The 69564-nt window shown below is 36.1% G+C and overlaps 3 protein-coding genes across 3 annotated transcripts; 1 reads left to right on the top strand and 2 right to left on the bottom strand.

The window, feature by feature from the left end:
- Positions 1–1228: 1228 nt before the first annotated feature.
- Positions 1229–15850, bottom strand: LOC123534274 (sodium-dependent phosphate transport protein 2B-like). Its single transcript, XM_045316447.2, has 9 exons — positions 15733–15850; positions 12630–12674; positions 11835–11913; positions 10617–10748; positions 7056–7202; positions 6307–6498; positions 5715–5839; positions 4267–4387; positions 1229–3544 (listed from the first exon to the last, which is right to left on the bottom strand). The coding sequence occupies exons 1-9, from the start codon at positions 15775–15777 to the stop codon at positions 2466–2468; spliced, it is 1965 nt and encodes a 654-aa protein (XP_045172382.1). The 5' UTR covers positions 15778–15850; the 3' UTR covers positions 1229–2465.
- A 22199-nt stretch (positions 15851–38049) lies between these two features.
- On the bottom strand, positions 38050–57253 carry LOC123534290 (sodium-dependent phosphate transport protein 2B-like). The gene is made up of 8 exons (XM_045316465.2): positions 57094–57253; positions 48672–48792; positions 48004–48135; positions 43212–43358; positions 42586–42777; positions 42187–42305; positions 41335–41500; positions 38050–39652 (listed from the first exon to the last, which is right to left on the bottom strand). The coding sequence occupies exons 1-8, from the start codon at positions 57136–57138 to the stop codon at positions 38694–38696; spliced, it is 1881 nt and encodes a 626-aa protein (XP_045172400.2). The 5' UTR covers positions 57139–57253; the 3' UTR covers positions 38050–38693.
- Positions 57254–68097: 10844 nt separating this feature from the next.
- LOC123565303 (acetylcholine receptor subunit beta-like) lies at positions 68098–69345 on the top strand. The gene has a single exon (XM_045359174.2). The coding sequence runs from the start codon at positions 68098–68100 to the stop codon at positions 69343–69345; it is 1248 nt and encodes a 415-aa protein (XP_045215109.2).
- Positions 69346–69564: the final 219 nt, after the last annotated feature.

Below are 69564 nucleotides of genomic sequence, written 5' to 3'. Positions count from 1 at the left end.
CCTCCCTATCAACTTTCATGATTCTAGGCCCAAGCGTTCTTGAGTTATCATCCGGAAACGGATGGGTCTACATACAGACCGACCGACCGACAGACATCTGCAAAACAATATACCCCTCCTTCTTCGAAGGGGGACATAAAAATTGTGAAAAGATCCTTTGGAAGCATGGAAAGCAACCAAGCAATATAATAGAAGAGTCGGGTTGATTGAGTCTGTTTACGAGAGCTATTGAAATGTGCAACACCTATCACGCGTCCCCCACCCCCACCTCCACCTTGTATCCGCTTCAGTAATAGTGATGACTACATACTTCATCCTTTGCCGAAGTATGATTTTCTAATTTTGGTAGAGGTTCTCCAAAGAAACATTTCTTTTAAATGATTTTGAAACCTGTCAGGAGGGTTTATGAAGAATTAAATATCTTGCTAGAGCACATTGAATTTTTCTTTAATCTTTAGCGAATAAAACGTTTACGAGAGATGTGCAACGGCTATCCAAAACTTTGATATGGCTATCCGGAACTTTAATATGGCTATCCGGAACTTTAATATTTAAATGTTAATATGTCATTAAAACTACCAATGTCTTACGATATATGTTGTCAAAACAAAACAAAAAAAGTCTTTGTTCAGCTGCTCACAGTCGATATGAATATCCTGCAGATTCAAACCCGTGATATGCGGAACCTGTGGCATTATATGAGCCGCGCCATGAGAAAACCAACATAGTGGCTTTGCGACCAGCATGGATCAAGACCAGCCTGGTCAGGATCCATGTTTTCGCTTTCAAAGGCTATTACAATTAGAGAAATCGTTAGTGAACAGCATGGATCCTGACCGAACTGCGCAGGCTGGTCTGGATCCATGCTGGTCACAAAGCCACTATGTTGGTTTTCTCATGGCGCGGCTCATATAAACAATCAAATCAACTATGTCTGGTAAAGGATGTTCTATTATTACTGTTCATAGCTGAACGCCTTTACGTAGTGGACGCGTACTGACAACCGGTGATTTCTGTTTGACTACCGTTTCTTCGTGTATGATTTCGGTATTTTCCGGTTTTCAGGAAAGCCATTGCTCGTATGAGCTTCATAGGCCGTCACCGTTTGTGGAGGTGAAAAGCGGCCACGTGCTTAGATGTATATGCTACTATAAATGGAACAGATAACTAGTTTAGAAAAAATGATTATCTAAGACAATTTTCAAAGATAATTCATTTACAACAAGACTGACACATAATAATGATTTTTATTATCAAAAATAAAAAAAAAGATCCATATTATGTACATAAGTTAAAAATATGCTAGAAGTTTTTAGAAAAAAGATGAACAATTTTTAGCTCGACTATTCGAAGAATAGTCTAGCTATTCTACTCACCCTGGCGTCGGCGTCGGCGTCACACCTTGGTTAGGTTTTTGCATGCAAGTACATACAGCAATCAATTAAAGGCATATAGCTTTGAAACTTATTTTTTCTTTTTCTAGGTCAATTACCAACCTCTCTGGGTCAAGTCCCATAACTCTGACCTTCATTTTGGCCAAATTATGTCCCCTTTTGGACTTAGCAAATTCTGGTTAAAGTTTTGCGTGCAAGTACATACAGCTATTACTAAAAGGCATATAGATTTTAAACTTATTTTTTCTTTTTCTAGATCAATTACTAACCTCACTGGATCAAGTCCCATAACTCTGGCATGTATTTTGGGCAAATTATGCCCCCTTTTGGACTTTGAAAATTCTGGTTAAAGTTTTACATGCAAGTTTCTATCTCCAAAACTAATGCAGATATTGAATTGAAACTTCACATGTGCCTTCGGGGTTATAAAACTAGTTGATAGCAGCAAGTCCCATAACTGATATGCATTTTGGTCAAATTATTCCCCCTTTTGAACTTAAAACTCTTTTGATATTTAACCTTTTGGGGTAATATTTTCCTGCTTCTGGGACAATATTTCGAATAGTCGAGCTTGGCTGTCTTACGGACAGCTCTTGTTAAACACTTAATGTTATTAAAAACACCATATTGCACAAGATATTTACAAGTTAACTTTTATATAACAATTCTTTTGTTGCACCAAGATAGTGTGAATTCTTTGAACTGTCGGTTTGTGTATATAATGCGGAAGTTTTTTTTCAGTTAATTCATTAAAATCTATGTCTGTGAGATTCGTAAAAAACATATTTGCATTCCCTCAGATCTGCAAATCGTTAATTAACTAACTGTTATGTCCAAACTATGAAGTCTGGCATACAAATAATGCCAAACGCTTTTAAACGAAAATGTTTCTAGAACAGTTTTAAAGTCTTCTCTAACATCGATTTTTTCGTTAGAGCAGATCCTTTAGAAGTTGTGCAAATATAAAGATTTATATGTTACCCTCCCTCATTATGGTCAGAGCGTTTGCCAACAAAGACATCATTTTTTCATTTATATTCTCACCGTAATCTTGCTAAAATTTTAAACAATCTACATTTTCGTACTGATGATTTCATTATCGTATGATATCACACTCGGTCCACTATCATTCTTCATCGAGTCACCGATTACTTGAGTACCGAATTTCGTTTCACTGCTACTCTTTTCGTAACTGTCATCATAGCTAACAGCATGGAAGTCGTCACCCAACTTCGTGTTTGAATCACTGTTAACTCCACTGAATTCTTTGTTGGTTCGCCTGTGTGTCCTCTCATCAGAATCGTCTGTTATTGCTTTCAGGCAGCCGACTTTCCGACAACAATAGCAGTTTCCGGTAATACTCATCAAAAAACGGTCAAATGGTGCAAGCGACCTCAGTGGTTCCGGAAGCCATTTCCAGTTGCGCATCACAGGCGGAAGACATTGTGGACGCTTGTTTTGTATTAGTTTGATTAGCATAATGATGAGAATAAGTACCGCAATTGGGATAAATACTGCCGCAAGTGCGATCCAGCTGGCTACTGAAAGTCCAAATCCAGCTGCTGGTAATAACAAAAAGGCTATGATCAAGTAGACAATTGCAAACCATCTGTACTTAGCAGTTTGGACTCCTAGGAATTTCGCCATGTTGATAGGTGGTCGGAAAAACGGAAGTGGATAGAAGATGACAATCCCGGAAATGTTGAAGAAGAGATGACATAACGCAATTTGAAGCGAATTTGGGATCTTATCTGGATCTTGAGCGAAGGCAGCGAGAATTCCCGTGGCAGTGGTTCCGATGTTTGAGCCAAGGGTCAGGGGATACATCCTGTCTAAACTAAGCACTCCCATACCAACCAAAGGTGTTATGGATGATGTGAAGATCGAACTTGACTGAACCAGAATCGTCAGTCCAGCGCCGATGAGGATAGCAAGATAGCCCGTGAAATAACCGCATTTTCCAGGAAAATTTGCATTAACGAACTTTCGAATAATGTGTGCAATTTGTCCGCGCAGCAGGGAATGCAGGAGTTTGACAATGAGAACGAGGCAAACACAGAGTAGAGCAAGGGCGATAACAAGAAGAATTGCCCCTATCGCGGCGTCGCTCCATTTTCCTGGCTGGGAAATCCCCTCAAACAAGAACTTGCCTGAAATTACAACAATAAAAAGTATGAACAGCTGGATAATTCAATGTCTCCTTTTCCGACACGTATACATGTATTTTGGCTTTACATTTTCATTTTTCCTAGACGTACAATTCATTTTGTTTAACAGACAAAACCTCTAAGACTTTTTTTAATCATAAATTTGAGAAAATTAACTCCGTTGATCAATTTTATCTTTTAAGTGCTTATGGCGGTCTTAGTCCATCATTTGCGATTCACTAGAGCAGACTTATGGTTACCCGCTCCATTCTTTATTCCGTCACAAAGACGGAACCTACGTTAACATTTAAGAGTACAAAATATTGAAAAAATAAGCTTATGAAAATCCCTTTATGTTTGCAACAAACGAGGTTGCTGTGCTACTCTTTTCATAGTCCAAAAAACCCATAATTATTTAGTCATAAAATATGGAACATAGATTGAAAGCATTTTTTTTATTTGTCTCTTTATATGTAGGTTCGTCCGTTTGTCTGTCTATCCATCAATTACAAAAGATAGATCCTGTGTTGACTTTCAAAAAAGAAAACTTTTTTATCAAACCGGACATACAGATGGAACGTTATCTGGATAATATGCAGGTTCTTCAATTAAATTTCAATATCAGATATGTGGTTCTTGTGGTAGTAAATATCACTAATACCCCTTCTGGAAGAGGAATTTTTCTGCCTGCTGGGCAAAAGTCTTGTTCACATTTATTTACTTACATGTGTGACAATTTACTTTGGTTCCATTGTCCAGTTTGTCACAGCAGACATGCTTGATGATAGATTTGTCTAAATACTCCACGTCCCCTTTCGCAATTTTCGTGATCACGTTCTTGTCAATCTGTAAACCATAAAACAAACATCTAAATTGATGTCTGGTGTATTTCTTTTACACAGAACAGAACAGAACATATACTCATTCATTTCATAAATGAGCCAGAATGGCCCGACTTCTATACAAACACATCTATTAGTATTATACATAAAGGGTCAAAAAAATTATAGGAATGGACATCATTAAAACATACAGGATTGTAGAAAACTGTATTATCAGAGATGACTTTAGGTTTTAATAACGCGTATCATAAGAATGCATCTTTTTTCTCCTGCATTTTGAGTTATTCAAACTACTTTAGGCAAAAACATGCTTCGACCCAGACACCGCCATAGGGTTCCGTCACATGCTATGATAGAGAGATAAAATGTCTTTCAAATGTTTTTTAATGAAATTCAAGGGAAAAAGTCAAATATAAACCATATATAGAGACTATATATGGTTTATATATGATTTTCTTTCTTGAATTTCATTAAAAAAACATTTAAGGACGTATGCTAGAATTTGGTGCGAAAATTTTCCCAATAACAGAATTTCTTCAAACTTTGGATATCGAAGGACAATCATCTAAGAAACAAAAAATGCAATAAAAATCATAGGTCACCGATATAGAAAGAGAGTTATCTGCCCTTGAAAACGGCATTTCCCCCAAAAATGACGTTTTCAATGGCAGATAACTCTTTTTCGATACCGGTGACCTATGATTTTTATTGCATATTTTTGTTTCTTAGATGATTGTCCTTCAATATCAAAAGTTTAAAGAAATTCTGTCATTGTGAAAATTTTCGCCCATCTCACATACAGGGAATTCTAGCGTACGCCTTTAAAAGAAATTCTACCCCTCTATCATAGCATGTGACGGGTCCCTGTGGACACCGCCAGATCAGGACTTTTTCTCAAGAATTTCAAGTTATTCAAACTACTTTTGGCCAAAACATGCTTCGACCCAGACACCGCCAGATCAGGAATCTGACCACTTAGCCACCCCCGCCCCCACCACCACCCCTACACACACACACACACTCCCCTACGCACAAATTTACCTCGCATACGTAATTATAAAACATTAGTAGGGGCCTACTGGACACGGTTTCCATTTTCCATTTAAACCAATGGCAGTTGTTTTGAAAGGATTTAACCTTGGTTTAATTGATAACATTATTTTTGCACCGCCTTCAGTGTCAAAACGGTATGCACATGTTAGAAGAATGAATTATTTTAGTGCTTTATATTGCACTTGTATTCTGAAAACGTCATTCGGAACTTTCGGTTTTTATCTCAAATGCAAGGTGCGTGCTACGTCATCTTTTTTGTTTTGTTATAATGGTATTACCTGGATAATAAGTTTGGTAAATGGATTCGTGATGACTTTTAGATAATCTCTTTTTAAGTCCTTCATGTCCTCACTGAACTCTGGAATACTGTCAATAATTGCACCACTTAACCTTTCCAGGTACCCTGCAATGCATTTCGCAATGTTATCTTGCACATCATCAAGCCACAATACCGGCTTGTCAAAACATTTATCCAGCGGAGTGCTGGCTATAAACAGAAATGTGCCAAAACATGTTTAAAGCAACACATGTACAGAAAATGGTAAGAATATTACAACGTCGTTTTCACGAGTCTTATGTTCTGTAAGATTTCCAAAGTCAACTACGGTGACCGTCTAAACTTTGAATACCTCCAGCAGTGGTTTGACACCAATGAGTCGGAACCAAAATTTTGTGACTATATGTCTCATTTAAATCTAAAGCAATAGAAACAGCTATGAATGACTTTTGTATATAATCTTTTGATACACAAATGTACTAATGCCCAACTTTTTTGGCATTTGCTGCGTACCAAGAATCGCGATAAACGTCTTAAGTTTAGCTTTTTTTAAAGATGTTTTTCAGTTAGCAACGGTTTGTGTAACTGCATACCTGTTATGATTTCTATTGGCAGAAAAACTAACACGGTCAGCCAGTTAAATGCGTCGTGAACTGTGGCACCAGCGAAAGCCCGCCGAAAGTCGTCCTTGTTGGTGATCTGACCAAGTGAAACAATTGTGTTGGTCACAGATGTACCAATATTGGCCCCCATGACGATCGGAATAGCTTGTTTCACCGTCAGTACTGCAAGAAGATAATGTGATCTTAATTTGAGGTCTTAGCAAGCCTACAGAGCGAAATGACCGAAACTCAAAGTCATATCTGTTTCAATTTGAAATGCTTGACGGACTCGTTGTAAGTATAAAACCGTCGTTTAAGAACTGAAATACCGCAGAAAAACGGGATTGAACAAACACATTCTCTTCCATATTTGAAAAGAATCCGCTTTGTTTGCGGAAAGTTGAAGAAGTATATTGTGTACTTGGTAGTGGACCTGTAACGATAATCGGATATTTCCGTACAATTACGTTTTCTCCGTATGTGATTTCGGCATTCTCCGGAATGAAAGGTAAACCATATGCCCGTATCAATCGGGAAGCCTCGGCCATCTCCGGAATCCTCCGTTAGAATAACTAATTATTGCGTAGCATAAAGGCCGAGGTAATTAGATTGATGCCCGTATGAGCTACAATGCTGAAACGCCGTACAAGAACGCGTATATTGCACGGAAACTACCGACTGCCATTAATGGTCCACAATCTTAAAGCAAACAAAACTATGTGTGCTATAGAATCACTTACATTCCCCAGATCCAACCATGCTGACCACAATGGACGTCGTGGTGCTCGAACTTTGTAACAAAACAGTGGCAAGAACACCGATCATTAAACCAGCGACTGGGTTTGACAAGATCTCGTTCTCTGAGAAAGCCTGTCCAGCTGCTTTACCTGTTGAATATAATAAATTATCAAATTTCAGTTTCTTTTCTTTTTGGAGAATCATACAATCTTTTGAGTTAATATATGCAACGAAAGTGGTATAATTTTATTAGTCCCCTACTGGTTGAAAACCAGTTTTGGGGACTATAGGAATGCACTTTTCCGTCATTCCGTCATTCCGTCCGTCCGCAATTTCGTGTCCGGTCCATAACTCTGTCATCCATGAAGGGATTTTAATATTACTTGGCACAAATGTTCCCCATGATGAGACGACGTGTCATGCGCAAAACCCGGACCCCTAGCTCAAAGGTCAAGGTCACAATTGGAGGTCAAAGGTCAACAGGGCTTTTTTCCTGTCCGGTCCACAACTCTCCCATCCTTGAAGGGATTTTAGTATTACTTGGCACAAATGTTCCCCATGATGAGATGATGTGTCATGCGCAAATCCCGGACCCCTAGCTCAAAGGTCAAGGTCACAATTGGAGGTCAAAGGTCAACAGGGCTTTTTTCCTGTCCGGTCCATAGCTCTCCCATCCATGAAGAGATTTTAATATTACTTGGCACAAATGTTCCCCATGAGGAGACGACGTGTCATGCGCAAAACCTGGACCCCTAGCTTAAAGGTCAAGGTCACAATTGGAGGTCAAAGGTCAACAAGGCTTTTTTCCTGTCCGGTCCATAACTCTCCCATCTATGAAGGGATTTTAAAATTACTTGGCACAAATGTACCTCATAATAAGACGATGTGTCATGCACAACTTTCAGTCCCCTAGCTCAAAGGTCAAGGTCACACTTAGCAGTCAAATGTTAACATAGCATGAACAGGGTCTGTTTCGTGTCCGGTCCATAACTCTGACATTCATTAAGGGATTTTAATATCACTTAGCACAAGTGTTCCCCATGATGAGACGACGTGTCATGCGCAAATCCCGGACCCCTAGCTCAAAGGTCAAGGTCACAATTAGGGGTCAAAGGTCAACAGAGTTTTTTTCCTGTCCTGTCCATAACTCTGCCATCCATGAAGGGATTTTAATATTACTTGGCACAAATGTTTCCCATGATGAGACGACACCCAGTACCCTAGCTTAAAGGTCAAGGTCACACTTTGAGATCAAAGGTCAAGAGGATTTTTTTCCTGTCCGGTCTATAACTTTGTCATGCAAAGCAGGATTTAGATATCAGTTAGCACAAATATTCCCCTGGATGAGACAACATGTCATGCGCAAGAACCAGGTCCCTAGGTCTAAGGTCAAGGTCATATTTAGAGGTCAAAGGTCAAATTCAAGAATGACTTTGTATGGAACATTTCTTCTTCATGCATGGAGGGATTTTGATGTAACTTGGACCAAATGTTCACCACCATGAGGCACCCTTGTTTTTAGAATTACGTCCCTTTGTTGTTACTATAAATAGATTTTTATGTAACTTTTTTATTACTGGCGGTAGAGAAAAATCGAGACCACTTTTCTGTGGTACAGCATGCATGTTACATCCAAATTTTAAGTGTATTTTGACCTATCTCTACCTGGTAAAGAGTTTCTTGTGGACTTATATTATTTTTTTTTTTTTTTTTTTTTTTTTTAAAGATTAATTTCCCTTTGTTGTTACTATAAATAACTTACATGATAACATTTTTATAATCAGCCAAAAAAATTCAATATGAAAACAACTGTGGGTTTTTATATATGCACATTTTAATCCAAGTGTGTTGTTATAACATATTTTATATGTAGTACAATATTGTTTATACATCATTGACAGATATCAGTTCATTATGTTATACTGCAGTAGAGAAAATTAGGTGCCTTCCAGTAGGGGACTTTGTATTGCATGGCAATACTTCATTCACTTGTTTGTTCAATTCTTATCTATATGACTGTTTTCTGTTTTGTATATAGAGACATAACTTGGCTCATCCATTACGTACTTCAAAAGTATAAACGCAAACACACCCACACACAAAATCGGTTAAATGAAAAAAGTGAAATTTTAAAATCATACTTTAGAAAAAGTCATATTTAAACAGAAGGCATTTACAAAATAAAACGTTTAATCGTGAAACGAGTGAAAGCGAGCTGATGCATTGACGCACAGACATTTTTTCAAGGCTGACACTGGTATTAAAATTTATGTGATTTGTTTTCATTCTTTCAGAATTTTCGTATAGCAATACAGTAACTGTTATGGTAAAGCATACTAAGTTTGATTATGGGTTATAATTAACCCTTACCCTGCTAAATTTCTAAAATGGACTGGTCCATCATTCAATTTGGTCAGTACCATTTATTATTTGAAGGGGTATTCAATGAAAATTTACTGACTGAATAGCGAACAGGGTAGACCATGACCAGCCCGCACGCTGTGCAGGCTGATCTTGGTCTGCACTTGGCGCACAGGCAGAATCACTTGCCACAAGCAGGCTAAAGGTTAATATTCCCCGCCATATATAACAAGAGCTTCGGAGGACAGCAACGCTCGACTATTCAACAGCCTTGTCAATTGAATGAATATAAAAGTAGAAAAAGGGGCATAATTTAGTAAAACTACAAAACAGGGTTATGGAACCTGCATAGTGCTTATCAGCTCATGACAGTGGACAAGTGTGAAGTTTCAATCCATTCCCATTAGTGGGTACTGAGATACCAGCTTACATATAAAAATTTAACCAAAAACTGCTAACTTGAAAAAGGGGCATAATTTTGTAAAATGGGAAGTAAAGCTATTGAACCTTTGCACTGCATGTCATATCATGACAGTGAACAAGTGTGTGAAGTTTCAATACTTTCCCATTAGTGGATACTGAGATACCAGCTTACATACAAAAACTTAATAAAAAACTGCTAAGTCGAAAAAGGGGCATAATTTTGAAAAAAGCAGAGTTATGGGACCTGCTTTGTGCATGTCAGATCATGACAGTGAACAAGTGTGTGAAGTTTCAATTCATTCCCATTAGAGAGTACTGAGATACCAGCTTACATACAAAACCTTAACCAAAAATTTCTAAGTCAAAAAGGGGCATAATTTTGTAAAAAAGCAAAATAGAGTTATGGAACCTGCGCAATATAAGTCAGTTTATCACAGTACATAAGTGTGTGAAGTTTCAATCCATTCCCACAAGTGGTTACTGAGATACCAGCTTACATACAAAGCCTTAACCAAAAATTTCTAAGTAGAAAAGGGGGCATAATTTTGTAAAAAAAAATACAAAATAGAGTTATGGAACATGTGCAATGTAAGTCAGTTTATCGCAGTGAATAAGTGTGTGAAGTTTCAATCCATTCCCACAAATGGTTACTGAGATACCAGCTTACATACAAAACCTTAACCAAATCGGGACGCCGACGCGGACGGACGTGCGAGTCCAATAGCTCTACTATTCTATGAATAGTAGAGCTAAAAATGATTATGTTGCATTCAGTTTACCTCCAAGCAGTTTGAAAGCATCACCAAGGAAACTGAGCGAGCAGATGAAAATGTACAAAGCACATAACAGCAGAACAATCTTCAGAATGTAGTGCAGAAATAGTCTCTTCAATTTCTCTGCTCCGGTAAGCTCTGAAAATTAGAAACAATAAAGAATTATATAGACGCAGGAACAGGGAGCGGGCTTGGGCAGATGTTGAGGAGTAAGGTATGCTATGTCCCCACCCTCATACGTAACTTTTGAACGAAAGAAACGATTTATTTCAGTAATAATAGTAGATCAAGGGAACAAACCTATTTTAGAGGGGATTTAGATATACAGTGCAACCTCTATAGAGCAGTGCAACCTCTATAGAGCAACACCCTTTGGATGATACAAATATTGACTGTTATGTAGAGGTTGTTGTTCTGAGGGGCTAAAATTGATAGTATATTTCAGCTTAGGGAAATTTTGATGATGTTGTTACAGAGAGGTTTTCGCTTAAGAGAGGGCCACTCTGGAGAGGTTGTACTGTACTGATCAATAACATTTTGATGTCTATTGTCAATAAGGTGAAGACCGTTTATTTATGTCTGAATTGTCAGAATAAAAATAAGATAAATAAATATTGGTCTGTTAAGCTAGGTGACCGCGACTGCGTTCCCTCCTTTACCACCCCCTCACCCTCCTCCTCGCCCCCTACTTCGAGATCTCTCAACGCCAATGAATTACACGTCCCTCGCGCCCCAGTCCCCCCTCGCTCCGAACTTAGAGATCACTTCACGTCAATGAATTACACGCAACTCAATATTTAACCTTGCATCTTCTTTGAATTAAATTCTCTATAAACTAGTAGGAGACTCGATTAAGACGTATTTACTTCCGTATTGAATCGTCGTAAACATAGTCAATTTACCCGTAACCTGACGCGCAGACTAATCGTTATGTATTTCGCATTACATTTGTCAATCATCTAAACATTATCAAAGGCGTGCAAAACGCAAGGGAGTTATTGTTTTTGTATGGTTACCTTTTAAAGTTTCAAATGTAGCAAAAAAAAGACAAATTTGTATCTTCCTCTTCCCGATACACTTGCCTTTGATATCATTTTTGAGTTCAAATAACACAAATATCACTAAAAAAAGATTGGTGAGAGAATAGTCAGACACGCTCAAAAGTTTACTACATGTAATACATGGTCGGTATTGCATCCCAGACCACACTTGTTTTATACTCACTGTTCCATGGTTTAAAGTCAACCTTCAATTCTGGCAATGCCCAGATATCTTCAATCTCGTAATTAATCGACACGTCATCCTGTATAAAAGACAAATCTGACTGTAAGCGTTTAGCCAATTGCTACACATTTGAGCCGCGCCATGAGAAAACGGTTTCTCTACTTGCAATAGGCTTGGCAAGCGAACAGCACTGCGCAGATGCGCAGGCTGGTCTGGATCCATGCTGATCGCAAATGCACTATGTTGGTTTTCTCATGGTGCGGCTCAATTATTAAAATATGTGCTGAAATATATATGGAATTTTTCACATGTGCGTTGAAATGTTCAGACTGGAAAAGTCAACCTAAGTCGGCTACATTATTGTTAACATTAATTTTGTCCAGAGTTCCACAATTGTTCACCAAATGTTTCAGTCCGTGCGATATTTTACCAGCCTGCACATCTGTAATGATCTGGCAAACGGGTCTATTTTCATTAAATGTTTGGTCCAATAAGGCTTTTATTTCTGACGATATGTTATTGTACGGGGCCGCTAAAATATCAGTAAGGAAAGGATAAACACTTTTTATTTTTCCAGACTGATATGAATGTCTATTTAATATTTCTAAAAGTGATTTAAAATATTTAAGTGATCATGTAATTAAATAGTCAATAGACACATGTATTTTCCATGGCTCGGACACAGATTATCGAAAGGTCGTATTGGCCCTCGTCTTACGGTCTCAGGCCAATTAAACCTACCTCAGATTTCCCCTCGTATTTATGCCATTTTGAAAGCAAGTGTTTATTACTTACCTCAACCGACTTCTGAAAGGCTGGATTATCTAGACCAGTCACACCCTGAAAGTAAATTATTTTTTCTTAGTTTTATGGTTTATCCTAGATGTTTTCATCTTCTATTTCATATGTGAAAGGTGATCGACAGTAGGTATATTTGAATGCAAACAAAAACGTAGTGAGATTACATCTGACGTGCAAGTCACGATATTAATAGATATAAAAAAATCACACATAAAATATTCTTTGAAAGTTTAATGAACGAATCCTACCTTGAAAGGGAAACAAAATGTTGTGCTATTTTAAGAATCACATTTAACAAGCAAAAATTTGTCAATTTGGTTTCAGACTGGTGGTGATAAGAGGCAAAAATCTGCTGAGAATGCGATGTTTAATCTAAGTGTAAAATGGAAACCAAAGAGTATCTTTGTGGAAACTAATCAAATAAAATTCACACCCAGTTATAGTGACAGGACAAAAAATCTAAAATTTTGTCAATACTGTCAAATCTCGATATCTCGGCTTCGTCGGGACCAAGGGAAAAAAAGACGACATATCGAGAAATCAAGATAACTGAAGTAAGGTCAACTTTGGTCGGTAGATGGGGTGATGAAGTTTTGTGTTGATAAAAACACTATTCGTACAAACACATGTTTTACATATTGATTAGGTATTACCTTCTGAAATAAATTATTAATAAAGTCTTTTGATGTTGTTTCGTACCTTTGTTCAACCTACTTCCTAGTTTCTAACGGTTATATAGCAGTAATCCGGTCAAAAATGTGCTTGCGTAGTGTAATCGAAATAATCCCTAATAGATAGATCCTAATTTTTCCATTTTTCGCGCATTTGCGCGTAAACCGGGGACCAAATGGCATTATTTCACCCGTTGAATGAATTTTACATAAAATAAGACACTTTTCATGCTAATATTCGCATATTATCGAGTTGTTTACTTGAAAACGAAAGTAGGGTGTTAATTTATTCCGCGGACACATGATGTGAAACTCGCTCATAGGTTTAAACCAACTAAATTTTCATCTCCTTTTGACCGCTGCATCTTGTTGTATCATTTTCATCAGATTCAGTTTTGACACAATTCAATACAAATTGCTCAATCCGCGTGTTATTTACACAGCTTACGTCGCAGACGAACAATTAATGACACATGATCGAGCACCGGTTAATTGGTTTCGGGTCGTAAGAAGGATCAGTGAGTGAGTTACCGCGCGTGTTGTTTTTCGCACCACCGGCGGCAGACGACAGAGCGAATACGGCACAAGACCACAGTTATTTGCCCTTGGTCGACCACAATACGGAAGTGGTTACGCGGAAAATAGTTCCTCTGTTTGATGATGAATATTGGTGAATTTTTGAGTGAAAGACCTGCAATAAATGGTATGATTTAATAGAGGAGATATGAAATAGTAGGTACATGTACAATTTGACAGAACAAAAATGTCAGAATATGCATAACATGACTTTTTGATAGGACCTGTTTTGCCTGTTTGCGGCCATCTAGAGAGTATTCTTCACACGCATGTGATTTGGTTCAAAATGGTGGAAAAAAGAGCCGCTCAACCCAATGTTTACTGTGGCTGGAATTTTTTCTCTTGGATAGTTCTGTTGAGTTCAGGTATTTTTATAGGGGTTGGAATGCATGCAAAATTGCTATAGTGTCCAGTGCCTATATAGAACATATAGTAAAAATAACTGTGGTCTTAGGCCATACAAGCGCGTGCAGTTTGGCAGACGATTAATGTCCACTCGAGTTAACCGATGTCAAAATAGAGTAAATTTTAAAGTTGGGGATTGAAAATTTAGTCGAGTTATCGAAAAAATCGAAATAAACAAATCGAGATATCCGTAGTTGATTTATATAAAATAAGAAGGAAAAAATCGGGACCGGAAAAATCCACTCGAGATACCGAAATAACCGGAGTCGAGGTATCGAGATTTGACAAAATCCTCTGCCCTGGAGAAAATCCCTCATCTCAATTCCACCAAGGTGAACAAAATAACCCATTTGATTTTTATTAAATAAAACGTGAGTACTTACAAGTAAAATTAAAATATATGATTGGGGCCCTGGGGTCCCATGGGGTATTGTGTCCATGGGATAATGTGCGTGTGACATTGTCACGTTCGGTTATACTGAATTTGTTACTATTGTGCATTTTAGATTTGAGCGTGTAAGATCGAAATATCTTTCAATAAACGATCTGTGTTTACGAGTGAAAATAAAAGATCGAATGAATGTTATCTTATATTACATGTTAAACAGGCAAATTTCTATATATATTTTTTTTTTGCATGGTTTTTACCAATTTTGTATGCTTGATATTTATGTATCAGATATAGTTAATTACAATATTTCAATAATTCATTGAAAAACATGTAAATAGGCATCCGCCGCTGTGGTCTAGTTATTGCTAATAAATTTAAATATTCATGAATGCTGATAAATTCAGCACTCAGCTATGATTAAATAATTTGCTTGGGGTATATATATTTATGAACAACTACTTTAATACCACAAAATTTAAAAAAAAAAACCGATTGACTTGTTTTTTTTTTCTCCAGTTATTGCCGATGCGAAGCACGAGTGTTGTTGATAAAACGCACATTCTGTTACATAGGGGCGTGATAGCTTTTGTGTGTTTATTGACAAGAAAGCTCAGAAATGTGAAATACGGAAACCTTAGAGTGACATTATACTGACATATGAAAATGTTTCAAATATGTGCGTACGACTTACTATGTCATACGCACGAATTACTATCTCATTCGTATTAAATCTACGAATTCATTCGCCCGCCCGCTTAGCTCAAAAGGAAGAGCGCATAATCTACGGATGACAGGGTCGTGCGTTCGATCACCGGGGTAGGCGTATGTTCTCCGTGACGACTGATAAAAGACTTTGTCAGAAATCATTCGTCCTCCGCCTCTGGTTCATGTGGGGAAGTTGGCGGTTACTTGCAGAGGACCAGTAAATTCTGGTAAAGAGTGCAGGAAAACTGATTATGTTTAGTGCCCACTGTTACAGAACTGAAATACTGCTGAAAAACGGCCTTTTCCCCAAAGCAAACACAATAAACAAACGAATTAATTCATAACTTACAGAAAGAGTACGCGCTATACCAGGAAATAACACGAAAAGTTCCATTGAAGCAATTCGCCTAAGTATGCTATCACAGCAGAAATTTTTCTCATCAAAATAAAATTTAGAGTATCCTTAGTTCACTTGTAAACATATAAATATCCTGCTATTTTTATCTTTATTTAATCAGCTGTAAAACATATTTTGTTTTGTTGAAATCTGCGGTCACTGATCTGATAACAAAAATGTTTATACGAACAAAAACAACTTTGAAGTGAACCCATAAAACCGGATATAGGATTGTAATGAAAAAGAAAAAATAGTAAACCACAACGACCTGATATCAGAATAGCAAAACTTAAAAGAAAATCTTCTCATTTTCTATATATGTTGAGACGAGCTTTAGAACAAAATCAGTATCAGACAGCAAGCAAGATTTGAGTGGACCTATGTTCCAATCGGAGTAGCCCAAACAAATATTAAGGGTCATAAGTTAAGGTCAAACAGGTCCGATTCATACCTGCTAAACCTCTGGGAGGTTTGTAACGAGTTAAAAATTGCTATTAATTTTGATCCCTCTCAAGACTCTAGTGGAATCCATACAAAGTTTCAATTATGTGTCTTGCTTACAAAAATTACCGCCACTGCTCGGGCCGCGCTCAAACCCGCATCTAAAATAAACCTTAAAGTTTATAAATGAAGTACACCTTTTCTTTAGCTACGTCGACCAATTTTTTTTTTACCAATTCTCGATTGCTTACTTTTTGGCCATTTCTTTACAAACTAGATTTTGGCAGTTTATGCAAATGGATTTATAGCATTAAGAAAAAAAAAAGGTTTGCTTTTTTTTCAAATTGTACAAATTTGAATTAATTGCTTATTTACAACAGCAATGGTAGGTATCACAAACTATGTTTTTAAAGACGACGTTGAATAAAATCAAATATCACTTGACTGAAACCAAAGTTTACTGAAATTATGAAAAAAAGTGATTTATCCCGCAATCCAGGTGTCGTGGATATTTAGCCTAACTGTATCAGTTAAAGTGAACGCTTAAATTTTGGAAAATATCTTTTAAAATCTAACTATTCAATTGAAGAAAAGTATTTCAGCTTTTATAATGATTGTCAAAATAGAAGGGGGGGTGGGTTTTTAAAAAAATTTTTAAACTTGTTAAACAGAAAAGATGTATAGGCCCCAAAATTATTTAAAAGCTTTATGTTTTTAATAAAAAAAGGTTTAAACTCAAGTCTTTTTAATTGTATGTTGCAAAAATCAATTTTTTTGCATTTTAAAGACAAAATACCTTCAAAAAAGGTTTTAAACAAAACGAAAAAAACGTCCTGCGGTCTTTTGAAAACCACACATTTTCTAGTATTTTGTATTCGGGGAAAAGAAACTAAAAAAAACAAAACCTTTTTTTTTAACCCCAATGCTTTTAAAAATATTTTTGGGGGTTTATTGGCCTTTCAATGGCACTGGTTATTCCCCCCACAAAAATTTTAAAAAACACTAAAATCAGGTTTTTTTCGTTAAACACAAAACCGGTCGGGTGGCGACCGTTTTGCGGGTAATGGGGTATGTTAAGGAATGATGAATTAAGCGAATGTCTCAAGTCTGATCAAGCGCGGTTTTAATTTTTTAGGTCATTCATGTGGTCTTTTGTACTGAAAATTTTTGTTGGATTTAATCTCTTAATTAAATAAAAGCCATCAAATCCAATCGCTTCAGATTTTTTTTTGCAAAGTTCACTTGACATCTAGTATATACGGGGGGGACTTTTCTTAAAAACCGCACACACAACCCCCATGTGTATGTCATTTATAGACATATGCGGGGTCTTTTGTTTATATGTTGGAGGGAAATAGATATTCTTTCTTTCTGTTTTTGTTGTTTTTCTTCTTTTATTTATTTGGTACAGTCAGAAATCGACATCGCTTTTTTCGGCGAGTTGTTTGTCTCGCTTGTCAAATAGAGGTGACACGAGAAAGGACCCCGGGGTTTCCCAAACCAAGGAGGAATGGATAATTGGGTCGGCCGCCACCGGGAAACGAGAGAAGAACTGGTAACCATGTCAGTAATCTATGATGGGCGGATGAATCAGTGTCCGTTTTCTTCTTTTTTTTAGCCCTACCCTGCAAAATTTTTTAAGAAATTGTCCTCTTTCAAACTGGGGCAGTACCAGTCCAGAATGACAATCAAAATGAAAGAATGTTTTAAAAAAAATACAATTTTAAAGATTCTCTAAAATTAAAAATAAGTTCATTTTTTTGTCACTTTTTCACAATCGTGCATTAATAAATTTTTCTTTCTTGAAGCTTTGATCAAATATACAGACATCTTATATAGCGATGGTTCGCTATTAGTTTTCAACATGTCTTCTAATTTAGCCATACTTCAAGTCCATATACGCATGTGTTAATTAAAATTAAATCAACTTCAGACTATTGGTTCAAACAAAGGGAAACCCTCTCGCCTCTACTGTTTATCCTATTTTATGATATAAGTAATTGTATAGATTTTAACAACCTGACAGAGAATGATTTTTTAAACAATTGCCAAAGTATCAAAAGTTGAAATCACGAAATACCCTTTTATACGCACAAATCTAATAGTCTACAAGCAATGTAGATTGATTTTGATAGTCTATTAAATGGGGCCCTTTAAAAAAAAATTAGAAAAGACCAAAATCCGCTTTTTTTTGGAAAAAAGAAAACAAAATCAGAAATTTTAATGTTTTTTAATGATGAGGAATTAGATTTGTTGTTTTTTTTGCTAACTAGGTTTTTCAACTTTCATATATGGTAAAAAACGAAAACGCCTAGACCCCAAACCTAAAGAATACCCAAAACAAAACAATACAAATCAAAAAATTATTTTAAAAGGGCTAATCTAATGTTAAACAAATTTCACTTTTGTACAAAGGTAGCACCTTTCTGTTGTAGCCGTGATATTTGTGGAAAATTTACGACTTTAAAGAAATCGATAAAATACATTTGAGCCGCGCCATGAGAAAACCAACATAGTGGGTTTGCGACCAGCATGGATCCAGACCAGCCTGCGCATCTGCGCAGTCTGGTCAGACTCCATGCTGTTCGCTTTTAAAGCCTATTGGAATTGGAGAAACTGTTAGCGAACAGCATGGATACTGCGCAGGCTGGTCTGGATCCATGCTGGTCGCAAAGCCACTATGTTGGTTTTCCAATGGCACGGCTCATTTAAGCTTTTGAGAATATGTCTTGGGCAGTGTGCGTAATCAAACCCCGAACATGCCTGTTTTTGGAAAACTTGGTGGTTTTCCATTGTCTGTTATCATGAAAGTGAGAGTCTTAAAATATTGGTTAAAATAATGAAAAACCAAAATACTCTGCCCCAACGATAACGTGATGTTTACAAACATATACTCAGTTCCAAAAGAAAGTGTGCACATTTTAAAGTTTAAATATTTCAAAAAATTCCCCGACGTTTTGTTTCATTTTTTCATAAAATAACTCTCAGGTATAACTCAAAATCTAAAATGCACACCAATTTGTTTACGAACTGATTTAAATTCTGGTACCAAACATTATAAGTTTACATGAAAATAACCGAGAAAAAATAACAGAAAACTAAGTGCACACTTTCTTTTGGAACTGAGTGTAACTATAAATAGCAGGGAATTCAACATTTTTGTATCTGCTCAAAATGTAAATATTTCTTGCGTGCATACCGATTACATATTATAGTTCAGTGGTAAAGCATACTGATTATGTTCAGCAGATCTTTTTGCCGTGTGGGTTCGAAACTCACGGCAGTTAATTTTCTTTTTAATGAGGATCCATGCTGTTCGCTAACGGTTTCTCTAATTGCAGTAGGCTTTAAAAGCAAACAGCATGGATCCTGACCAGACTGCGCGGATGCGCAGGCTGGTCTTGATCCATGCTGGTCGCAAACCCACTATGTTGATTTTCTCATGGCGCGGCTCATATGATTATAAGGATCTTACATGCCTGCCTGTGTAAGACGGGGTTTTCCCTAGCCGAGGGACAGTGTGGAATGGAAAACCGAGCGTTAGCGAGGTTTTTTATCCCTGCTGTCCCGAGGGTAGGGAAAACAGCTGTCTTACACAGGCAGACATGTTAGATCATTTTTCTTGCCTATCATGTTCAAAATAGATCGTGGAGTCAAATAGGTTTGGGTATTTCCTGACATTATTTATAAAGTTTATGACGTCACAATGGTACCAGTACTATGTGACGTCACCTTAGTGCACGCTATTTTAGACAAGGTTTTTCCCTAGGGAAAGACAGGAATATCTATCCCCGGCGCGTGCTCGGATAAATGTGTACTTTCCCCGCAAGGTAGGGAAGAAAAGATTTTCCAGCACTTCTAAAAATAGAGATTTTTCTGTCCGATAAGTGAGAAATTCCTGTCTTTCCCTAGGGAAAAACCTTGTCTAAAATAGCGTGCACTAAGGTGACGTCACATAGTACTGGTACCATTGTGACGTCATAAACTTTATAAATAATGTCAGGAAATACCCAAACCTATTTGTCTCAACGATCTATTTTGAACATGATAGGCAAGAAAAATGATCTAACATGTCTGCCTGTGTAAGACAGCTGTTTTCCCTACCCTCGGGACAGCATGGATAAAAACCTCGCTAACGCTCGGTTTTCCATTCCACACTGTCCCTCGGCTAGGGAAAACCCCGTCTTACACAGGCAGGCATGTAAGATCCTTATAGTATCATGTCAGTTTTGTATCATTTAGCTGGATTGTATCATTTAGCTGAATTGTATCATTTAGCGTCAGTTTTGTATCATTTAGCTTGATTGTATATTTAGCGTAGTTTTGTATCATTTAGCTGGATTGTATCATTTAGTGTCAGTTTTGCATCATTTAGCTTGATTGTATATTTAGCGTAGTTTTGTATCATTTAGCTGGATTACACATCCATTTAGTGTCAGTTTTGTATCATTTAGCTTGATTGTATATTTAGCGTAGTTTTGTATCATTTAGTGGGATTGTATCATTTAGAGTCAGTTTTGTATCATTTAGTGGAGTTGTATCCATTTAGTGTCAGTTTTGTATCATTTAGCTTGATTGTATCATTTAGCGTAGTTTTGTATCATTTAGCTGGATTGTATCCATTTAGTGTCAGTTTTGTATCATTTAGCTTGATTGTATATTTAGCGTAGTTTTGTATCATTTAGTGGGATTGTATCATTTAGTGTCAGTTTTGTATCATTTAGTGGGATTGTATCATTTAGCGTCAGTTTTGTATCATTTAGTGGGATTGTATCATTTAGCTTTCCCATAGGGGTTTCCGAACGAGACCTGGAGTAACCTGCAAGATACTAATTATGTCTCCCACCACACAGTGGTGTGGGAGGCATGTCTCTGTGTGTGTCTGTCCGTCCGTCAGTCAGTCAGTCAGTCAGTCTGTCTGTCACAAATCTTGTCCGCGCTCTAAGTCGAACAGTTCTCATCCGATCTTCACTAAACTTGAACAAAATGTGTTTGGCAACAAGTCCTCGGCCAAATTGGATAGCTAGCCAAATCGGCCCAGGCAATTCGGAATTATGGCCCTTGAATTACCAAAAATACTGATGCCAGTGATACAGGTCTTGGTGCACAAATATTGTCCACACTCTAAGTCGAACAGATCTCGTCCGATCTTCACCAAACTTGAATAAAATGTGTTTGACAATAAGTCCTCGGTCAAGTTCGATAACTAGCCAAATCGGCCCAGGCACTTCTTGAATTACCGAAAATACTGATGCCAGTGATACATGTCATCCTGTATGTTTGGCTGAGATACATAATGAAAGGCTATTTACTCCAAAATTTACTCCAAAACTACCAAATGTATATTTTCTGTGAATAAACAGTATATTAAGACAGACTTACTATTCAGTTGATTAGGCAATTGTAGGAGAAATGCGCTTTTCTCAAAAGCAGCTCTAGTTAATTATTTTCTTTATCTAACGATTACATGAACAGACCTCATTTTCAATATACTTCAGAATTTCAATGACAAGGAAACCACATTATATAGCCAGTTAGTATAACAAGTGTTCTTGCCAAATATCTAAAGATATTGAGATGTTATGCATAATTGAGCCGCGCCGTAGGAAAACCAACATCCGCGCAGTCTGGTCAGGATCCATGATGTTCGCTAACAGTTTCTCTAATTCCAGTAAGCTTTGAAAGCGAACAGAATGGATCCTGACAAGACTGCGCGGATGCGCAGGCTGTTCTGGATATATGCTGGTCGCAAACGCACTTTGTTGGTTTTTTTCATGACACGGCTCATATTTTAGATAAGAGGTAAGTTGCGAATGAAACTTAAGGTGTTTTCTTAAACAGTTTAATAGGATTTAGACTTCATTTACTTTTTATGCATGCTTTGCTTTTTTTTGTTTAACATGAGAGTATTTGTAAGCTTTACTGTCCTCGTAACACCATCATGAAAGATAATCCTTTGGATTTAAATATCAACTGATCCTTATTTATGTTCATCTTCCTTATTCAAGCCTTTACATTTTGATATAAATTTTAGTGCATTTTAAGTAGAACGAGAAATTGTTACATTCTAAATAAACTCGACTATTTGAATTATACTAGCTGAGGTACACAAGTTTAATCAAAACTTTCTAAATGGTTATATGAGCCGTGCCATGAGAAAACCGACATAGTGGCTTTGCGACCAGCATGGATCCAGACCAGCCTGCGCATCCGCGCAGTCTGATCAGGATCCATGCTGTTCGCTAACAGTTTCTCTAATTGCAATAGACTTTGAAAGCGAACAGCATGGATCCTGACCAGACTGCGCGGATGCGCAGGCTGGTCTGGATCCTTGCTGGTCGCAAACCCACTATGCTGGTTTTATTCATGGCGCGGCTTATATGGTTGTAAGCTGTAAGTCAGGGATATGGAACCTTGCTAAGCTTGGGCCCATCATACACGCTTACACGCAAAACTTTCAAAAAAGAAGGAGTATAATTTTGCCAAAATGTATGTCAGAGTTATGCAATCTGCCGTGATCGGACTTCTCGTGACATCACATCTCAAAGATATTTGTCCGAGCACTTTCAGAGAAACCTGCTTGTAAGCGAAACTGTCACAAAAGACCTATATCAAAAAGAGAGACAATTTCACTTGAGTTGTAATTAAAAAGACGTTAGGCTTAGTAGATTTGGAGAAAACTTTAATTAAAATTTGGAAAATGATTTAAAGTGTGAAAGTAGATTTTTGGAAGCACAGAGTTAAGAAAACACAACAAAGCAACGCACCGTAAAGCAGGCCAGCCTCAAAAAGAAGCAGTAGTGGGAAGATGTAGCAGACCGGTTGCTTCGTAAATCCAACAAGTACATATTAATTATATACAAACTATAAAAAAAGGCACATGTTTGACATAATAAAAGCTAGTTATGTAACTTGCCTTGTCAGGGCACCTTTTGGTGACTAAGGCATGTGTAAAGTTTGTTTATTAATTGCGTAGGGCTAAGTTGTTCGAGAGAAACCTGTTGGGTTGCAACAAAAGCTCTACTATTTAACCTTTAGCCTGGTAAATTTCTAAAATGGACAGGTCCATCATTCAAGTAGGGCAGTACCACTTATTATTCGAAGGGGTGTTTACTGAAAATCTACTGACTGAATAGCGAATAGTGCAGACCATGATCAGCCTGATCTTGGTCTGCACTGGTCGCAAAGGCAGAATCACTTGCCGCTAGCAGGCTAAAGGTTAACAGTTTTCAAAAAGTCGAGCTTTAACATTTCTATGCCATTTTTGTTTTACACTATTATGAAATAAAGGGAGATTTTACCTTAGATTTCTTTATTTTAGAATGTGTTTTATGTTATTAAGTTATATTAACTGAATAGAGAATCCCGGACTTTGTGGATTGGATATCGGGATACTCGTTGATTTCGAAACAAATCTTGTAAATTTGTTTCGTTCATTATGTTATAACGATGATTTACCTTTTTCACGTCTAGAAATGTTGGTCACTCGAGAAAATTTAATGGTTTATGGCGGATATCAGAACGAACTCTGTGTTATTTACCCCCATCGAAAACGAAAGTAGGTTGGTGTTTCACAGAGTTGATATGTTCAGTTGTTCACTTATTTTTTGGGGTAATGTAGTGTTATTTTGCCCCGGATAAATGGCTGTCATTGACAAGATTATATAAATAGCAAAATAAACCTAAATCCATTGTCACCACAACGAGACTTTTTTTCCATGTCACAGACTTCTCTGTACAGATTATCGCACATCATTCATAAAAAAATACAAATCTCTTCCGTATTTACTATGAAAATTTACATTACAATGGAACGCATAATCACTAGGTTTTTAACTATACAGTTACTTCATTTTTCCTTTTAACTTGTGTCATACAGGTGTATAGGTAAATGCATTGTCACTGACTGATCTCTATTACTATGACTAGTTTTGATTTGTTCCTTCGTGTCGTAACAGTTCTACAGTAGCGGTCCAAGCAATTGTAGTTAGCTGTATCAAAATTCGTGTCGAACCTTAAATGTTACTCTAAATATCTGTTTCATTTCCCTCTAGGCTTGGAAATAGCTTCCGCCCGTCCCGTTTCATTGTTGTCATTTTGAAGGTTGCTCCAACGATTAGCTACTGTGTTGTGTTTAACTGGTTGTTGAATACAGCATTATCAACCGAGAAATAAGATTTTTTTATACCGTTCAAAATCTTCGACGATGTTATTTCAGGACCGGTAGTGATTCATCGTCACACCACTGATATCCCAATCAAAAGCAATTTTTTACGTATAGGATAGACAACGAGTGCCGTTGTCTACGGGATATATACAACGAGCAAAGCGAGTTGTATATATCCCGTAGACAACGGCACGAGTTGTCTATCCGACTTAGACCACGTGACATAAAAACTGCAATTATTGAAAACTCTCCTACGCGTTCTATAGAAATTAGGATTAACGTGTTTTTATAAGAGTAATATTATCTTTGTACCGTTAGCGCTTAATTGTCAGTAGGGCATATGAAAGAATGCACAGGCACTTGGTTGCACTGATGGTATGTTGAAAATTCGCTTTTTAAAGAATCTTAAAAATTTGGTCTCAGGATAGATATAAAGATAAGGTATTGCACTCCGCCATTATCGGCCATTATCGGCAACGGAACTACGGTCGACTGGTTTTGCAAACGGTAGTAAGCCACTAATTTATCGTGGCGTAGTAACTAGAACTACCTAACTTATTTCATGCGTTAATATTACATATTAACTCTGTATTACTAAAACAGATCAATGGAAAAGACTGTAAAACGAACTGGAGTACATGTCGATTTTTGCCTACAGAGCCAGAACCATAACACAGACACGTCGACAAAGATTGTACAAGAATTATCATTACAATTTTTCACAGAATTCATGATGGACCTCCAGAAATTTATAATTTTAACATGACATCAACCGTACGTTAGGGATTCTAACTGACCAATCAGAGAGCTGCATTTTCGAGTACATGCCAGTTTCTACTGGGTATAACGAAGTATATTTACAATGAAAATAAAGTGACTAGAAATAAATATCACACTATTTTAGATATCAAATTAAGATTTTTCAATGCACATGCTTCAGACGATGCTACAAACAACAAAACTTTGAAATTTTGTTCAAATATTATATAGATTTAATACCTTTATTTTAGTTTAAAGTTTGAGATTTTACAAAGGGGTCTACGTAAAGTCCGAGTGAAATGTAATAATCACCAAAGTGGAAATAATTATCATTGCGCAATGTTTTGGACATGATAAAATATGAATGGTAATAACTGATTTGGTCTGTTGCTGTACAGTTATTTTTTCCTGTCTCTTGACATGGTATTTTTCAAACATCTGATGTTGTTGGAGGAATACATAAGGTGTGCCTGCAGGTATAACTTCATTAGACACCTGGGTAGAACCACCAACCTTCCATGTACCAGGATAATTTTTCTAGCGAAAGATTTCTACACCAAAGCAGGACTTATAATCCACACTGGTGAAGAGCATGTAAATGTAACTCCTCAGTTATGATGATAGTCTGTGTAATATATTACTTACCAGCAATATGTAGGGTTATGGAATAACCTTTTTGACATTTCACTGGTTTAAGACCACAAACACAATAATAATCTATTTCATTTTCAAATTTAAAATTATAAATCCGTATTTAAACAAATCAGCACTTTATCTTAAAAAAACTGACTTCAAAAACTTAAAATTCTATAGCCTTCTGAACATTGCCTCCATAATATCTGAAATTTCCATCGATAAAATGGATATTCTCAAATTGCTAGCTAACCTAAAACCAGACAAAGCTGCAGGACCAGACCATTTTTGTCCAGTTGCCTCCAGGAACTTAATGATGAAATTGTTGATGTTCTACTGGTAATCTTCCACATTTTTTCTTCTCAGGCACTGTTCCCACAAAATATAGATAAGATTTTGTTTGTCCTCTATTCAAGAAGGGGGACCCACGTGACTTGGCAAATTATCTGTTATATCATTCACTGTGTAAAACACTAGAACACATCTATGCATCCGATGTCTCTGTCCATCTTTCTAAACGTAACATTCTTTATGACCTCCAACATGGCGTTTCTGAAGGAGATATTGTAAAACTCAACCAACTGAGTTAATAGGTGAGCTGATTAACAGCACTTCCAGTCGTAAACAAACTGACTTAATTGTACTCGACTTCAGTAAGACTTTTGTTAAGATCATGTTGTCTGTCCACAAGTCATCAAGCGGCATTATGCATTTCTACTTGATAGAAAGTCAATTTGTAGTTTTTTGAGGGCGAAATTCCAAAGAAGTACCAATGGCATCTGGGTTTCCACAAGGTTCCATCCTTACACCTCAGTATTTTCTATTTTATATTAGCGATCTCCCATTTCAATCAAGTCTCAAATCCGACATTTGCCGACGATAATGTAGTATACATATACCTTATTATGATATCAATTCTGTGGATGGAAACAAAATCCTCCAGGAAAATCTTAACAAGCTAAACAATGGGAAAATAAGTGGGACATGGAGTTTAATCCTTCTAAATTAGGCACTACATGTCACAAAAATCAAAGCTGTCATCAAAACCAAATATTTACTCCATGGCTATATTTTATAGTTAATTGTCAATGCAAAATAGTGTGACAGATGTAAAATATCACTTAAATATCTTTAAATGCTAATAAACGCTTAATTTCATAATCATCGCAACAACAAACGAAAACGTCAAAACATAAGCATACAAATACTTGTCCGTCCACAGCTAGAATATGCATATACCATCTTGTCCCTAAGTAATTCTATGGAATAACCTTGACCTTGTAGAATAACCTGACCACAAAGTTTCAGCTGTACTGTGGAATAATCTTGACCACCCTGACCTTTCAGCTTTCAAAGTGGTTGTAGCAACCAAAAAGTATATGTACTAGACCAGAGTGCTATGGGTTTTTTATCTTTTAATGCTTATTCTTTTTTAATCACACTTACCATGCTAACATTCCTTTAGCCTTTTCATTTTAGCTGATGTCGGACCCAACAGTCTTTTAGAACTCTTTTTCAACATAACTAGCAAGTCGACGTGTATCCCATGTCTCTATCAGTCGAGAGATGACTTGACATTATGAGAGAAAGAGAGAGAGAGAGAGAGAGGGAGCGAGGGGGAGAGAGAGAGAGAGAGATATTTTTAATACCTGCCTGCAGCCACTTATGAAGTATATACCTACCTTTCATACAGATACATTTTCAATTTTTATAAATTAAATATCTGACATGTGCATTGTGAATAAGTTCTTTTTCTATAATTTAATGTTGTGAGCTTGTTTTTGACCTTGTGTAACATTTTTATTACATAGTTTAAAAAAAAAGACAACAGTCTTGATCAACTCTCAAAAGCCGGAAATAATTTAGTGGTTCAAAACCTTTTCATTACCCGTCATACACCGGTCATACACTTCCGTTGCCTCGTCAGATATATACCTTATATGTAATAATATACCAAAACCTAAAATTTTAACTTTTTTAATAAAAGGGATTCACTTACAGTAAATAATGTTTTTGAATACAGGGAGCACTGGTTCACGTATTAAAACCAACAAACAGTAGGTACAGGCCAATATAAGAAAAATACTATCAGTGCAACCAAGTGCCTGTGAAAGAATGCAGGTTATTTGTATAAATTCAGTTTTACTCAAATACCGGATTTACTAAGATTTAACGTTCATTAACACTGAGTCATTTGCAATCACACAATTAATGCTAAACAGTTAAATATGGATTTCTCAAAAATACTCAAAATTGGACTGCATGCTGAACAATTAGTTTTTGTGAGGAGTTTGCATGTTGGCGAAACACGATGACGGATACGTCGATTCAAGAAGATAACCAGGTTATTTATTTATCTATTTAGTTAGTTAGTTATTTTTTTTATTTGTTTACTTTGTTTATCAGGATATAGTTAGTGCGTAGATGCTCGTAGGACTACGAATACCTTTTACTATGTCGTGCCCTTCTTGTAAGAATGATGCAGTTGTTTTACTTCTAACTGGGCCAAGTTGTTGGAAACTTTAACGGGCTGTAATTTAGTTTAGTTTAGTTTATACTAATTTGTTTTAGCTCGATTGTGATGAAAGCTTTAACTGTTTAAGCTTATTGTAAAACCACTCTCGAGTCCGTTTCCTATGAAAACTATTACTGGGTCATATGAGAAGTCATGGTCGTGACCCCAATTATGCTGGAACCCACGAGCACTGCATTAAGCTGTTAAACTAACCGTCTGTTAAATTTCTATTCAAGATACTAGTCTTGGTGGGTGGGAAACACTAGTATGATGTTTTAATTTTACTGTAAAAATGGTTTAGTGTTTATAATCCTCAACAAGTACATTTGATTTTCTAAGTTTTCTAAACTGTCGAAATCTACTGATAAAGTTAATCGACCTTTAACTCAATCGCCTGTTAAAGTTTCGAACAACTGGATCCAGTTGTTTGCAAATGTAAGGATCGTGCTGACATGTCTATTTTATAACAAGTGAACATAAAAGTTACAACTGTTGGAAACGTTTCAGTGAATGTGTAAATTACATTTTTACCCAGTTGGTTCTACACTACAAATATGTAGTTTATTGTAATTCATTTTTATTGATATCTAATAACATGGGGTCATTTTTACAACATTAATATTTAAACGTTGTCAACTGAATTAACCTCCATGCCAGTCTTATTTTTTATCCCATTGATATATTGCAAGGTCATTTAACTCCGGCGTTAGCCTGTATTGTTAGATGGTAAATTGACACGAAATTCACGCGTTTTTTGCCCAACTTTCCCCCGATATATATACAACGCTACTGTTGTATATGAAATATAGACGGGTACAAGTCTGCTTTGCGATTGGCTATTTACGGATTATCGTGGTCTAATGAATCATATAAACGATGGTATCTACGAAATGTCCAACTCTATACAGGACTGCCAGATTGGAATATCTCGCCGTTGATATGCGACTTGATGTCCCACCCATTTACGAGGATAAAGCAGTCCATATATACTGATGTTTTCACTTTACGTTAAGTACAAGATAAAATCACTCTGGCCAGTGCATTAACACACGCCATGTACCCGGATAATCTTAACTCTGTTCAGCGACCCTAACTCAGTGCCAACATGGCGGATGTAAAGCCGATACAACTTGGTTTTCTGTGTAATTACGATGTATAAAGGAGTGTTTCTGTTGTTATATCTATCTCCATTGATCAAGTGTATATTTATTTCAAAATGTAACATGTTAGATATATCAAGCTTTGTGTATTCAGGTGGAAAAACGACGAACAAGACAACTTTTTCAATGAAAACTTTTACAAAAAATCTTTAAAAATACTTCTAGGCTTTTGATGCCTCGACTATTTTGTTGTTTGAAAGCGAAGATATACTGCTTTATATGCCCCTTTACACTATGTTGTTAACCCACTACATGTTGACACAATACATGTTCAAATGTACTGACAGCGAGAAAAGGGATAAAAACCTAACTTTGATTTGATAAAAACCGAACTCAGTTTACATGAGGAATGGATAAAAACCTAACTTACACGAAATTGTGTGACGGATAAACACCTAACTGACTAGTATTCTATAGAAATGAATGAGTTGACATGTACATGGTCTGATTATTGTAAACATTACTTTATAAGCGGTATTGTCTTCAAACTTTGTCATTAATTTTAAGATGTTATATGTATGCCCACTACAGTCAAATACTTTTCATAATTTTAATATTCTGCAAATAGCAATGTTCGGAAAAATCTGGATACACCCTAAAAAATAATTCAGTATAAAAGTCAAAATTATTATATTTACATAAGAAATTATCTAATACCACCGATGTTCGAAGTTCTGTAGTCCCCAACCCTCTCTCCCTCTCTCTCTCTCACACACACACACACGCACACGCACACGCACACACACACACACACACACACACACACACTGTTTCAGAAGAATTGTGTTTGTTTCAAATCTTGAATATCGTTTAGTGTAAGAGATTTTTATACAGGTGCTAATGGAATATTTTTGATATTGTTTAAATGGGATTAGATTTATGATTAATTATTAAATATGATATTTTTCAGACGGTAAATAGGGAAGAAAAGTGTGTGTGTGTGTGTGTGTGTGTGTGTGTGTGTGTGTGTGTGTGTGTGTGTGTGTGTGTGTTTGTGGTGTGGTGGGTGGGGGAGTGATGCATGGACTGACGGGACAGGGGTGTGGGTATTCTTACATTTTACTTGTCCACGGACACTTAAAATCCACTTGTCCATAGTCAAATTTCACTTGCTCTGATTTGTAATATTAAACCTTCATGAAAGCGCAAATAGACTGGAGATCGAGTTCTTTATTTAGGACAATGAAAAGAAAAGCATATCACAGTAACTGTGGTAAAATATAAGCTGTTGAAATATTTGCCTTTTAACGTTTATAAAAGTCTGAAATCGCGTAAGCAGTGTTCGGGATCTTTTGAGGTCATGCCCGAAACACTGCCCACACAATGGTGCAAAGCCAGATGAATTCAGAGAAAGACCTTAAAACGTTCCGACTTGTTTAGTCATACTTGCGATCTCTGTGTGCTTTTGATTTTAATTTGGCTGACTACTGGGTCAAATATTTCCTTTGACAGTGACTTATTGTCTCAGCAGTTGGAATTCGACTTACAAACTTGTCATAATACTTTTTATAAGTTGTTTACGTTTCTGATGTCTTTAAATGTCCTTTAAGTTCTCTGTGTGTAACCCTTGTTTTCCTTTGTTTTAGTTTTAGTTACAGAATGCTATATGCTGATGATGCAAATATTTTCTTCAGTTACTTTAAGTAGTTCTTATGTTCCTTTTAGCATGTATATGGTTTCTTCTTTTATGTTTTTTAAATGCATGTTGTAAAATGTGACTCTTCTTATTTTTGTGTAGTGTCAGTTATTTTTTTACGTTGCTTTAAATGTGCTAAATCTGTATGTGGTAAATTACTTTTTCGTTTTATTTGCTAGTACATATGTGCTATTTTGTTTTAATGCGCTGTAACATGTATGTGATAATTTGTGATTTGTTTCTTATCTACTTAGAGCCAGATGCTTTATTTGCTTTAATGTGCTTTAACATATTTGCATTTTATTACAGCTGTTTTACTTATGTTGAGCTTATTTACATGTGTTTGTCGGAAAATAGCTTTAAGCTAGTGTTATATGTTTATACCTTTCCGACGTTAAATAAATCTTCTTGTATATAAATCTTCTCTGATATCTTATCAAAGTCACCAAGTTACAGTGTGCGCGAGACCTAGTCAAAGAACCCATTATCTTTATCACCTCCATACACTTGAAGCAAGACACAATCTAAATGATTTTATGTTTTCTCATTTTATACCTGAAAAAGTATGCTTGTCCGCGGACACACAGAATGAAAAATGCACTTGTCCGCCCGCAAAAAATCACGAGTCGGATAAGTTAAACATAGGAATCCCACATCCCTGAAGGGGCGGGTAGATCAAAGAACTTCGAGCATCAGCAGTCCATAAAAAAGCACAGACGAACAGCAGTTTTCGTTTGGTTAGGTGTTTATCCATTCTAAGTTCGTATTTATCCAGCACTGTTTCCTATACCAGTTAGGAATTATCCGCAAATTTAAACCCACCTCATAATCAATACAATTTTTAAGCTATAAAAATCGATTTCAAACTTTGATACTGTTAAACATTGTCAAAGATATATTTATGGAACTAATACATTTAATAAGTAAGGTCTTACTGCAATTTCTGGTACTTTAAAACAGTTAGAAACATAAAACATGTTCATTTTGAAGACTTTTTTGAGTACATTTTTATGAATTCCAGCCACATAATGTGACATTTCGATTGAAATATTTAGTACACAAAACATGTTATCAATACAGGATATTATGACTATCAAAAGTTTTACGCTAACATTGCATACTCACATAAAAACACGAAAAAAGACAAGGAAATTAACTACATACATCGTCTTTCTGTCAGCCATGTTGGCACTGAGTTAGGATCGCTGAACAGAGTTAGGATTATTCGGGTACATGGCGTGTAACATGTCTGGATGCAAAGCTAACACATCCTTTTGTAACATATCAAAATTTATTTCATTGACATAAAATATCAATCAAAAGGACTATGATTAAATGTTTTGAAATTTCAAGGCTTTGCTACATCTATTTTGAATATTTTAATACCTGGCGATTTTTTGTTCCATTAAGCAATTGCACGATACTTCCCGTTTATGGTAAACTAATATGATTTTAATTTACAAATCTGAAAACTTCTGATCTATTTTGAGTTATAAGACCACGCCTTTGAACGTGAAAAACGTCTGATTGGCATTGTTATGATACAATAGTGTTAAAGCAATTTTTCTATACTGTAAAATCATTAATATTCGTGGGGGACTAATTTTCGTGGATATCGTAGTTGAGTCAATCCACGAAATTTAATACCAACGAACAAGTAAAATTCCCACTCATTTTATGTTAAAAAGTTGAAATCCACGAATTCATATACCCACAAAATTGCTGTTTTGACCAAAACCACGAAATTTCATGCCCATGAAATTAAATGATTTTACAGTATTCCTCGTTTTTATTCACTAAACATTCATTTGGGTTATTTCATTATTTCACTGTTTCTTCACTTGTGCATACACCATTGTTGCCTGACTGTGCATAATGTTATATAGTATTAAAACTGTTTTTGTATCAGCTGTATATGTAATAGGATAATTAACAAAGGCTATTAATAAATTTGTAAATATTACGTTAGCAAGTACTAACATTGACTGCTTTAGGAATGCAAACAATTTATTTATTTACTTATTCATCCCGTAAAGACAATCCTTGCTTTAGTAAAAATCGGACGTTTTTTCCGAATAAATTGGATATCTGGAGTAGAAATTGACGGGGATTTGTGCAGATTTTAAATATTAACTCGTGATCAGAAGGTACAAAAAGGAACAAAACTGGTCCAAAAAATTAAACGTGTATTTAGAGCTTCCGCAGATCCTTTCTATACTTTGAGGCTATTGTGTTGATAACTATACAAAATTCTATTGAACGAATACACAGTTACTTTAGTAATATCTCTTATAACGAGGCGAATGCCGAGTCTAAATATGCATTGTTACTAAGTAACCGGAGTTCAGTTGACTTTAGCCTATTAAAGTACGTCTTTATTCTATACCATAATAAAACAAGAGGGTCATGGTGACCCTGGATCGCTCACCTGAGTAATTTGAGCTACATGGACAAGTGTAAGAGACCAGGTAAAAAAGTCAAATATAAGTTAGCATTGAAATCTTTTCCCAGTTGCGTGAACATGTTTCAATTGTCAAACTGATGCTAAAATATTTTAAAAGAATGTAGGTCAGTAGGTCAAATTCATGGTCACTGAAAGTCAGTATTAAGATTGGTGTGCAAAACTTTATATGTCATCAAAATTTCAAGGTTGTATCTTAAAAAAACAAGAAGGTAGGTCAGTAGGTCAAGGTCACAGTCAAGTGACCTTTATTACTTGGGGTCATCAGGTAATTATAATTAAACGGTCTAGGAAATATGATCAGACAATTTTTTAAGTATTTTTTCCTATATAACTCATACAAAAACTAAGTGACCCCGGGGTGGGGCTTTAAATGGACCCTGGGTCATGATTTGAATAAACTTAGTAAAGGACCTCTACACAATGCCACCTGTAAAATATCTAAGTTGTGTGTCTCTCAGTTTAAGAGAATAACCATTTTTTTATGTTTTTCCTATAGAACTCTATGTAAATTCAAGGGACACGGGACGGGGCCAATATCAGGCTTGTTGCAGTACTAGGGGTATAGTACTGAAGTACCAGTACCAGTACTTGCACATTTATGCAGTACCAGTACCAGTACCAGTACCAGTACTAAATTTTGTCTGAGTACTGCAGTACCAGTACTTTTATTTTACGAGTAATGCAGTACCAGTACCAGTACTTTCTTGAGGTCAATTGTTATGGGTACTTGCAATAAACTGACTCATCATAAAACATTACATTTTCTCAGCTAATGTATTTCTAACTTAAATCTAGTGCATATTACATTAGTGCGAGAATATCATTTATGAATTTGTTTAACCTTGAACACAGCACTTTATGTATAGTTATTCATGTTTAAAGTTTCAACACACTTGTTAACTTTTTATGTATTTTTAGCTTCTGAATTGCATTTGATCATTATAAGGTTATGAAATGGGATCCAAACACTCAACGAATGTCTGAAAAATGGCTTTCAACAGTAGATAGAGGTAACAGATCCCCTGCTATATATTCCACTAATTTATCTATCGCCTGCACCTGTTTAGGATGATTATCACCATATTTAGCTGTGTCATCGATTGAGCATATGATGTTATTACTGGTTGGGATTTCTTTGTCTTTTGGTCGTCACCTTCTTTGTTGGTACATGTCATCATATACTCCTCCCTGTGCTTGCACTGTAATATTGAAAAGCAAACATGATTGACAAACTTCATTGAAAACAAAGGCTTGTGTGTTTGTTTGTTTTGGGTGGCAGCATTCTTATGCAAAGATAACAATACAGTTAATTACCACACTTATGTGCATAATAGATATCTGTGAATACAACTCAAATGATATGCATCCATTGTTCTTATTAACCCCTTTTTCTATTGTATATTGTATTGTTTTGTCACAGTGTCAGACAATGTCTAAGGGATGTTAACAAAAAGTTATGACATTTCATTAATATTTGTTATTGCCAGTGCCAATATTAAATATTTCAAATAATTCAATATGTAAAATCTACTACTTACTTTCAAATGCTTGATGAAGTTAGAAGACACCTTCAATGATCCAGGTATTTCAGAAGGGCAATGCAAGCATTTTGCTTTGAACGTGCCCTCCGGTAGTTTGAAAAATTTGTTCCAGCTCATTTTCAAATTCAGAAAAAAAAAACATCCACATATCCAGAGAGACCAGCAATGACTGTTTCATACAAAAAATAAGTTACTTTACTCTTAATACTTTACTATTTATACTGAAAACTGAGCGAACTGACCATTTCATTGTTATTGATGACAGCTCAAATCAGTACAGGATTGCTATTATATTGCTATTATACATTCAACAGCAAAACAGGTTTATCCCATAATTGCTGTTCTATGCTAAGTTATAAAGGCACCATTTCATAAAAATAGTACAATTTTTTGAAAATCAAAACAACAAAGAAAAAAAACAAAGTGCTGATTGAGTACTGCAGTACCAGTACCACTTTTGTGAGACAGTAATGCAGTATCAGTAACAGTAGTCGCCAAATTTTGACCAAGTAATTCAGTAGCAGTACCAGTAGTTGCTAAAATGGCTTCAGTAGTACTGCAGTAGCAGTACTTCTGGTACTGCAACAAGCCTGGCCAATATTGGCCCTGGGATCATAACTTGAAAAATCTTGGTAAAAGTCCACTAGACAATGCCACGTACCAAATATCTAAGGTCTAGGTCTTCAGGTAACTGGTTTCAGAGAAGAAGATTTTTGAAATTTACAATATAACAATATATGAAAAATAAGCCCCGCCCCTGGCAGTCATGTTTTTTTATCAAAATAGAACGGCTTAAGCAATTTTGGTAGAGGGTCACCTAGAAATCATTTCTACAAACTATTTTTGAAATCCGGTTAACAGTTTCTGACAAAAAGAGTTTTAAAGATTTTCCTTTCGGTTGCCATGGTAACCACAGTTCTAAATGGATTTTAATTGATAGGTGGCCATCCAAGGATAATTTCTGTGAAGTTTAGTGTAAATCTACCCAATGATTTTGAAGAAGAATATTTTTGAAATTTACAATATAGCCATATAGGGAAAATAAGCCCCGCTCCCATGGCGGCCATGTTTTTTACCGAAACAGAACGGCTTAGGCAAGTTTGGTAGAGGGTCACCTAGAGATCATTTCTACAATATATTTTTGAAATCCGGCTAACAGTGTCTGACAAGAAGATATTTAAAGATTTTGCTTTCGGTTGCTATGGCAACCAAAGTTCTCCTTGAATTTCAATTCTTTGGACAGATTTGAAAGGGGGCCACCAAAGGATTATTCCTTTGAAGTTTGGTGTAAATCTGCCCAGTGGTTTTGAAGAAAGAAGAAGTTTTTTTTTTTAGAAATTGTTGACGCACAAAGAACATCGAGCGGTCACAAAAGCTCTCCTTGAGCTTTTGACTTAGGTGAGCTAAAAATAAAATGACGAAAAAACTAATATTCACACATCTTTAAGAGACGATTGGAAACATTATAAGTTTATGTTCTTCTGTCACAAAACAAAACGCATGCTAATAATGTATGCATTATCATGCAGGCTTTTCACATGAAATGTACCTCTAAGAAAAACCTTTTTTAGCCATTTTTCACAGCTTTCAAATCCAGACGCATGTTTATACAAGGGAAGTAATTCTGAATTACTATTTGCAGAAAGGAATCGTGAGTTGTCACGCCCACTATAAAAAATGAAGTTGCACTGTGTCTGAGGGTGGATGTTGCTATAGACCACAAATGCATTTAAAATACTTTCTAAAAAAAGTTTCTATTGCATCGTCAAAAGGAATAAAACAACAGAAAACCTGATGAAAATCACTAAGTTAAGTATATGTTAATATACAATTCTTTATTACTTCTGTCTGTAGTTTTTTGATTTAAGCCATATCCGTAAAGTTCAATTTAACTACTAGTAAAATAGAAAACAGTATTGAAACATTCTGCTATTCCCCCGTCTTTTCTGTATGTTGACGGCACTTAATACTTCTGTTATAAAAAGAGTAGGATAGATGAATGTAAAGTTCCATAAGGCTCTATTTTTGATACAATAACCAAATAATTGTCGTCGTTTTTTTTGTTATAATAAAAATGCGTGGAAAAGTACACTTTACTTGGGGCAATCAATTTTTCTAGATTAAAAAGTTGGCTTCTCCTTGTAAATGCTTGGAGCTGATGGGCGGAGTAGTGTCGTGTGGTGTTGAAATAGCATTGGGACAGTGCTTTTCTTATCTTTTTCTTTAAAGTGACGAACGCAAGGACCTGTATAATATTCTATGAGGGGCACACTGTAGTTATACTTAACCCTTAGCCTGCTGCAGGCGAATTTAACAGCCTTTGCAAACAGCTTGGAACCAGATCAGACGCCGATTAAATCGGCGTCTGATCAGGTTCCAAGCTGTTTGCTACTCTGACAATATTTCTTCCAATTTTAGAGCAAATTGAATGAACTTTACAATTTTAGCAGACGACATTTCCAGCAGACCACAATTTATCTAGCATGCTAAAGGTTAAATACACTTATTGCTGAAACATTTCACTGTACACACTGTTATTAATCTATCAACAATTTTTATTTCTTGTTTAAAGAATACATGCTAATTTACATTCAATTTGTGCTTTTAAACAATTTTAACATATATCACTTACAATCCCCGCCATTTTCCCCGTCATTTTTTTTTTTTTTGTTTAAGTACATGCAAGTCTTTTAAAACAGAATTTCAAAGAAAAATTCTTGTCTCCAGAAGTTTAGACCTAGGCTGTGCCCCCTGCACCCATCCCTGCGTTGTGATACTTACGGTATACCGGGTATTTCGTACCTTTTATTCGCAGTTATTTAAAAGATTTTTTTTAAGAAAAACGTGTTTGCAAAACGCCTGTTCATTATTGAATCACATTTGTTCAATTGATTGAACAATTACAGCATATTTCCTATCCCCAATCACACGAAAAAGTCATACTGGAAACTGGCACCATAATGCTCTTTTATTTTATGAAGAGAAATTACTACATATATTACAAAGAAATTTCAGACTTTTCCCGATTCATATTAGCTTTTTAATTTCTCGTTAAAAGGGAACCTGGGATGCCTGCATACGCGTAAAAATGCGCGTTGATATTTCCTAGAAAAACTTTTAATAAGTTCTTTTATTGTTTTTGCAATAGATCTAATTTGCATATGGAGCTGGAAGATAATCTAAACATTTGGTAATTATAAGTCAACATATAATTACAGTTTACATATACAAATTTACAATTACATATATACATATATTATCTCTATATTTTATCTTAATTGATCATTTTCGTAAGGCACTTCGGATATATCCTTAGTGATCCAAGCTATATCCACTTTTAAATCACTTGTCTACATGTATATATTTCATACTTATCAACTTCAACTACATGTAGTACCATCCACATCGTCTTGACGTGAAGCCATGCAATGACTGCCGTTTCCATTGGACACAATATTACATATTTTAGTTTCGTGTGTACAGCTGTCGGTCCATAAAATGTTGCTAATGTTGTAAGTTACATATTAACCGGAATAAGTATTAATTACTATTCTATCGCAAACGTTTGGTATCGTCTTTTCTATGTATATATTATTCTCACAACTTTGTGTGCAAATTGTATGAAATGGTTCCATTAAGAGCCTTGGTTCCTTTGCTTTGGTGCATGTTTGTTTCATTTTCCTCTGAATGTTTCTTTTCCTCTCCTTCAACAGCCAGAGCATTGCAGCAGCCGACTTTTCTGCAGCAGTAGCAGTTTCCGGTAATCTTCATCAGGAACCTGTCCAATGGTGCCAATGAACGCAGACATTCCGGTAACCATTTCCAATCCCTTAATTTTCTTGGTAAGCACTTCGGACATTTCTCTTGCAGAAGCTTTATGACGAAAATGGCGGCAAGGACGACCCCGATTGGAATAAATACTGCGGCAAGAGCTATCCAGCTGACAACTGAAAGTGCAAAACCTGCTGCTGGTAATAAGAAAAATGCAAATATAAGATACATAACTGCAAACCAACGGTATTTTGCCGTCTGCGTACCGAGAAACTTTGCCGCTCTAATTGGTGGCCGGAAGAATGGAAACGGAAAGAACAGAAGAATGCCGCTTATGTTAAAGAACAAATGACAGATGGCAATCTGTAAGGAGTTTTTCAGTTTGCTTGGATCCTGTGCAAAAGCAGCCAGGACGCTGGTTGCAGTCGTTCCAACATTTGCACCGAGGGTAAGAGGGTACATTCTCTCCACAGTCAACACGCCAATCCCCACCAGAGGTGTAAGTGAGGAAGTAAATATTGAACTTGACTGTACCAAGACTGTCATTCCTGCGCCTACAAGAATTGCAAGATAGCCTGTAAAATAGCCGCATATTCCTGGAAAGTCTGCGTTGATGAATTTTCTGATCACATGTGCCATTTGACCTCTTAGAAGAGAGTGTAGCAGTTTAACAATGGCGACTAAGCATGCGCACAACAAAACAAGGGCGATAATCAACAAGACCGCACCCACCGCAGCATCACTCCAACCGCCTTCACGTGACACGCTCTCAAATAGAAACTTACCTAAATAAAAGAGACAAAAGATTTAACTATTATAATTATCAATATATACCATAAAATTAATCAATAAACATCACGCGTGTGTAAGCAAATTGTTACATCAGATGCAAATATAACTATGACAGTTGGTAAGGTCCGGCATTAAAGCTTTTGACGTGTTATGATGCTAATATGTTCTATCTGATCTTTTCAATAGTTCATAACAGAATGTGTGACCTTTGTAAAACACGCTGGGTCTTTCAGCATAAAATCAGTATTTCATTAAAGGGGCATGGATTCAGACCAAAAAGCAAAATAAAAAAATAAAATTAATTCAGCTTTATACCATATCAGAATTGAAACAACTTGAAGCGGGCGCTCTGTTACAAGGCTAGCGAAGCGGTATTTCTTCATGTATGTTTATTATGTCATATATCAACTATAAATACTACAAACTTTCTTTGGCCAAGGAAGAACCCATATAACACGAAATTCCACAATATATGTGATGTACAACAGTTGTTTCGCAATATTAATTAGCCGGTAAAACTGACCGATAAGAATTCTTACATATAAGATTTTTAAACTACCGGTATTTGTGAAATATGTATTATTATTGACTTTTCAGGTACATACAATATTACGTGACCTTCTTTTGTTCGTTTTAAGTTTCACGCCATTTTTCAACAGTATTTCAGTTATGTAACGGCGGGCAGTTAACCTAACCGGTGTTCCTGGATTCTGTACCAGTACAAACCTGTTCTACGCAAGCAACTGCCAAATTCCCCTCATGAATCAGAGGTGGAGGACGAATGATTTCATACACAATGTCTTTTATCAAATCATCACGGAGAACATACGCCCAGCCCCGGGATCGCACTCAAGACCCCGCAATCCGTAGATCTGTGCTCTCTCTATTGAGCTAAGCGGGCGGGCTTGTGTCAGAAAAGCAAGGACGTTGGCCTCAGTACTTCTTTTTTACATATAAGTGCCTGGTAAACAATGTTCATATTCATTAGTATTACACCAACGAAGTTTTCATCATAGATTTATTGTTAACTGCAGTGCACTTTTTGATAAATTGCGGTAAACATTTTAATTAAGTTCCTAATACATTATATTTATGGTAAACAATTCATTCATACAAAGAATATTAATTACCTATTTCAAGGCTACTCTTTATTTTCAGTTAAACATAATACCTTCCAAGCGGCTCAAGTACACGTGCTTTGAAACAACCTAATACATGTGGAAGATTTTAGACTAGACAAACTCAGTTCAGTTTTATTACCCGGGGCTGATGAGTTGTCTCCAGACTTTCGGAGTCTGAGTTACTTTCAACGGTAAGATAGTAAAAAGCTCTGCCAGGTCTTCATGAAGCTATTACCAGAAAAAAAAACACCCATAGGTTTAAGATACATGTACAAAGAAGAATTTGCCTATGCCTCGTTATTGGGAGTATCTCAAAAGTGACTTTGTCATTATAAAACTCAAAAGAAAGTTATTTCCGCGATGGCAAATGCATTATTCAACACTGTAAGTCTCATACGTATGTCTCTACGTACCTTTCGCTCTATTTTGCTTATCAAATGACTTAACATTTTCAGGAATCTTTATATACTCGGAGCCGCTATGATTACAAAAAAATCTATCAATTTTAGTAGCACTGAAAGTGCCTTTTATATAGGCCAAGGAAGTACACTTACAATTTTTACAGTTGACTTTGACAGTTTTTACAGTCTCTATCAGAGTCCCATTGACTTCCTCTAGCGTCTTGTTCTTCATTTTGTCGCAACAAATGTGTTTTATAATGGATGAACTGTCATCCTTCAACTTCTTTGTTGCTATATTTTCAATCACCTTCTTGTCAATCTTTAATTAGAAAAACAGAAATTAGTGTCAATTAGAGATTTAATTAAAATGAAGTTTATAATGATTAAACGTGGTGTAATAAAGATCACAATTTTAATGAATGTGTCGATAAAAATTAAACGCTGGTATGAATAATGTTAATGAATGTTCTGTGTGCTGAACAATAAATCATAATTTCCTTGATGTAATTAATATGAATAAGTCAGTTTTAAAAATATGAGTAATTTCAAGTCAAAAGGTTCATTACACGGATGCATTTCAGACGGTGATCAAGCTAACGATGTCCTTTAAGACAGTGACCCGTAAAATAGCAATCGTTCCGTGCGATTACGTAACCTCCGTGCTTGATTTCGGTATTTCCCGACTGGCAGAGGAAGCCATGTGTTTGTTTGAGCCACAGTTTCAATCAACGCATACCGAAGTAGAATTTGGAGGTTACGAAGTTGAACGAAAATTGCCGAGGGCCATTACGGGCAATCTACCTTAACAAAACGTCTTTACGTAGAAAAACGTATCATTTTCAAAAGAGAAATAGGATGCATTATGAAAATAGGTCGCCTATGAGACGTTTTCTTCATTCTATAACTTGAACACCATCAGTTACACCGCCGCTACATATGTCAGTATTGCAGAAGTACAACTTACTCTTTTTGTTTCAGGAATTACATTTCAGTTGTATTTCCTACCTGTATTATAAGCTTTGTGAATGGTTTTGTTATCACTTTCAAAAAATCCATTTTCCCGCCTTTATTTGTCTGCAGATCCATGGAATCAATCATTATGCTGCTCAGTTTCTCGAGATAACCTGCATCAAAGAAAATCCGGAATAAAGAGTCTTCAATGCATGCCTAACCTAATAATGAGCAACACATCCAGTCATTTCGCACAGGCAAACACATGCCATTAAGTCGAAACCCCATCACCGAACAATCTAAAAGTCGTCATGTGATATAATATATCTACGATGTCTTACTTACAACTAGTAAATCACTGTTTATAAATAACAGCTAAAATATATATCTATTAATCAAAAAGACAGAATGTTAATATCACCTTTATGAACTAATAATATAGTATTTTTTTACCTGTAATAACCTCTAATGGTAGCAAAATTAGGACGGTAAGCCAGTTGAACACATCGTGTACAGTGGCGCCCGCAAATGCTCTCCTGAAATCATTCTTGTTGGTAATCTGGCCAATCGACACGATAGTATTCGTAACAGATGTTCCGATGTTAGCTCCCATCACAATCGGTATAGCCAGCGAAACAGAGAGTACTGCAAAATATGCATGATTTTTTTATAGAAATGTTACAATGCTAATTCCTATCATCATAGGTATAGAAAGTGAAACTGAAAAGAACAGCCAGGCTGATAGTTGTGTAAAGAACATGTTTTTGAAACGGTTTAAATAGACCTAGATCCTGTCACAATAGGTGCAGAAAGTGAATCAAAAAGGAACATCCAGGCAGACATTTACCTGTGAAGAACATAGTGTTTTATCAGTGTATGTAGTGCTTGGTCCGATCAACGTACGTACAGCAAGCAAAACCGAGAGAAAATAGTAACCTGTGTAGACCATATTTTTGTAACAGTGTAAACAGAGCTGACTCCTTTCATCATTAGGTACGAAAGTGAAAAGGAAAGAAAGGGACAAGAAAGTAGCTTTGCAGAAAACATTTTGGTGTACCAAGGGACAGTGCTTTACTTACAATCTCCCCCTCCTACCATAGATACGACGATGGACGTTGTGGTGCTCGAACTTTGTAGTAGGACTGTGGCCATCACACCAATCATAAGACCGGCAACCGGGTTCGATAATATTTGGTTCTCAGCAAACGCCCGACCTGCCGCTTTACCTAGTCAAAGTATAAAAAGAAGTAAAACACTGTTCAGAAAAAGATGTACTCGATTTCAAATATGTATTTGCATAACTGTTCAACGTTAATTCCCCGAACAAGATAATTGAGCCGTGCCATGAGAAAACCAACATAATGGGTTTACGACCAGCATGGATCCAGACCAGCCTGCGCGAAAGCCTATTGGAATTGGAGAAACTGTTAGTGAACAGCATGGATCCTGACCAGACTGCGCGGATGCGCAGGCTGGTCTGGATTCATGCTGGTCGCAAACCCACTTTGTTGGTTTTCTCATGGCGCGACTCATATGAAGTTGAAGGGATATTACAGAAGACTAGTACGCCATTCTAATTGCTAAAAGCTAAGTGCCAAACACTTAATACGGAATGCTAATTGCCCATATGCTTAAAGTCAAATGTTAGATGCCAAATGATAAAGGCTAATCATCTGAGGAGTAATAAATGTCAAATGCTTATTGCTTAGCGCATATTTAGGTAGACAGCTGAATATATGAGTGAAGGAATGCATCTTTTAAACATTTACTGGTCTTTCTTACATAACTATGTCTCATTTACAAATTCATTCGTTTTACGTAACACATTAGAGGAAACATTTCGAACCCATATTTGCACGAGCGATAGAACAATATATTGCTTCAATTTGACTGGTACAGCATTATATGCTTTTAAAAATATAAACTTAAATTCATTAGTCTAAGAGATACAGACCACTGACAAGAAATGTTGAAATATTTGGCAGTTAGCATTTGTCATTTGCAGTAAGCACTACAAATTGAGCATTTGTTATTTAGCATAAACTTATATTCCTGGCAAACAACATTTGTTATTTAGCGTTAAGCATTTGGCACATGATTTAGCAATATGGAGTTTGCGTCGGCATTCTACTGTGCCAAGCAATCCGATCATAAGTCCAGCTACGGTTCGATACAACCTGGTTCTCGGCAAATGTCCTAACCGCCAAAGTTTGAAAAAAAAGAAAGAAAAAGAAATGCACATTATATTTTTTTTTTAAAAAAAAAGGTGTTTGCAATGTGTTCGCAGATTATGGTGGCTGATTTAGGACATTTCGCTATATGAAAATTTCGTGTTGTCGCCCTTGCGCGCGCGGCAACACGGGTTTTTTTTTTTCAATTTCACGCTAGGCCGACACAACAAAATTTGTTACAAAAGGCGCACGCAAGCCAAACGCGAAATAACGAAATGTCCTTAAGCATAGCAAGTAAACTTCAAACTTAACAATAAGATAAAATAATACGAACTAAATGCACTTGGATAGTTATGCATGAAAAACATATATAACTTGATATATGAAAAAAGAGAACTTATTTTTCATACATTAATGTAAATTTTGAACCGAACGTGCATTGTATATGTAACGATACGTATTTAAACCTTTCTTTTGACGATATAAAATAGGCCAATGTCAACATTACTTAAATATATATAGGATTCACTAAATTAGCTTTAATGATATGAAACAGATCGTATTGAACTCGGCATTATAATAATAAGATAAACGTATTATGGTATTCATTAATAAATTATGCGAACCAAAAGAGAAATATGCTTTGTGTTACAAGATTAAAGAAGACACTAATCGTAGATTAGAAACTGATGTGAATGCACTAATTATCTTGTAAAGCATTTGAGCCGTGCCATGAGAAAACCAACATAGTGGGTTTGCGACCAGCGTGGATCCAGACCAACCTGCGCATTCGCGCAGTCTGGTCAGGATCCATGCTGTTCGCTAACAGTTTCTCCAATTCCAATATGCTTTAAAAGCGAACAGCATGGAGCCTGACCAGACTGCGCGGATGCGCAGGCTGGTCTGGATCCATGGTGGTCGCAAACCCACTATGTTGGTTTTCTCATGGCACGGCTCATTTACATTTTCAAGGCATTTTCTCATCCTGCAAGAAATAAGTTTCTTTTGACGTTATTCTATAAATCGGTGCAACTTTCTACCTAAATACTTCTATGTATGTTTTTTGTTCTCTGTATTAATTACGGACAGCTTATGCCAATCATTCACTAAACTATGTTATCTTTACATATTTATTTCAGGTGTAAACCATTCTCAATTAAATGTATTTAACCTGGCTAAATAAAAAAGATAATTGTGTATGTAGAATAGACTATGTTTAACTATGCAAGAAACTAAGTGCATACTACTTTAATATGTGGTAATTATTCATATTTGCAAACACTAGTACATGTATTACATTTGGTTGTAGCATGCCTTTAAAATAACAAAAATCTAAACTACCCTCATCACGCTTCGGGATGTCGGCCACGTAACGGATTTGCGACCAAAGTGACACGGGGTTCAGCATGATTTCTGTATTATTTGCCGTCATTGTAATCTAAAGTATGTCAGAATTTCACATTCTGATATGTCTGTCACTATTTAACTTATTTTTAACAATTCAACATTATTCGGTCTCAAAAAAGAACATATTATAAAACAGATTATATAAATGACAAAATATACCTAATGGCATTTTTTGTCTTAAGTGTCACGGATTTCATGACGACACATCCATAAGCATGATCTTCGCCATGAGATAAAACGTCAGGATGTATGCTCTTGATTAATCGTTATGGCGGATCTATTACATTCACGGCTGATAGATTTAGAAAACGTGGTTCAAAACCAGTAAAATATTTTTAATCTAGTTAAGCTAATATTGCGGTTAATGAAGTTTTGTACAAAAAATATTGTTTGAAAAGATGAATATCTTAAGGAGACTGAATACATTCGTGTTATCAATCTGACTAAAGTACATCTCCTATTACGCTACGCATAGGATCTGAAAACGACCTATTCATTGCCTCGTTCTGACGGCCCTTTCACTAGCCAATCAGAGCCTAGCTTACAACATCTTGCAAATCTACCTGTAGCATTGACTTTTGATATTTATAGTGTATCAGATAGCCTGTTAGCTCAGTCAGTAGGCTTCTTGTTTTGTAAGCGAGCGGTCCCGGGTTCGAGTCCTAGAATAACTGCATATTTTTCTTACTCTTTGACAATCGAACAAGTCGTCTGATTGGATAACATAAAAATAGCAATAATGGAAATCCAAAATATACAGAAGACGTATGTGAATGGGTCGTTCTCAGATCTTCGTTTAGAAGATCAAGTACTTTAGTCAGATTGTTCGTGTTATATACTTAATGTAAAAGTGTAAAATATGTTTAAAAATGTAATGTAGTTAGTTAGCCGTCAACTAACCCGGAAACAAATGTGGTTATCCTTTTATCTGCGGTCTAACAGTAGAAAATAGAAACATGACGTAGGTTTTTAGTGTCAGTCCTGCTATGTACTCGGTAACTATGGTATTATAGATAAGACACCTGGTTTCGCAATGCTATTTTCTGATGAAAAATTTCATTCACGGGTAATATTGAATCGTTAATTCTTCTTTGGTTCCGTGTTACAGTTCGATTTAATTTCAGCAATGCTATTTTGAACAGGGACAATCTAGAATACTCAAATGTAAAAGTGTAAAATATGTTTAAAAATGTAATGCAGTTATAATTAGTTAGCCGACAACTGACCCGGAAACAAATGTGGTTATCCTTTTATCTGCGGCCTAACAGTAGAAAATAGAAACATGACGTAGGTTTTTTTTAGTGTCAGTCCTGTTATGTATTCGGTAACTATGGTATTATAAATAAGACACCTGGTTTCGCAATGCTATTTTCTGATGAAAAATTTCATTTACGGGTAATATTGAATCGTTAATTCTTCTTTGGTTCCGTGTTACAGTTCGATTTAATTTCAGCAATGCTATTTTGAACAGGGGCAATCTAGAATTGCAACTGTAACATCACTTATTAGGCATTCTATACATGTCAGGGGTAATCTACCCAATGCATATAGGGATCCGGTCCAATCTTGACATTGAGTTTTAATAACTTTATTGATTACTGTCATATGCATGAATTTTGATGCTTAAATAGCGACCCTGTCTATTTCTTCGTATAATTTATATCACTTATCACAAATAAAATGCCATACTCGTGATACTGTAAAAATGACGTAATATCCTTAACATGTACTTCCTTGTTTTAATGAGCAAATATAGATTATAATTTATAGTCTGGTAAAGTCACGGCGCATATTGATAAATGAATTATTTTCATCTGATTTGCAAGAACGCTACTAAAGCAGCCATAAAGATCTTCATGATACTACCGTTGTACCTCAAAATAGCTCGGATACATAAGTTAAATGATTTTTGATTTTTTATAATATAATGTAGCTTGCACTTTGAAGTAAAACATTTAAGCATAATTGATACAAAGACAAAATTCCCAACGTATTTGCAACAACTTCCATTTAGTTCAAATTTATGTAGGTAATATTATTACAGAAATAACTTCATAGGTCAAATATGTATAATTTTGTCAAATTAATATTTCACAGCGCTTGTAAATGAGTTGTCGTCTGCTTAAACCTAATCATTTAACTGATATCAAATAACTATAATATTTGGGTTTATTTAATATTTATTCTTTTCCTTCTAAACGACAAAGTTGGCAAGAAAACCATGGGTTTTCTTGCAATAAACATTATCCACATGCATAATATTAAGCAGACGACAAGTAAACGATGTTTTTACCTCCAAGAAGCTTGAATGCATCCCCAAGGAAGCTCAGAGAGCAGATAAAGATATACAGGAAACCAAGGAGCAAAACGACCTTGCCAATGTAATGCCACAAAATTCTTTTGATCTTTCCTCCAGCCGATAGTTCTGCAAAAGATTAGAAAACAAACTCAGCTGCTTGATCCAGCTTTTTCCTTACAATGCATTTTCTTAATTTGGTTTGAATATGACAATGCGATTCCCATATGAGCCGTGCCATGGGAAAACCAACATAGTGGGTGTGCGACCAGCATGGATCCAGACCAGCCTGCGCATCCGCGCAGTCTGGTCAGGATCCATGTTGTTCGCTAACAGTTTCTCCAATTCCAATAGGCTTTAAAAGCGAACAGCATGGAGCCTGACCAGACTGCGCGGATACGCAGGCTGGTCTGGATCCATGCTGGTCGCACACCCACTATGTTGGTTTTTCCATGGCAAGGCTCATATTATGTCATTCTGTGCTACTTGTAAGTGTGGTAATAATTATTTCAAAATATTTTGTTTAGTTTTAAATTCATCACCAAAAACTTGACTGGTGTTACCCTTCCACTAGCCCCACTTTTCTTCCCACATATCACTATCATCACCACCATACTCTTGTCCCTCGAGTCATCGGTACCAAGTATAAAACTTTATTTCATTACCTGACCAGGGTGTGAAGTCCACTTCCAGTTCCGGTAAGGCCCATACATCCTCTTCAGCATTTTCAACAACTTCTATGTAACTGTCGGGTTCGTACGCCTCATTGTCATACCCTCCGTTTCTCTGAAAGAGAAAACATGAAAACTGCTGTTACCGGTTGTGTAATGGTACCAAAGTTATCTACATTCGCCACAAAATTCCGATATGGGAGACTCCTTCACACAATAGTTTTGTAAGATTGTCAAAGGATCGGTAGATGTTTAGATTTCAGAAGATGCGCTGGGTTTTAGCGTGTCCATACTACTGGCACAAGACCAGAAAGAAAATGCCTCTGTACATGTTATATTCTACCCCTAGGTATTTCTAGGGCTAGACTATAACATATACAAAGGTATTTTAATTCCGGTCTGATGCCAGAGGACTCATTTTTTGAAAGAAAGCTAGAAATTTTTATTGGAGAATCAGAGAACTGAACCCGCGAAACTTGGTTTCGTAAGCTTGCATTTTAATACTGGACCACTAAATCCGCTATTTCCTGTAGCTAGAAAACAGTGTGAAGGTATATCTGTCATTGTCATTTCAAGGTGTTATCTTGGACAACTTCCTCTCCATAAATCATAGTATAAAATGTCAACAATATGTTTTGAAATATCTAAAAATACCAGAATTTGATATTTGTCTGGAAAATATGCAAATAATAGCAATAATTTTGCTATAAATAGGCTTGCAACAGTCAGGAATGCTTTAATTTAAAACTGTATTCTTTTCTGACAGAACTGAAGATATGTATACAATAGTGTTGTACCTTCATCGATTCTAATTGCCAGTTATGAAATAGTTATCAAAAAGTTGATGTGTACGGCGTGAAATGCACGTATACTCTTTTTGATCGATCGTTACATCTCGTTGAAGATGAAATGTTAAGTTTTGTAGTAAATATTTTGTTTCTTGCATACCGATTTCAAGAAATAATAATAAAAATAAAATCAATCGAACGGCTTTCTTTTTAGAACTATTTCATATGGCAGTGTATTTAAACAAAGCGCGGGAAACCAACGTCAGCAAACAGGAAAGACGTCATGACGTTTCAGAACAAATAACAATGTTTAGTTCCGGTTTTGTTTTATCAGTTGCAGCGTAACGTTATGAATTTTTGATAAAATAACGTGATTTGAATCGAGAAATATACTATCAGGAACCAATAGGAACTGTCAAGGTATTGAATTTTTATTCCGTTTTTTAAATAAGATATATATTATTACATAAATCTTCTACATATATGTTGTTCGTAATACGTCATTTACAGCACGAGAGTCATCTTACACCCCGGGGTATAAGATGGATTTTTCCAGCACCGGTAAAGATACCGGAAATCCCCGTCTGGTATGCAAGAAATGAAGTTTCTATATGTTCACCATACCTGAAGATTTTAGTAAATACATTTGCGACTTCTATTTTATAGAAGCCTGTTTTTTTTATAGTTTCATTAAAAAATAAAGTAAGCTGCGTAAGATACAAATAAATCTCTGATAAATTGATATTTTATGGGTGCGATGTATCACAGTACAGCTACATTCAATCTATTTCACAGAAAAAGTTTTCTTCGTGATTGAACGAGTGTTAATGATAACTAACTTTCTATAAATCAGTGATTCAGTTTTTCTTTTTTATACGTTTTCAACAATAACAGTACTGTTTATAGAATCTTAGGGCTTAACCTCTCGTCATTTGTTGTTTAATATGTAGTATGTAATATGATAATTGAGCCGCGCCATGAGAAAACCAACATAGTGCATTTGCGCAGGCTGATTTGGATTCATGCTGGTCGCAAATGCACTAAATTGTTCCCCATGGTGCGGCTCAATTATTATTCTTCACCCCCAACGACAACCATATATTTTAATCATCTATCGTATGGTCGTGTTATATTGCCTCACCAACATGTCACAAATCAGCCACCATAGTAAAGGGATATACAAACTGCGACTTAATTAAATCATATGTTAAGGACGATGAACGAAGACGATTTAAATCAATTAACCAATCGCTGAGACATCCGTCAACATTAAATGACGAATAGATTTTATTTTTGATGTAGTATAGACAGAGCGTTTATGACATTGAATATCTGAATTTAAATGTAAGCAAGTTAGGGATGTGAAAAAGTCATAGAATAAAATAAATGCAAAATTCCACAATTTTCACTGAAGCAATAAAAGTAGAGAAAAAAGAAAAACGTGGTTAAAACGCTGTATTTTAAACCATAGAACTTTAAACCTATAACTAACAGTGTTACAGACCGTCAGTGTTTATGTTTAATAAGGGTCCATCCGCCTTTCCGGGCACAGTATAGCATTACGCAATGTAAAAGTATAGGCCCCCAGCATGTCACCAGGCATGCCAAAGTTAATTTTTGAAAGATAATGTTTGAAGCCATAGAAGTGAAGAAAATTTACCTCTACGCAATTTCTGTAGAGTATTAGCCAAAAGTACAAATAATTTTGATGCCAAAAGTGATCTCTATCACGGCCAATGAGACCATAAAAGACAGAGACAGGAGACGCAGTTGCAAGACAATACTGGAGGTATCGCAAGTCGCCCAAACAAGGGCGGTTGGAGTCGCAAGTCGCTGGCTGGTGGTGTAGTCGCTGGTCCTAGCCGTGAAGATGATGTGCCCCTCCCCTCCCGTATCCCACGTTGAGTGTAGGGATTGGGAAGCTCGGGGGTTTCTCTGCATGCCGTCTATCTGCAGGCCGTCTACAAGACTGTAGCTTCTTTCACACACAAAAAAAGGTCCCTTTTAGAGCCACTCCTGTCGGCTTCAGTCAGGACACTGACAGAAAGAAGCCAATATGATTATGTCTTAGTTCCCTCAATGCCCTGTGCCTTCTCGAGGCGAGTCGGAGAAACAGACAGCCGTCAAAAATGAAGCATATATGAGCCGTGCCATGGAAAAACCACCATAGTGGCTTTGCGACCAGCATGGATCCAGACCAGCCTGCGCATCCGCGCAGTCTGGTCAGGATCCATGCTGTTCGCTAACAGTTTCTCCAATTCCAATAGGCTTTAAAAGCGAACAGCATGGAGCCTGACCAGACTGCGCGGATGCGCAGGCTGGTCTGGATCCATGCTGGTCGCAAAGCCACTATGTTGGTTTTCTCATGGCACGGCTCATATATATATATAAAAATGGCTGGCGCACTATGCTAATTGTCAAATACTAAATAACAAATATCTAATGCTAAGTGTCCATTACTTAAAACTAAATGAAAAATACTTTGAATGCTTCATGCCATACACTTAATACCATATGCCTGATGCACCCGTCCGCTGATATATTTTGATCTTTATTTGAATATCATTCTGCAATAAGCATCTGACATACATTGTTTCAAATTTCGCAATTATCTTTAACACTTGCCGATTGGCAGTCTTGATATTAAGCATTTGGCAACAGCATTTTGTACTGTTTAGCATTTAGCATTTGGCAATTTACACGGCGCACTTGCCTTCCATACTTATTGAAGAACTGTTTTTATATCAAATCTTTATGTCAGACATACTTCCTACATACAGCTGTTTATAAGATGATGAAATTCATTTCAGGTTCATCAAAAAAAATACTTTTAAATGTCGATATAAATGAGTCATTCAGACATATATTATACTATCAATTTTGCATCAATGTCTTATATGTCAACTTTTCATGACTTGTACTTTTTTATATAAGATTTTGACTGGTTTATTGGTTTTGATTTTATTAGAAAATTTGGCGTTATTTTAAAGCGTATCAGGTTTTATTTTAAGTTCAGAAGCACTGTGTGCCCATATTTTTGGATTTGGAGAGATAGATGTCATGTTTTTATTTTTTAGATACATCTATCATTTTAATATTGTAGTGATTATCTAAAATCTGTGATACATGAAAAAGTCCATTTCTAGCATTTAATAGTGCACCGTATTTTTCCCAATTGCTGTGGTATTTTTTAAAATTGTCTTCCTATGTCAAACTGTTTTGTATTTAAAGGACCACAATGGAAATAAGAGATTCCATGTCTCTTTTTGTGTCATCCTTTGTATATAATGAAGTTGACATGGATCATTCTCACATGTTTATGTTTTCATGGATAATGTATTGTGATGCCATGTTTTACTGTCACATTGCAATTATAAATTATTCAATGCCTGACAATGCTAGAATAAATGAGCCGTGCCATGAGAAAACCAACATAGTGGCTTTGCGACCATCATGGATCCAGACCAGCCTGAGCATCCGCGCAGTCTGGTCAGGATCCATGTCGTGCGCTAACGGTTTTTCTAATTACAATAGGCTTTGAAAGCGAATAGCATGGATCTTGACCAGACTGCGCGGATGCGCAGGCTGGTCTGGATCCATGCTGGTCGCAAAACCACTATGCTGGTTTTCTCATGTCGCGGTTTAAATAAACTTCACAAGTTGTTGTATAAGTGTCTTTAAACAGCTTGACGTATCATTCATCTTCTTAAATAATAAGAATTTAGCGTCTGACGTGTTTCTATTTCGTAAGTTGTGTTGGTAATATGTTTAAAAAATCATTCTAACACGAACAGCAAATAACCTACATACACATAGAAGAAAATCAATTAACGGTTATGTATAACTAAAAAGTCATTTAAGAAATAATAAGTTCCCAAGTGTGGTTTATCGTAGAATAACCCGTGTTTGAGTTCTTACGTAAGAATATATCACGAAGACCGTAGGCTCGAGTGATGTATTGTTTCGCATAAGAACAAAAAACCAAGGTTAATCACACTTGGGAACTTGTTATTTCAATTCTAACACAACATACTTGAAACAACAGTGTTAGAAAAAATGTTTACTACTTTTTACGACATGAACTACACTTCGTGCTACGCACCAGGGTTTGGCTGTTCTCCCTTTTTCTTAAGGGTTGCTGTAAATATTGTGTAACATGGCCATCAAACCTTTCATTAATTACGGCAAATTTCGCAGATTTTTCCCGTAAGCAATAGATTAGTTGTTAATGCCATTTTGCAGCCAAACTTTGTTGTTGAAATGTTGTTGTTGTGCGCGGATACCAGTATTTATAAACGTCACGTGATTTTCATTCATAAAAGGAATTGCACGCGGGTGTTTGGCGGTATGCAGAACAGTCCTTTGCACGCGCATGGGTTGTCGCAAAATAACCGTCTGTCTATTACCTTGCCCATTCTTGGTGTTTATTAACTTGGGAAAGGCTAGCGTATGCCAAAAAAGTTCTTCCTTTATTTTATTCGAAAGGTAAAAACTGTCTTTCAACGCGACGATCCCCATAAACTATGAAAAAATACATCTAACCGCAATGCGAGTACTTTGCAGGCATGTAGGAAGCATTTTCAGAGGGGATGGGGACACAAAGGTTGAAAATCAGCCGAGCTATAACAGACCCAGGTGACTTTTTTTTTTAGCTGTGCGTTTTTAGCCCATCTAAAATAATTACAGAACTGCAGGGCACAGCTAAAATTGACTCCCTGTCAAATAACTGCTAAGATAATTACCTCAATCGGTCAAATTATTTGGCGTGGGGGGGGGGGGGGGGGCTCCTCTCTACGGCCCTGCTTTGCCCCTTAACCGTCTTTGTAATCTTTGAAAAGAACTCGTTTTTCCTTTTCAAGACCACGGTTCTCATAGATTATACCTTATATTAAGTGGTTATAACAAGTTTTATATAAAACCGGTGAGATTTCTCAAATTTACTGACAATAAACCTTTTCACAGTCTGTAATTACAATCGTTCACACAAAGTAACGTAGGTTAAAAAGGATGCATGCATGACCAAACATCATTGATGTCAGTTTCAGTTTAAAGTGCTCAGAACAAACATGCACGCTATCATTTCTTGTTTGATATATGAATCTCTTATTTCACTCATTTTAGGCATATCTTATCCTCTGAGGCGACAAGCAACTTGGAGTTTCAATGATGAAATGACCGGACCTTTTATTTTTGTTTCGCGATTGCAACCTCAGATCCTCCGACTAAACTTTACTAACATTAAGGATCAAACTCCCCGCAGCGATTACTTCCCCTTACGGTACAAACTCCCCCAGCGATTACTTCCCCTTACGGTACAAACTCCCCGCAGCGATTACTTCCCCTTACGGTACAAACTCCCCGCAGCGATTTCTTCCCCTGCAAGGGAAGGTAACCGCTGTGAGGAGCTTGACTGAGAATAATCCCGCCTATGTATGCTTTACACATGTCACGTTAAATTAATAAGGATTGTTTGTGTGTAATGGGGCATCTTCTACATTTTGCAATAGCTTCATATTCTTCGGATAAGTAACCGGTGTCATCTATCATTTTTGAAACGATATATAAACACTTACATCAAAAATATAGAATATAGTAAATATCAACAGTATTCATGCATTTTAAAACGTATAAGAAGTGAATATTTGAATCAAGACAAAAAGAAAAACTGCACCATTTCACCAAGACGTAATTCATTGCCCTCTACATTGCAAAAAACAGCAATGAAACATGTTCATGATACGGTAAATAAATGAATACATTAGCTGTACACGTCCTGTTATATGTTGACATGAGATATGACAATGAGACATTGTGTCTATTTATGACATAAAAATGTCGTTTTTACATGTACTTAAGACACCATTAGGCGAGATTTTCGTGTAAAAAAGGTCAAAGGGGGACAATTTAAGCAAGAAAAAATACAGCTGATACGTAAAAATGTGATCTAACGATAGTACTGTACTGTTTAAATATATAAAAAGAAACAACAGTCAAAAGTTCATTTTTGTTCAACAGAAGCCCAGTAAAGGCATTCGGCGTTTTAAGATAGATCACTACCGCAATAGTTTCTGCGCATTCTATTCTAGACCTCTATAATCCCTGGTCATTCTAAATACATCTATAGAGTCCCGAACGTCATTTTCTAGACCTTGGTATTCCCTGGACGTTATGTACTAGACATCTATAACTACTAGACTCTGCAGACCATGGGCTGTGTAACTGAACCTCTATTGCCACAGAAAATGCTACACCAGACCTCTATTGACCCTGAACGTTCTATACAAAACCTCTTTAGTCACTGAACGTTCTAGTTGTAGTCAAGGATGTTCTATACTAGACTTATATAGGTTCTGTACTAGATCTATATAGTCCTCGCACGTTCTATGCCAGACCTCCATAGACCCTGAACGTTCTATACAAAACCTCTTTAGTCACTGAACGTTCTAGTTGTAGTCAAGGATGTTCTATACTAGACTATATAGGTTCTGTACTAGATCTATATAGTCCTCGCACGTTCTATGCCAGACCTCCATAGACCCTGAAGGTTCTATATAAAACCTCTTTAGTTACTGAACACTGTAGTCCAGGATGTTCTATACTAAGACTTATATAGGTTCTATACTTGATCTCTATAGACCTATCAGCATTCTACACCTAGCTTAGGCGTATACTTAGGATAAAACTTTATATGAGCCGTGCCATGAGAAAACCAACATAATGGTTATGCGACCAGCATGGATCCAGACCAGCCTGCGCATCCGCGCAGTCTGGTCAGGATCCATGCTGTTCGCTAACAGTTTCTCCAATTTCAATAGGCTTTAAGAGCGAACAGCATGGATCCTGACCAGACTGCGCGGATGCGCAGGCTGGTCTGGATCCATGCTGGTCGCAAAGCCACTATGTTGGTTTTCTCATGGCGCGGCTCATATAAGACTTTTTTCTTGTCAAATTATCACAGATTTGACGGAACTTTACGTGAATATTGAGACTCTAACACAGTCAATCATTTTTCATAGTTTATGGGTATCGTCGCGTTGAAAGACATTTTTGTGCGGGAAAAAAACTTTGATAACTTATCCAAAAGTAGATCATAAAATAAAACAAAATCATATATGAAAAAAAAAGAAGAAATTTTTAAAGATGATCATTATAACCTAATTTTGAAGAAGAAAATTTAAAGCTCCGGACAGTCCTTTCTTAATTGATATCGCAGTCATGAGTTATTGATTTTTCCCATCTTATTCCTGTCTTACTATGATTTTTTTTTTAACTGGAACTGATACGAAAAAGTAAATAAGTACAATTCTTTGCTAGTATTCAACCAATGTTATATAACCAAACACAAAACAAAAAATATAAGTCGTCATTTAAAAAAAGTCTATCCATAAATTTCAGTTTAGTAAAATTCGTATGGAAATTATTTTTTTTTTTTTATAGCAAGACATGTATTTTTTAATTATCTCTGACTCGCGGTTACGTGAAACTCGGAACTACCAAAATGTATTCAAATTTGTGAGCAAATTTCTCAACTAAACGATGGTTCCTTTTATCGTGCTTGATTTCCACAGACAGGGAAATCATATTAATAAATGCACTCTTTAATTATAAAAAACAACAAAAAGTATCACCTCTTTTCTTTTGTTATCCATTTTTAGCTCTCGAACTAGCGACATCTCATAACCAGAATGTTTTTAAAAATGTATATTCCAATGACAATTTTATTTCCTCTGATAATTTGATGTAATGTGTCCTTTAACTTATGCAAAAGACTAGTAAATGAAATGCATGAAATGCAAAAGAAAAAAAGAGTATGACAAAGCTTGTATTTTACTGCGGTTTTACACTACGTCAAAAAGGCTTGAGTATGACAGTTGATATAACATAGCCGGCGGCTTTCCTTTGACAGGCGAATAGAGATGTAAAGTTCTATATTTATTTTTTTGACAGTACCAATATTGAGGAGTTCCCTGTCAATTGGACCCGATGCCTTCTCTTAGGTATTTTTGTCATTTGCATATATCAGTAATTAACGTTGATTATTTCCTCCTAGATTTCATACCAGTGCTTCACTGGTTTCCCGCATGGGGCTGACATCCCACTTGCATGAATCAGTGATATTATGGTAACATTTAATATTTCCCTCTATTGTTCTTACATCTTTTATTTATATTTACTCAACTGTAACTAACTAACTAGCTAGCTAGCTAGCTCGCCCGCTCGCTCGCTCGCTCCCTCCCTCACTCACAACTTCAATTTTCTTTTCAAGATTAAGGATCATGCATTTGAATTCTAGTTTAATTCCTCGCTTTATTTATACATATATCAAACGGAATATGACGGATTATCATAAGCAATTTATCTACGGTGCATTCAGTACATTTCAAATTGTATCGCACTATTTTTACATTGAAAATTAATATTAATATTTGAAAATGTAAATTTTTGAGGTCCAAGTGCATTATTTATCTGTGGCTGCATCTTATAAGATTCTTTCACTGGTTGTAGGTGCAGATGGGAATATCCGGCCTCGAGGGTAACTGTTTAGGCGGTAACGAGGCTCCTTGCCGAGTTACCGCCTAAACAGTTACCCGAGAGCCGGATATTTCCATCTGCACCTATAACCAGTGACAGAATCTTTTTCTTGCATACCGATTTCAAGAAATAATAATAAAAATAAAATCAATCGAACGGCTTTCTTTTTAGAACTATTTCATATGGCAGTATATTTAAACAAAGCGCGGGAAACCAACGTCCGTAAACAGGAAAGACGTCATGACGTTTCAAAATAAATAACAATGTTTAGTTCCGGTTTTCTTTTATCGGTTGCAGCGTAACGTTATGAATTTTTGATAAAATAACGTGATTTGAATCGAGAAATGTACTATCAGGAACCAATAGGAACTGTCAACGTATTGAATTTTATTCCTTTTTTTAAATAAAATATATATTACTACATAAATCTTCTACATATATGGAGTTCGTAATACGTCATTTAAAGCACGAGAGTCATCTTACACCCCGGGGTGTAAGATGGATTTTTCCAGCACCGGTAAAGATACCGGAAATCCCCGTCTGGTATGCAAGAAAAATGTATTTTAATCGTCTCCATTTACAAAAACGATCTTCCTCTCAACAAAACTTTTTTTTTTAGATTTCTCGTAGCCTGTCGTACAGCATAGAATAAAGTTAAAACAACAACAACAACAACAACAACTGCATAAAAAACGGATATACGCAGAGTAACGGTCAAAATTTAGGCGGACGGTACATTTCAAAAAGTTAAAGAGGTCCTTTATGTGAACTCTGTTTGTGAATTTATATTTCAAAACTCAATTTCTATCTTTAAATGTACAATTTTTTAGCAGATTATATGTATTGCGGAGCTTTTAAATTAGTTGTTAGCAGTTACAGCTATGGAAATTAGTTGAACATTAAATATTGAGACTGTATTGCAGATGTACACCAGTCAACTGGCTTGACACAAGACTAGTTTAGATCAACTAGTCAGTGTTGAAGAGTATTCAAGTACGATACTGAGAAAAAATGGCCACCCACACCAACTGAAATAGTTATCTTATAGGTTGAAGGTAAGTAATTCAAATCCTTAACGAAAAAAAAAATGAAAAGAAAACAGGGGGTCGAATAGTTTCTAGTGAAAGTCCAGTCAGATGTGGTCTGCTACCCTAAAATAGTGCATATTTTCTCTTGTCATACTTCCGGTTTCAATCAGCAAAGCTTTCCATATGAGGTATATAAACAAGAAAACCGTCTTATTTCATACAACATGTACTCAAGCAGTGAAGACATGTGATTAAAGCACTTATTCTACACGAATATGCGCAAAAAATGGGAAATTAGGGTCTATTTACTTTGGACCACGGAAGCACATTTTCGACCGAATTACTGACCTTATTCCTAATAAGCAGTTATACAAGCAAACGATATCACAACGAAAATAAAGCATGGGCGAGGTATACGGCTTGACGATGTCCCGCGTTTGGGTCCAATCCGTATCATGGTACAGCTGAAAGAGTTGGGCTTATCATGTAACAAAGCTGCGCAGTTTGCAAAAGACAAATCAAGATTGAGAGTGGTCTCACTACGTTATGTATTACATTGGAAAGGTTATGTAAGTGGTTTTGTTTTAAAATCCTTTCCGCAGCCGTAACGTAATAAAACGTATTAGCATCTGTGGCCCTTTCACGCTTCCGTAGAATAATATCACGTACACTTTTGAAAATATTTCTGAAATGTCTGGGTCTGCGGGTCTCAAATACGGAAAATCTCGTCAATGCGCATACATTTAGACGGGGTGATCCCTGTGTGTGACCCCTGTCTATAGACCAATGCAAATGCGACGCTAAGCCTTTTTACTTTCATTTTCATTACTTCCGGAAAAAGCTGAAAGCCGTCTGACGTCATTTTCTATACGTATGGTGAGATTGTATGAAAACTGTGCCGGCCGTCCTAAGGATTTTAAAATAACACCACTGACTCTTTTCAAGCTACTAGAAGGAGTCACAGCATAAAATTTATTCTTTATCAATCAATGATTAACGTCTGTCAAAACTCATTCTTTCCGAGAAATGAGCATGATCCCGGAATCATGTGTTACTTCTGCAAGTCTGGATGCGTTAAAGTCTTTCATCCAACTTGCCTACTAGTGCCATTCAGGATCACAATATGTACAGTGTAAATACATGTTAGTCATCTGTAGTGTGTGTAACATCAGTTTAAAAGGAACAATAGAAGCTGCGGACGTGTTCAAAAAAATTGGATCACTTCACTCTACACCGATGTACAGTCACCTTCCCTCGACGTCGATGTCTGCGTAGTGGATGTTGTCGAGCTCCCCCATTAAAGTTGAAATTGATTTTACCCGGAAAAGACCGTCCGGTGTGCAAGAAATACCTTTCAGTACCAGCTTATGATACGGCATAAATACTTTAAGATATGCTTAATCACTTTCAGTAGTCAGTCTTTAAGGAATCTGGCTGTTTTGATTAGATATATCAAATGGTTCAAGTAACATTAATGGTGTTTTTAGTAGGTTGATGTGACCACAGTGGAGCATTAATAGGTGTGTCTGACCACAGTGACGTTTAAACAGGCATTTATGATGTGTTAATGGCTTTACAAAGAAACAAAACGGCTTTACTACTGTTACACTGAATCACCCACTCTCCATTAAATGCCACTTCAAAATAGTTTATATGGCTAGTTAGAAGGTAAATATCCTGCTGTGATATGGTGTTCTTAGTTTCATCAAACATCAAAATTTCTAACAGTATCATCTTATATTGTCACAATATAAATGACATTATATCACAAGGTCATAGTACATGTAGACCATAGTCCGCCCACATTCGCGCTGAAGACACGCCCTTAGGTCGAATGATGTTAAGTTTTTGTTGAATAAGGATTGGATGGTGGGAGTTGAACAATTAAGAAAGTACGGCTTGTCGCAATTTGCTGCCCCTTTTATTTCTCTTAAATGTTACATTTCTGCTCAATAAACATAAATTAAGCAGCGAACTTTAAGTTATTGTTTGTTGTTTTTAAGGTTTTTAACGTGTGTGGCAGAAATGTGAAATAAATCATCAAACATGCTAATAAATCTTAACACCAAATGTATATCATGAAATTGATAAACGATGTAAGATATCCCAGTTGGGGAAAAAAACAACAATCATACAATGCAAAATCCTGCATTTTCACTCCATCATTTCGTTGTCGCACTTTACTTTTCCGCATTTAGTAAAGGAAACTTTGGTTGCCTGGAGGAAAATATTTATCATTAGTGTTCACAACACGGTTTGTTATGTACCTGTAATGTTTAATTGACAGTGTACTATGGTATAAAAGTGATAAATCATTTGTTTCTAACAGGACTACAGTAACAATGTGCATCATAAAAATGTATATTCATTAGACCTCTGCCCCCAGGAGTATCATTCACTAACGAAAAAAAATCGATATTCAATCAAAGTCAAAACTCAAAAAATTTTGTTCAATCAATTCATGTAAATATGTTAAAATGTAATGACTGATTCAGTTTGTAAGAATAATAAAATGCTGTAAATTCACGAGTAAGAGGCAGAAACAGCATAGAATTAAAATGTCACACATAAAATCATCACGTGCTCATACCGTCCCGAAAAGGTAATACCCCTGTGACTGTTGTTTGTTCATATTAATCAATGAGTGTGACAGTGACCGCAGCATACATTAAAAGCATTTTACGAACTGCATGAAATTTTGTCTAACAGATCTATTAATTGTTACCAGCGTATAGACATATGCAAAGCATTCTACTGGGAGTGGCATAATTGTCTTATGATTAAACTTAAACAATATTGCTTTACATGCAATGTAATACACTGGTGGTCTCAATTTGTTTTGTTGACAGGAAACAAAAAGTATTTTACGAGTCTTCATTCTCAGTTGGAAAATACATACCGGCGGGCGTACCACAAGGATCAGTGTTGGGGCCTTTATAATATAAATTATTCTTACTATAAGTCGATGATACAGCTGACTCACTCCGAGTGTAACACGCTAATTTGTCGGTGAAAGTTCGCTATAGTGGCGATTTAAAAAGAATCCAGTTACATTGTATATAGAAACAACTATCAAACTGATTTGAACAGTGCAAAATGATGGTTAGAGAAACTTAATTCGGCTTTACAGTACCATAAACAGTTGAAGTACGATAGTACCTACCTGATATAGTTACTTTTCTGCGTCAATAATGTCCGGAACAATGTGTATGCTCTGATTTAAATTAAAACGGAAACTACGGTGTCCTAATCAGGTTACCTTAAATTTCGCTAGTGAAATGACAACAGTTACTGTAGTTGCAAAATTTAACAGAAAGTTCTTTATCAGATTTATTTTTCATATTTGAGACCCTTTATGGAATACACATCATTGGTAAGGGACAGCAGCTTGAATATATGAAAAAAGGGGTGAAAAAAAAAACATACACAAAAAAGCAACAAACAGAACATTTCATGATGATGTGCGTCAGTGTTGTAACCAGGTTTGACAGATCAGTTCCTCTTCGTGAATGTTTTAGAATTATTTTTTCAGACAGAAGGAATGTGCAAAAATTAATCCGTGTATTCAAATAAAATGGTGGTGAATTACCACGTTATTTGAAAGATGTACTCCCTATATAACTATAATCTGTTAGAAATAATGATAACTACGCTACTGTCGCTACACATTTGGATATTTATTCTAAATGTTAGACATCAGCTACAATAAAAATGGCAGAAAATTTACACTGAATTGCTAAGTACTCAGACACTTTAATCCTTTAAACATAAACTCATAGAAAAAATTAATCAATCGCAAGTACCCTTACACATTCTTTATGGCGACAGATTTTCGCAAATACACCATGTGCGCATAAGACGCATAGTATTCTCATGCAATATTTTACGGGTTAATTAAATTTGCAACTGTGGATTCATTATTAAATAAGAACATTTTTATCAAGTTTCCTGTTTTTTGTGTGTCTTTTTTTTTCAGTGCGAAGATGGTTTTTTTTTTATAAACACAGATTATGTGTCTGCATCATTAAATCCACGAATAACAAGTAATTTTCATCACCACTATGTACATATATTTTAAATGAATGCTATTCTTTAAAATGTGCAATTTATTTTTGGTTGTTTGGTCCGAAACGAATTACAGATACAACGCGATCGCTTTAAATATAACATATCTTTAAGAAAGCACACGACAGAAAATTAAACCAATCAGCGACCTTAAAGAACAGATCAATTGCAGTAAACACACAAAAACTGGCCCTGGCGCTGTCAATAAAAAACCGACTTATTTACATATTTTACATATTAATGACGTAAGATTTTAAGTGCGAATCTCGTCTAAATATTCCTTTATATCTTGTAAATCTTGTAAAGTTGTTATGCAGTGCCCCCACATTTATGTTGGGCATAGTGTTGCTGTTGTCCGCATACGTCGCAAAATCTTAATTATTATACCAACCCCTCCAACACTGTTAAGCTGATTAGCTTCAAACTTTCACAGATGAACAAGCTTGATGTGCAGACGACCATAAAGGAAGGATTTTTTTTTGCTGTAACTGTTTTTACCGCAGTCAGTGCCCTTTGATAGTTTTGCTTTAAAGCATATAGAGAAAAATCGTGTGTGTCCAACTCATTAAACACTATTGAATGGATATGCTGTAGACTTTCACAGATGAACAAGCTTGATGTATAGATGACCATAAAGGAAGGAACTTTTTCTGTAACCGTTTTTACCGTAGTTATTGCCCTTTGATAGTTTCGCTATATAAGATATAAAGAAAAATCCGTGTGTGTCCAACTTATTAAACACTATCGAATGGATATCCTGTAGACTTTCACAGATGAACAAGCTTGATGTGCAGACGACCATAAAGGAAGGAACTTTTGCTGTGACTGTTTTTACGGCTGTTAAGGCCTTGGATGGCGCAGTATGCGCGGGTATCCATTTCATATGGACACAATTCTAGTTTTCATTTCTTTTTCCAAGTAGTTAAGTACATATAATATGTTGTTGTCCTATGAATATCGTATTCCATGTGTCATCGATGACCATATAATATAATTGAGCCGCGCCATGAGGAAACCAACATAGTGGGTTTGCGACCAGCATGGACCCAGACCAGCCTGCGCATCCGCGCAGTCTGGTCAGGATCCATGCTGTTCGCTGACAGTTTCTCTAATTGCAATAGACTTTGAAAGCTAACAGCATGGATCCAGGACAAACACTCAAATGTTGGTATAACTTACGTCCAGACGCTTTAACTTTTATGTAATTTGAAGTAATCATGCATTTATAAATGTATTAACGTAAGCTTCCCATTTCTACTGCACGATTGAATTTTGAAGCAACAAAATATGATGAAATTGTTACTAACAGTCAGATCACTGTTGGTAACACTGTATGGCAACTACTGTATAGTAACTATATTGCAACAATGGTAGGCGTGTTTTGGATATGTCCAATATGGCCAGTTTAAAACAAAAGCAACAAAAAACAATGGAACATCATGTAAGTTCTTGAAGATAGTTCATATGTCTTTTTCAAGCGTTGTTATCAAACTCTGTTCAGTAGACCTAGTAGTGTCCAAAGTACATGTAAACGCCACATCGGTATTGCGCTCTGAATGGTATTAGAATAAATATTTCTTGTAAACTCGTAATTGTTCAGTATCGTGTCATATGTTTTAAAATTTCGTTTTTATTATTAGTAAAAGCAAAGTATTTCGACCTAATGAGTGTGCATATGCATAATGATAATTCAAGTATAAATATGCATATTAATCTGCGGCGTGTACATAGAACCTAAATATTCAAAAGGACACAATACGTGGAGTGTCGCAGAAACATGAATGTAACGGTTTGGATAACAGATGTACACTGATTTTGATAACTTAATCTCTTTGGATGTTTGCGGTTTGGACTAACTTTTTTAAATGCGAATCTTAAGATAATAGCGTTTGTTACGAATGATCTTTTTCGTATTTTGCATTGACTCAGTAAGTTATAATGTTAATTCTCGTTTATACACAGTTTTACCTTTTAGCTCAAATATGGAGTTTTATGGTCTTCCCTAAATTGTATTCTAGGTTATATATAAATTACTTTCTTTCGATTTGCAGTCTGCTGAGAATAGATCGAGGAGATAAAAGAAACTATCTATCTAGTCACCCCTTGCAAAACCACAACGCGTATTTGAAAGACGAAAGTTGTATTTCACATTTGAATTGAATATGTAAGCAGGCTGCAAATGATTGACCCAACGGTAATTTTCAATTTCATCATCCCCATAAGTGTAAGCGTTGTAAACAGGTAATATATAGGTCGCACCATGGAAAAAAGCTGTTCTGGGTAAACTTTTGTTGAGGTACGAATGTAATATAGAACGAATCGCTCTTTCATGCAGCTTCTGTCAAATATTAACAGTAAGGTGTTCCTTAATCGGAAACTGGCCAATTCGAACAAAACTATTAAATTTAGTGTATTTGTGAGATTTATTGACGTGTATTTGTGACACCTAAAGTGTATTTAACTCTTAGAAATTACTATTGCGGCTAAATATATAACTGAGCTTTATGAATTCAAGAATAAGTGACATTGACATTGAACGTGCCCGTGAGAACAGCAATAACAACTACATTTTATCACAGCATTCAATAACACATTGTGTTAGTAGGATTGTTTAGGAGTGAAATTTGAAAAGGAGCCATGTCATTTACAATGCTTTTTTCATGACGTTTTGTTGTATCTATTGAAGTGTGATTCTAAAAACAGAAGACCATGAATACCAGAACTTTACAGACACTTAGCGGAGCAATCATCGATAGTTGATATAGTACTTGAAACCCATTCAAAGGTGAACATTCAATGGAAACCATTTAACTAAATGCACAGAAATAAATTATATGAATATTGTTTAAAATGCACAAAGCAGTCACAATAATGGAAGTTTGAAAAGGACATTGTATGTTGAGAGTTTCAAATAACAAAGAATGATTATATACTGTAAATCGTAACAATTTACGACATATTCATTCCTATGTGGCTAAACGTACAAAACGATTGAGTGTTGGTAATTAGAAATGAATCGTGCATTATTTCTGCAATCTGACTAAAGTTTTCACAACTTCATAAAAGTTAAATATGATGATAGATCTTTCTGTAAAATCGGATTTCCAATATCGCTATTTTTATTTCCACCAGTCTATATTTAGCTGTACCATAGAAGCGTTTGGTTAAAAGGAACTGGACTCAGATTTTGGTTAAAATATTTTTGCTTTAGAATAAAAGTTTCATTATAAATTATGAATATAAGAACATAAGATTTTGTTTCTAAACTATCTTTTAAAACATGTGAAATCAAGAAAAAACACCCGAGTAAGGAATCGAACCCGGGCCGCGGCGGCAAATAAATATATAACCGCCTATTGATCAATACACCACAGAGTTTTTAATTCTAAAAGAAAAACAACTAAATTATCATGTGTTTCTATAAGCTTTTTGATAACATGTCGGAAAAAAAAACTTGAATCCCAGGTTAAATACAGATTTTTTTAAACTTCTACTTTCACTTTTAAAATATTCAAAGCAAGCTTCTGATTGGTCAAGATCTCAATAGTCTGTCTTCAGATCCAATGCGTAGCGTTAATTAGGGATCATTTTAATCGGACTGATTATTTCTTTGAAAATTTATTGATTTTCCGTCTAGAAATATTATAATTTACATAATTCACTAAGCACCTGTGTCATTTTTGACAGTTGGCTCAATGATGAAATCTGCTAAGAACAGAGTGCGGCCACTGTTCGCGACTTAATTCTGCAAACTGTCGGCTGTTGTAACAGCCAACACATCTTAGGGACAATACGCATTTTTGTCTATTACAGTCTGCAGAAGCCCGCGGGAACGTTTGTGACTAAGACCAAAGGTCGAGGTCACAAAAATATCTAAAGGGCCTCTGCAGACGTTAATACATAAAACAAACGTGTTATATTGCTTTAATTGCATAAAACATGACACGACGACGAGATTCATTGTTTTCATATGTGATGATTTTACGATTCTGATACAATTATTAATCATTACCATTCTGTTGTTCTTGGAAACGGTAAACATGTTTTAAATATCCATAACCAGGGCCCAGAAATAAACAACACTATCAAAAGCACGAATTGAGGTGTTTTAAACATTTTTTATTACTCGTTATTACAAACCAGACATAACTTTTGAGTACGGACACAATTCGAGTAACGATGAGTACAAAAAAAGTGACAAGCTTTCAAGATTTACATAAATTCTGCGAGAAATAAGATAAAAATACACACCGACGGATACTTCCCAAAATCTTTAATATAAGTCCTAAAAACAAACACTCGCAGAAGTTACACGCGATTCAATCAATTCAGGATTATCGATAAAAAATGACCCGAGTTAAAAAAAGTGAGTAAACAGAGGGAGAAGTGAGCATGCAGTGTGACATTCTACGGATTAGACTGTATCTTTAATGCAATAAAAAGCATTTATTATGTAAGAAACATGACTAAGATACCAGATGTCCATCTGCGCAAGGTTATATGTCCGTCACTGGCAAAGCATTCCAGAAATAAAAACCATGTATTAACTGCGCGTGAACCGCCCTGTTAATACATGATTTTTCTCCCGTTAATACATGGGCGAAGCAGTGAAAACGACCTGGACCGTTAGTCTTGTACATAGAGAGATGTTTCCTAAATAATACTTCGCTTTCGATGAATTGAAATACAATAGTTGCATGGATAATGGTAAATCGAAGGAAAAGAAATAGACGGTGAATATAACCTGCTTTATGTCACAAGCAGTCACAAGCTTTAAACGTATTTAGAAACTACTTAACGTTTGAAAGTCACTTTGTCGCTTGCATCAATTCAAATGATCACGATCAATTCTTGTCAATAAACGTTCAAAAGGTCTTCCGGCAATTTACCGAGAGAAGTATAAATACAACATATTTGTGTCATTCCTGTGAGGTTTTCCTAACTGTGGAATAATATTCGTACATTACATTATTTTGTCTGTATATAATAAGAAGCATATTTGCCAAAATGGTTGCAACACATGTCTTGCTTGTAGAAACGATGCTCATTTTGTCTGCATTTGGCCAAAATGATTCGGTTTGGCAATATCAACGGCTCTACAATCATCTTGAGAAAAAATTGTATGGTAAACTTCGACCAGTACTTGACCAGTCCAAACCAGTTATAGTGGTTGTTGATGCTCAGCTTCTAGGCGTTCAGGAACTGCACGAAAAGGAGCAGTTGTTGCAATCAACGATTGCCCTAAGCTGCCGTTGGAAGTACGAAACTTTGGCATGGAACACATCAAAATATGGTGGAATTAAAAGAATAAAATTTTCACCAAGAGATGCTTGGATACCTGACCTTACTGTAGGCAACTCTGTAGACGCATTGTTTGTGTTAACAGAGACCAATGACAACATGAACAGAATAATCGTCACAAGTAATGGAGACGCCACGTGGGATACAGGGGGTAATGTGCTTACAGCTTGTCATATGGACATCATTAAATATCCGTTTGATACTCAAACTTGCAATATCATAATTGGTAAATTGGAATTTGACAGTGAAGTATACATAACATCAAATAATGTCAATGCTATATCGGAAATGTATGAGGAAAATGGCGAATGGATGTTGGAAAGTGCAATAGTAGAGCAGAGATTGCTTTATCATGACGTTACCAACCTTTATATCAAATTAACTCTATCGCGACATTCGTTCTTTTACATTCTAAACGTTATATTACCCGTGGTTCTTCTGTCATTTATGATGGTGTTAAGTTTTAAGATACCACCGGCTAGTGGGGAGCGTTTAGGCTACAATACCGCTTTGTTACTGACCTTCGTTGTGCTGCTTAACCTGGTCGGTGACTCTATGCCAAGGGTATCAAAACATGTATCATACCTACAACTGTATGTAAACTATCAGCTTACTATTGCCGTGGTTGTTACCGCGCTTTCTGTCTTGTTGGTAAACTTTGCACACACTCGAAACGAGGCCAACGTTCCTGCTATTGTCAAACTTTACTACAAGTGTTGTAGAAAGAGGAACAAAGCCGTCAACTTTACAAACTTAGAAGAAGTTTCCAAGACAGGGAAAACTGAGGCAGTGAAAGAAGGGGTGATGAAAGCAGAGTCAACTTTCTGCTCGGAGACTGACTTGCTCGTAGATAAAGAGATCGTGTTGCAGCATATTGGAAACACTCTTTCATGGGTTTTTGCGACAATGTTTATAATGTCGACAATTTTGTTCTTCATTGTCGTTCTAATTTAGAACATAAATCTTGTCAATGAAGGGATTGGAAAATAATAATAAAGACAATAAGCGTAACAATTTATGTAGTATGTCAAGAATTACGTTGTTTATTCAGAGTGAATTCGATCACCGACAACGGCAACTATGGTTTTACTAAACCGTGATCAAACTCTTGAGAAGTGGTCTAACCAGAGTGAAGAGTGACGTCATCTGTCTATAACGGTTCAACCCACGTGA

Source organism: Mercenaria mercenaria, chromosome 1 (genome assembly GCF_021730395.1).
Source record: "Mercenaria mercenaria strain notata chromosome 1, MADL_Memer_1, whole genome shotgun sequence".
NCBI lineage: Eukaryota > Metazoa > Mollusca > Bivalvia > Venerida > Veneridae > Mercenaria > Mercenaria mercenaria.
This window is presented reverse-complemented; position numbering and strand designations above follow the sequence as displayed.

Bases quoted from the DNA above. Each gene is read 5' to 3' on its own strand.
- LOC123534274 (XM_045316447.2), bottom strand. From the start codon at position 15,777: ATGGAACTTTTCGTGTTATTTCCTGGTATAGCGCGTACTCTTTCT. The intron at 10,749-11,834 runs GTGAGTATAAAA...TCTAATTTTCAG, and splicing joins TGACTTTAAACCATGGAACA to AGCTTACCGGAGCAGAGAAA. The intron at 6,499-7,055 runs GTAAGTGATTCT...ATCTTCTTGCAG, and splicing joins CATGGTTGGATCTGGGGAAT to TACTGACGGTGAAACAAGCT.
- LOC123534290 (XM_045316465.2), bottom strand. From the start codon at position 57,138: ATGTCGCTAGTTCGAGAGCTAAAAATGGATAACAAAAGAAAAGAG. The intron at 48,136-48,671 runs GTAATGAAATAA...AATCTTTTGCAG, and splicing joins GGACTTCACACCCTGGTCAG to AACTATCGGCTGGAGGAAAG. The intron at 42,778-43,211 runs GTAAGTAAAGCA...CATATTTTGCAG, and splicing joins TATGGTAGGAGGGGGAGATT to TACTCTCTGTTTCGCTGGCT.
- LOC123565303 (XM_045359174.2), top strand. From the start codon at position 68,098: ATGGTTGCAACACATGTCTTGCTTGTAGAAACGATGCTCATTTTGTCT.